The sequence below is a fragment of the Cyrtonyx montezumae genome, unplaced genomic scaffold (genome assembly GCF_038088225.1).
Source record: "Cyrtonyx montezumae isolate F1298 unplaced genomic scaffold, pur_monq_1.0 scaffold_12, whole genome shotgun sequence".
NCBI lineage: Eukaryota > Metazoa > Chordata > Aves > Galliformes > Odontophoridae > Cyrtonyx > Cyrtonyx montezumae.
In genome coordinates this window covers 7,910,359-7,982,447 of record NW_027071848.1, presented here as the reverse complement: position 1 = coordinate 7,982,447, position 72,089 = coordinate 7,910,359, and the positions used below count along the sequence as shown (strand labels likewise).

At 39.7% G+C, this 72,089-nt stretch overlaps 2 protein-coding genes across 2 annotated transcripts; one reads left to right on the top strand and one right to left on the bottom strand.

The window, feature by feature from the left end:
• The first annotated feature begins 13,876 nt into the window (after positions 1–13,876).
• SMCO4 (single-pass membrane protein with coiled-coil domains 4) lies at positions 13,877–21,019 on the top strand. The gene is made up of 2 exons (XM_065729987.1): positions 13,877–14,066; positions 19,955–21,019. Exons 1-2 carry the CDS (start codon positions 14,034–14,036, stop codon positions 20,261–20,263), a joined length of 342 nt encoding a protein of 113 aa, XP_065586059.1. The 5' UTR covers positions 13,877–14,033; the 3' UTR covers positions 20,264–21,019.
• Positions 21,020–27,396: 6,377 nt separating this feature from the next.
• DEUP1 (deuterosome assembly protein 1) lies at positions 27,397–68,619 on the bottom strand. The gene is given in 14 exon segments (XM_065729983.1): positions 27,397–27,597; positions 33,574–33,874; positions 39,905–40,104; positions 42,249–42,335; positions 44,311–44,508; positions 46,693–46,798; positions 47,766–47,881; positions 50,784–50,804; positions 53,558–53,770; positions 57,183–57,296; positions 60,106–60,228; positions 62,449–62,544; positions 63,650–63,821; positions 68,558–68,619. Coding segments are annotated over 14 exon segments (1,962 nt in total). The 5' UTR covers positions 68,602–68,619; the 3' UTR covers positions 27,397–27,426.
• Between the last annotated feature and the right edge of the window lie 3,470 nt (positions 68,620–72,089).

Here is a 72,089-nt window from a genome sequence, read left to right as displayed (position 1 = left end):
CCCTGCACTCAGCCCATCTTGATTCTGGGCTTTGTTCTGTGCTAGTGGTATGGAAAATCATGCCTTGGATGTAGCAAACCTGGGGGTGTGTATTTGTCATGCTCTCAGACTGCTTTCTGTTTATAAATTGGTCTCGGTGCTTTTACACCCTCTGTCAGTCTGGTTTTGTTTGGCACCTTGGCTTTGTGTACATAGAGAACAGTTCTCAGGCCACGATGCAGTGCTTGCAGCTCCAAAGAGCAGGCATGCTGCATGAACTGCTGTTGAAACTCACTGATGTTCTTCGCATCCCAGAAATCCATTTTCTGGAGACCTATGCACGTTACTGTGTTGGGTCACAGGGATAGTTTAGGACAGGAACTGTGAAATAAGCATCCATCCAAATGGTTTGAGAGGGGTTAGGTGGCAGTGCTGCATAGCATTACAAAAAACAAAAGCTTTCCTAAATTGTCACACTAAAGGTAGAGCCTGTAGCTATGGTATTATGATGAGTGCGTACAGTTAACGGAAGGACTGATGCCAAATAGTATTGTAGCCAAAATATTTACAGATGGTATAGTTAGAAAGTATCACGATGGAAAGAGACAATCAATCAAAATAAAGGAAAATGCTCACCTGTGTCCTAGGCTTATGATAGGAAACTCCAAAGGAGTGATCTCCAGAAAGAGATCCTTCCCCAGTGGTGGTCAGCCCTTAAATGGGGTCTGGGAGAGGTGCAGCCAGACTGCACCCCTTCTGCTCACACAGTGCATTGCCTCCACCTGTGCTCCTGCAGCTGACTCAGTGCTCACCTCAGGTGATCCATCAGTGGTTCAGGCCGTGATCCAACAGTTCCCATACACGAGCGACACGTGTTGGGGGACTTGAGTTACCTGTGTTGAAGGGCCTTACCCTGGAGGATCTTCTTTCCTGAACGTTTGGGTTTGGTGGTGCTGCTCAGAAGTGTGAGCACAGCGCTGTGGCGATGGCAGCCTGCAGCCCTGCCTCTGCTTCCCTGCATTGTCCGAGCGGTTCCCACAGCGGTCGGACAAACATTCAGCGGGATAGAAAACAGCGTCTGTAAGAGTAACGTTTGCTCTGACATCTGATTGCAGGAACTGCTTCTGAGTTGTACACTTTTAAAAGTTGAAACTGGCTCCTTGCTGCTGCTAATTCATTGAGCGTGTTAGCTCCTTGTACAGTAATCTCTAACAGACGCACGTCACATTTTTTTGTGACATAAACTGGGAGAAAGGACAAAGATTTGCATACAGTCATTTTATTGTTGTTTTTTTTCCCTGTCTTCCAGCTATAGCAATGCTTCCTGTGTGGGAGAATCAGAATGGGGGCCTTTCTGTTCTGTGTCCAGAGTATGACACAGAAACCAGCATTAGAAGTAGGAGTGAGAATCCATTTGACTTATTGAATCTGTGCTTTTGTTAATAGTAGAATGGGTTATTGCTATTGAACACAGTAGGCTTTTTTATTATTATTATTTTAAATAAAAAAGGAAGAGAAAGTTATTAAGTTTAAGAGTGTGCTTAGGGCGAAGCAGGAGGTGTTTCAAACAGTCAGAGAAACCTGCAGGAATAAATCTTCACAGGAAATTCAGTTACAAGAGGAAATATTCCAGTTGATCTGTACGTATTAGCATGGGGTTCCTCCCCACCTCGTGATGCCCCTCCTCATGGAGCTGGCGTGTGGCTGCACTGTGCCTCACTGACTGCTGGCACTCTCAGATCAGCAGGTAGAGCTGGATCTTGTCTGTAAGCTGTCCAGCTTTGTTATTTCAGGGCTGAGCTCAGTAGAAATGGGTTGCTGAGACTGGCCTCTTAGCTTAGGCTCAGCACTGCATGAACAAATGGCTGCAGCTTTTATGCTGAAGCTGGCTTTGCTTCTGGCCTTCTCTGGGCAGGAGAGAGAAAGGTTGTGACCTAGATGTGCCCTGTGCCCAGTTTGGCAAACATCTGGAGGTTGGTTCACGTGCCATCCTCATCCTGAGGTGCCCGGCTGCCAGGGGGAGCTGCTGTCCTCTGTGCCATTGGAACATTTCAGTGCCTTTTTGCAGTTGCTCTGTGGTGTGAGGTGTGTGTTGATTGTTTGCTGTTTTATTTATTTTACTTCATTTATTTATTTTTAAGGTACTTTTGCACTTGTTGCTTAGTTTTTTATTATCTGGATGTGATTCCTTGACAGGGATTGGTTTTCCAGTGCCTCGTTTGTGACAGTGAAAAGAACCCAGGGGCCCCTGAAGCTTTTCTGCTTAATGTGCTTTTTTGACCTTTTCAATCACTTTCTGTTTCACAAGTATCTCATTGTGGGTATCTTACATGTCCCGTGCTGCTCAACCAAATGACAGTGGAGGGTTTCTGAGGGATATGGACTTCGATACGTGTGTATTTTTCCCTGTGCAAGTTTACCTTTGTACTGTGTGCTGGGCAGTCCTCAAGGGGAAGTTCCATGTGAAGAGAGGTCTGACAGATTTTGGCCTTAGTGACCGTTACAAGTGCAGGAGAGAAGGGTTAAGGAGAGCAGCTGCAGTGTGCAGGGTCTGAGGAACTGACATCAGTATATCCAGTCCCATTTTCATACAGTGTAAGGAAGAGGGTGGTGGGAGGACTCGGTCTTTCCCATGGTACCAGCAGAAGAGCAAGGACAACACAAGAGAGCTGCATAAGGCCCCACGAGCAGCAGAAGCTTCCTGGGCTGTGTTCAGTCTCCTAAAGTACAGTTTAAGAAACAGCCAACAGAGTGCCCTTTCCAGGGGCTGAAAAGATTCCTGTTCATCTGTCAGCTTCAGACTTCTTTGGTCCCAGTATAACGTAATTCTTAAATATTTTTAAGCTTAATCTTACTTTAATTAAAAAGAAGCATTGTGGTGGAGTTTCTGACGTTGCACGTTTGCTGAGCCACGTGTACAGGCTGCATAAATGGCAGGAAATTCTGCCCTGCGGTGTTTATTTGCTGCTGCCTCTTGTGCCAGATCTCAGTAGTTGTAGGATTGCTTTTTTTTTTGTGAGCTGAGCAGGCATGCATTTTTTTGCCAAATCTCTTCCTTCTGTGAACATTTTCATTTCTTGTGTGAAAAATACGTTGCGGTGTTCCTGAAAATGAAGTCAGACTGTAGGCATGGGCTGTATTGTCATCTACTTTTTTTCCTGTTGTAACTTTAGCAAATGCTGAAGTTTTTGTTAATCCTGGGGAGATATTGCTTTCCAATATAAATATTGTTTATGAAAGTTTATTTCAAGTTATCTATGGGGGAGTGCACGCACAAGGTGGGGGGTTTGTGGTGTTTTCTTTGGAGCATACCTTTTCCAAATACATTTGTAAGGGTTGCTAATGTGTTTCCTGCCTGGGAAGCCAAAGAGAGAAGGAGATTACGGACGTACCTGTGACTGTAACTTCTGTAACTTCCATCTCCTGCACAGTTACGAGCTCTGCAGGAAGGGGAGGTGCACCTTGAGTTGAAAACTCTCAGGCTTCCTGATGAGGCCACTTAACTTCCACTGCTGGGACATCCCTCCTTATTTTCCATTGCCCTAGAAACTTGCTGGTCCCCCCCAGTCCCTGATAGTTACCGGTGTCTTCCCTGCACAGCAGTGTGGCAGCATCAGCTATGTGCCAGTCCCTTGGAGTTCCACTGGGTTCTGCTTCCTGTGAATAAAGTGCTGCTGTTACGGCATTCCAGGGAGCCCTGAATATAAATGTATCAATTATGTGTCAACACAACAGCATCTGTCGTTGAAATTGGGTATCATTTATTTGGCATCAGCGTAGCGAGGATTTGGCTGCCAGCCAGAGGGAAATATTCCAGCAGAAAAAAAGCTGCAGCAGGAGCCGTCTCTGAAGTCACGCTCTGAAATTCAGGTGCCCTAACATCATTTAATACATTCTCAAGGCACGAGGGACCTTAAGCAAAAGGCCTTTCAGGGTCCATGTTCTCGTCTGCTTTCCTTTCTCTTTCATGTTCGGTTGTTTTCTTTTGCTCCGCAGAGATGTGTACAGGCTGTGGAATGTGTACATCCTGTGATTTGATATCCTTCTTTTGATATCCTTTTTTATTCCAGCACTTGTTTACATAAAAATTCCAAGTGAATGCAATCAGCGATGGCCGCTTCAGGGGAAGTTTAACTGTGAAGGAGGCTTTCAAAATAGGAGAGTTAGAAATGGCATCGCCTTTCTCCGAAGGATTATCAAGTGGATGTTTCTTTCTGGGATGCTACCTAAGTGCGTTTCACGTTCCCAGGGATGTGAATCAGAACGGGGAGTTCGGAAAGTTAGGCAGAGTGCTGAGCCTGTCAGATACTCCGTTTGTCATGGGTGCACTTGCTGTGGCTCAGTAAACGTTTCAGAATACCCGTGGGGAAAACTCAGAACCAGATCACTTTGCTTGTGTGGATGCTTCGTGTCGTACTTGAACAAGGTAGAGAAGCAACCCTTCTGTTTAATTTGTAACAGGCAGCTGCTGGTTCTGATGTAAGGATCTTCTTTAAAATGAACATAGGAAGATCAGAATTGTAAAGCAGAAAATAAGCCAGGCTGGGAGGATGTGTCATACCCAGGTGCCTGCATGGCTCCTTTCAGCTGCCTAGGACTCCTTGCACCAAACTGAAATGATTCACCTGTGTGCTGAAGAAACTCTTTTCTAAAGAAGTGTTAAGAACAATGCTGAGATAAAAGTAGTTGGGAGAAAATATGCATTGGGCTTTCAGAGCTGGAAGAAAGGCTTGTGGAATAAAGATGAGGGTTCTTAAAAGGCTTTTTTCTTGTTGTTTTTTTCTTCTTTTTTTTTCTATGAGGTTTGAAGGTCTGTGAAGTTCAGTTTCTCTCAGAGGGGAGAGAGCGGTGAAGGGGAGGGAGGTCTGTCATATTCTCTGCATTTCAAATGAGTTGGTTGCTGGTCGGGTAGGAAAAGCATTTGGATTTACTCTTAACTTTGGGCTGTCAAAAGAAATCACAATCTAGAGTTAAGTAATGAAACCTCTTTAGGAAAATCGATGCTACCTCATCCGAGCTCAATTTATTCAAGAGGTCAGCTCTGTTGCTGCCCTGGAAAAGCTTGAATTTAATGATTAACCTCTTTGTGACTCTTCATATAACTTCTGGCTTTCTGTCCTGTACTTTAAGCATAAGGCAAGATGGTAATGGAACGCTCTACGGAATGCTCCGCGCTATTTGGGGAGAAAATATCTCCAAATCCTATGTGCAGTATGCATCAGCCCAGCGAAACAGAGAAGCCCATTAAGAAATCCAATTAGCTGTCTGCTCTCCAGATGAGTTAAAGTCTCTGCCCAGTGCAGTTATCAGTGATGTCTGACTGGTAGCTGATGTGGTCATAGTGCTGTCGCCCCGCCTAGAGAGATGCCTTTCATGCAGCTCTGCCAGGCGTACATTTATCTCAGCCACGTGTAACGCTGGGAGTCAAAACGATGCCCTGTAATAAATGTTAAAGTCCTCTTCAGTGTTGAACCTGACACTGCCTTGTTCTGTTCTGTCGGCCTCCCATTCAGCAGATCTCCTTGTGAGGTCTCAGTGTCACACCAGCAGTAACGCACAACAGGGAGGGAGTGTGCACTGTGTGAAAGCAGCACTGAAAAGAGCAGTGTTGGTCCAGGAGTGCAGTCAGGCAGCACACAGTGTTTGCTGTAACGGTACTCATCTCTGTAATTTTCTACAGCTTAAAACAAATCCATAGCTCTTGTATTTACTTCACGAAATTCTATCCAGAAGGAGCTTTAGTTAATGTAATAGTCTGTAAAGTCTAAATTATTTTCCCCTCGAAACAGAGAGTATCAGGAAGAGGTATGAGAGAAGTACAGTTGGCATTAGAGTTAAATACAAATCTGTTTTGGCTGCCACACTGGGAGTGAACTTCTTTGGCATCCTTCCTCTTCAGTTCTCCCCACATCTAAGCGGTCCTGTATCTTCTCAACGCGTTTTCCGTTTCAGCATTTGAATGTCTTCTCTCTTTGCTTTTACTTGGAGAGGAATTTGGACTGCAGCTACCCCCGTTAAGTGCTGTACACTTTTTGCTCTCGAGCTCCATCAAGTTATTGCAGTCGCTGCCTATGCAAAATGATTTTGTATTTCATTCTAAGGTGGCTACTTTGAGATGTATGAATACTGTGTTATTTCTGTTCAGGTGTTTATGAGCAGTTGTGACCTGCTGCTGCCCCCTCCAGTGGTTTGAATCGTTAGCATGCCCTCAGGGGAGGTGAGATGGCACTTATGTGGGGGCAGGAGGAGAGGGCAGTGCTATTCCTTTCCCTTTCTCAGAAATGGGCGTTGCCGTTGTAGCCCTGGCTTCAAGGCTTGGTTAATTCCTGCAGAAATTCTCACTTCTCTGTTGCACGGATGGATAAGCAATGGTTGATGGATCCAGGTCATGGGAGGAATAAATCTGGATATCTACTGACTTCTCTAGCTCTTTGTAGGGGAAAAAAAATAAGTTCTGAAATGTGCTGGAGGTGATGTGCATCGTCTATGGTGCTTGTCTCCAAAGGCACAAAATGAGCTTTTGAATCTTTTAATGAGGGGTTTTGGACAGCCCGTGTTCAACAGCATGGGTTTCTGCCCTTGGCTTTATTTAGTGCATCCAGGTGCTGGGTTGGTGGGTGGCCAGGAGCTCTGCTAAACCACCACCTGATTCTCTCTCTGTGTATGTGGTTTGTTTATCTCTGTGTCCATCGCTGTTCTTCACCTCTCTTCTTCTTCCCATACAAATTAGTTTGTTTGAGGAAAACCACGTTTTCCTTTTCCATTATACTCGCACTGGAAATTCAAAGGGCAAAGAGTCCCTCCTTCACTCTGAGGAACTGTGAAGTGCTATTGCTAAATGCCCTCAATTGAACACTGGGGTTTGAATCCGCTCTGTCGCTGCAGCTCTTGTACTGCAGCTGAGGAACAGTCTGCTGGGAGCAGTTTGCAAAAGCATTTCAGACTGTGTCAATATTAACAAGTCAGTACTGGAACCTTATGTGAACCAGTCTCTGTCCGCTTACCTCAAGGGGAAGTTAGAGCTTTCATGTTTCCAGAGAGAAATTGCCTCACTCTCCAAAGAAGCAGTGGCTTTTCCCTGGTGACCCGGTGTGAAAGAGCTCGCAAAAGCTTTCAGCAGCCCCACGTCCCAGGCAGGCACCTGCAGGAGGAGAGGGCACCTGTAATTTGGTACTTTGGTTTGTGAAATTGCCTACTCCGAGAGAAATAACACGTTTGCATGTACATTGACCAGTGTTTGCCAGCTCCTGGAATACAGCCAGTTCTCTCAGGGCCAAACAAACACTCTGAGTGCATCAGTAATAATCTGCTATTGTCACTCCTAATTTATGGACGAGTAGATAGAGCAGTGTTTGCCGTTTTAAGTTGTCCTATTTGCTTGGAAGGCTAAAAATCATGATTAGCTGTCAGCTAGGAATTGTGGACTATCTATGCTGTGTCTGTTTGTAGCCAGTTTGCTGAGCTCAGTTGCTGCACAAGTTGGAAACCTCCTGTTATGGTACGAATCATTGTGGCAGAGCATGAGAACACGTGAAGGTTACAGAAGCCTTCATTTAGGTGCAGTTAAAAACAGATTTAAAACTTGATACAAATGTAAAAGTGTAGGGTTTACATTCTCATGAAGCTAACCTCAACCTTTGTAAAACTGGGACGATTAAAAACATGGTCAAAACATAATTCCAGGGAGAAAGATGCATGATTTTTAATGGGAACACACAAAATGGTTCAGCTCTAAGACCTGGCCCATATTAAAAGTTGCAGAGAGGCAAATAGCACAGCATCCCTATGGAGCAGGGTTTGAAGCATTATGAGTTGCTTGTGAGATGAAATTCTGCTCAGAGCACCTTGTGAAGCCTTCTGAGAGATGTCTTGGCAGGCTGCAGAGAAGCATGCAATATCACACCTAAACACATAGGCAGGAGATGGGTGAGAATTACAAACCTCATGTGCCAGCTGCTGTGCTGAGAGTGCAACGGCATGGTGTGGAGATGGGAATGGTAACTGATGTCTGACTTCTCTAACAAAGTGTCTCTCCCATCCACTTCTTTTAGTCTTTCTTTCACTTCCATACAGCTTTTTCTTCCATGCATATTTTTTCTTTCTCTTTTTTTTCTCCTGCACTGTGGGGCTTTCTTCCTCTTTTGGTCCAAACCTCAGTATCCTGCTCCCCTCCTTATGCACTACATCACTGTTTTTTCCTTCCCAATGGCGATAACTTTCTCTCTGTGCTCTTGCTAAACGAAGTAACAGCAAGAGAGATGAGCACTGCTGCTGTAGGTAAGAGAATACCCACAGCCCAGGGCACTGGGCTGCAGCCACTAACACTGTAAGCCGTGGAGGATAGGTGAGGGGTTTCTCAGTCCCTCTGAATGGGATTTCTTGGCTGTGTTGGATGGTTTCTGGGCTGCAGAGTCTTTGCTGCCACTTGGTCTCCAGATACACCTTGGTAAGCTAAAAGAGAAGTGAGAATTGTATTCTCAAGCACTGATCGGTTGGGTCTCGGTAAAAACATTTAAAAACCAAACCACCACCACCACCACCAACAAAAAAAACAGCCCATAAAGCCAACAGCTTGGAGGAATGTTTCTTGAAATTGCTCTAAAAGCTGGAGCTATCAAGATTAATAGGAATTAATCTGTACAAAGTAAGAAAGATACCTACTTAGATCGCAGCAGCAGCAGCAGGTGCTTGCATTATAAATAGAAAGCAATACAAATTGAGGTGCTTATTAAATTTGCCTTTATGATGCTTTGAAGAATTGCAGACTAACAGAAAAGAAAAATTACCAGCAGTGCTGGCTTAGAAGGGTGACTTAAAATAGCTGTGCTGCCAAAGAAACAGAATGCAAATAACTGATAGACTTGTTCAGAAAGGTTATCTCACAGCGATTTGTCCCTTGCACGGAGAGGCTGACGGAGAGCTTTGCAGGGATATGATTGAACAGTGGAGGGCTTAATTTTTTGGACAGTTTATTAAAAGTGTGGCACTTTAATGTATTTTCCAGCAGATTGCTCTCTAATCCTTTCTGGGTTTGCCTGTTTTTGAGAAGTCTTCCCTTGTTTCCTTTTGGCCCTTCTCCCTGTTGACAAAATCTGATCCTGTAGGAAATGTTCCTGGTTGGGGAATGGATTTATTCAGAATTCATGCTGACTTTCTGGGTGACGCTGTAGGGAGGATCCTGTGTGTCCTTCATTTTCTGAAACTCTGGACGCACTGTAGTGTCTCCGCAGAGAGGTGTCTGAGCAGGCTAACCAGTGGTCTTGTAGAGAGATCGGAGCAGCAGGCTCAACGAGCAGAGACCATTAAAAATGAATCATAATCAGTGGGTTGTTTTTTTTTTTCTTAAATGAGATACTCAAATTGATTAAATTTGACAGGGAGCATACTAGAAAATTGTGGCTTGCGGAAATCAGGCATTGCTGCTGGGAGCAGCAAACTGGTCTGTGTGAGGTCTGGATCCTACCTGCTGCTCCTCAGGAATGGTGGTGGAGATGAGTTCTGCTGGGCCACAGCGTCACTTCTGCACTCTTCTCATCTCCTCCTTTGGGAAAGGCATGGCTGGTGTACACACAGTGAAGGACCTGTGTTAGAAGTGGAAGGAACACACGAACACATGCAGAACAGGTGAGGTCATCACGGTGTGAGGGGGGAAGATGAAGTTCTGCAGTGGGATTTAGTGCACTGGTGGTGCCAGAACCGGCGCTGCAGGGGCAGAAGAAGGCTGCTGCTTAGGGGATGGCTTTGCTGGGAAACTCCCTTCGGTTGGACTGTGCAAAACTTCTTTTCTTTCTGTCCTTGTACTTTTTTATTTTTTAGTTCTTAATTAAACTTTCTGCATTTGAATTAGTTTACATTAATGTCACACTGTCCTATTATGTGTAAATTGACAGACACTAACAGGGATTTGATCAGCCTAATCCAGCTGTATGTAATTATGTTCCTTCTCCTTAAATAATTGCAAACAGAATCTATCAATCATGGCAGGGGAGCCTGCTGCTTTATAATAATGTGGGTTTGTTTAGTGAAATGTAATAGGACTTCAGGTTTCAGCTGGGAAGTAAACAGAATGAGATTTTAATGAGACCGGTGATAGGAAAACTCCACACCCATCCTGTGTTGCAAGTCTGCTTCCTTATCTTCCCTTCCCCCCTGAAAAGGTGTCCTGATTGCATTGTTGTCACACTGACGTTTGAGAACATTTCTGAAATTTGAAAGGAATTTGGGCAAAGCATCAGTTTCTGGCGAGGAGTCTCAGCCCTCCCAGTGCTGCCGTTCTATTGTAAGGTGGTTTTTATTTCATTCACTGATGACTTAATTACCCAGATCAAACACACGGGTGTGCAGAAGGCCACAGAACTGGAAATGAAATTGGCCGTGCCACTTCTGCACAAGCTTGCAAACACATGCCCTGCCTGGAGAACAAGTAGCTAAGGGAGTCTGCTTTCCTGGGGAGATGGATGCACTTTGGAGGAGGTTCCCCTGACACAGGCACCCACTTCAGCAGTTGTGTCTGGATGGACTTCTGTGTGGTTTAGTTATCTGCACTGCCACGCAGTCCTCCCCTGGCACGTGGGGAAGGCAGGCTCAGTGCAGGCTCTCCTCAGCCTCCTTCCAAAATCCCATCTGTGCCAAGAAAACCTTGACAAACCAGAACTTCAAACAAGCCCTGGAGGGAGTGAGTTTGAGATCACAACCCCTTGTTCGACAGGCTCTGGTGCTACATCCACTTTGCTTTAAATCTGCAGATAACTCCAAGAGCCTTCATAGTGCTGGGAGCTCACTGTCACTGCCGTGCTGCCTGTTCTCCCCTGCAGGACTGCCTTGGGAGGTCCTCAGGAGCCCAGCACACCTCTGTCTTGCTCTCTGCTGTTGCACATAATTCTGAAACTTGAACTCGAAGAGGGAGATCTCCCTTTGTGCCTCCTTGCTGCATGAGTAGTTGGAGTCCAGCATGCTCAGATCAGAAAGTGTAGATGCTGTTTCATGATTCTGTCCCTGTATTTTGGGAACTGTTGTCCAGCTTTCCTCATCTGTCAGGTCAGAATCCATTGCTCCAACACAGCCCCATTGCCACACCACACTCCCCTAAGTTAAGCCTGTGGGTGTTTGTGTTTTCAGGCTTAGCAATCCATTCTTGCAGTGGCCATGGATTTTTTTGCCTGCCAAGCTTTAGCTCAGGCTGAATTTTCAGTGCCAAGGTTTTAATGACAGTAGAATTAAAATGAAAAGCAGTGACAGTTGCTCCAACTCCCGTGTTTGCATTACCAAACTGTAACATCAGCCTTCACACTCGCGGGCACTCTGCCCAGCTGAGTCTTAGGGCTCTGTTTCAAACATGTTTGTAGTGATGCTGTCTCATGGAGCGACTTTTTGGAAACTTGGTGGTTTGAATTGGAGCAGTAACAAGCTGAACACATGCTATGAGAATTTCCCATCCAGGTCATCAGCAGCCCAGAGGAGGAGTGCTCTACTCCGCTCTACTCCTCGTGCTGCGCGCTTCCTCAGAGGCCAGCTGCTGGGAGTCAATCTGTGAATTTAAGGGAATTTGACACCGGTGACTGCTTTATTTATTCAGTGTGGCTCTTTAAAAAAACGTCTGAATTTCTGTTAGCACAAAGGAGAGGTACACGTTTTGTACCCGAAGGATCATTGTCAGGAGCAGCTGAGAGAATCAGTTTCTAGGAGAACAGCTGAGCAAACACAAGATATGAAGTCATATGCTGGGTGTTGTGGTTTACTGCATTTATGTGCAAGATCATCTGTAGCTGTATAGATAGAGGATGGCGAGGCTTTCTCTAGAGCACCCCTGGGAACTGAACTCACACCACGACAGAAATGACCTGTTTGCTTTCAGTAAGTGCTAGTCCTGTTTCTTCATGGGATCGACTGTTGCAAACGTTGTCTGGATACTGATTCTTTATCTACAAAGAAAAACATTACTTGTTGTCCACCTGTTCACAGAGCAAAAGCACTTGCCTACTTATTTTTCACTCCATTCCCTGCATGCTTCTGAGCTGAATGCAGGGCAGATTGGATCTCTCTGCAGTGCTGGATGTGCTGAAATGCCATCACCTCATCTCTGTTTAACTTTACCTTTGCAGATGCAGAAATCCACGGCTTATTGTTTCTAATACAGATTACTCATCTCCAAGTCCTCAGAATAGTGAAAACTGTACTGAAGTGGCTTTTTGCTTTGACAGCCTTGCAATCTCTGACTTTCTGGCAGTATTCAGTGATGGTTTTCATTTTCCAAATGCTGTAAGTAGTTTGGAGACTCTCAAAGCTACATTTACAGTAAATGTGATGCTGCAGTAATGATGGGTCAATTCAGATTCAGTCTGTAATATAGGGGGAAAAAAAGCACCATTCAATAAAAAATAATGTTAAACTGACTTGAGACAGCATCTTAATAGTTCTGTATCATTGTGTGTGTAATTAAGAGCCTTTACCCTTGAAAACAGTGTTGCTTGGATGTTTTAACTGTAATTCTTTTCTACAGTGAAATGGACTGAAGTAAATTCTTAGAGCATTAAGAATGGCTTCATGCTGTAATGTGAAAATCCATTTTCACAGAGCAACAATTTTTGTCTTAATGCCTTTCTCCATTCTTAGTGCAGTCTGAAATCATGACATAGTGTCACAAAGACACGAAGTTTTCAAATGCAACATTCCCAGCATTATCTTCATCTGCACCTCCGTTCTGCTGTGTAACTTCTGTTGAGAAGCACTGGGCTGGGTGACCCAGAGCATCTGGTAGTGCAGCAGCAGAAGTTACTTGTGTCACACTGAGCTTCATCCAGACACTCCTCTCTGCTTCAGTTGCTCTTGTTGCATTAAGGGGACAGCTTGTACAAATGGAAAGTTTTATTTTTTGAGCAGGTGATGCTTGTTTCTCTGTGTTAATGCTCCCACAGAGCTTCGATGCCAGAAGGAGCTGTCCTGCTACTGGAATATTCCGTCCACTGGGAGGCTGCTTTTGTACCGCTGGAAGGGTCTGTGGGGGAGGGAGGAAGGATGTGGTTGGGATTAAAGTGTTACGGTCATCTTCCGGGCAGACTTGCTCTTTAGGGTTCAGCTGTTTCAGTCATGTTGGCAAATCTCTGCTCTATCCATCTTTGTCACCCACACAAGTGATTGCAGAGAACATTTTGCTCCTCTGGAGCCTGTCACATAAAGAAGATTTTTTAACTATCCTTTTACGTGTAGTCTTTAGAAAGTAGTGTAACAATCATCCTTGAAAGTGGTTTGAAATCACGCTGGACAGTAACTGCTGCAGCTGGATAAAAGCTGTTAAAATCAGGCTTTTTTTGGAGGCCCTCTCCTTGGAGCCAGGTGTGAGCTGTCAGCTGTGTTGGATAGCAGACCCTGCAGGAGCTTCGTGTTGGTCCTCTGCTTGCCCAAGTCCTGCGCCCAGGTCGTGGCCATCTGAGGGACTGATGGCGTTCTGCAGGGAAGATGCAAGGCTTGTGCTCTTCCTCTCACACCTGCAGAAAGTGAAGCACAAGAGAAACCAGCTGCAGAGCTGAATCTGCCCCAAGCTCCTTCTAGAAGAGATAGCCTTTTTAGAGTTCCCATTTAGGTGCATCTGTAAGCTGGCCAAATCCCAATCAGAAATCGGTGACCTTGCTGATGCTGCTCTAGCGATGGCCAGACTTTAGAGCTGCAGGAAAGTGAATTCCTGTCCAAAATGTGCTGTTTCACCTTGAGGTAAAATCAGCTATGGAGTAAATCTGTGCTCCATAGGAAGTCGAAAACAAGGCTTTTATTAAATTTTACCCAGAGCTTGTATAACAGTTCAATCATTAAAAAAAATAAATCACTGGTGTGGTTTCAAAGGCAGGAAATAAAGTGGAGTCTAGGCAACAGCTAGACATTAATTAAGGTAGAACCAAGAGCACTGCTATTTCAGCCAACTTGCTGGCTGGGTCTGTCACGCTTCCTTCAGCTCTGCCAGGAGCTGCCACCTCCTAGTGCTGGTGGCCTCTCTCCATCTCTGGCACTCAACTCCTGTTCGAGCCTGCTCACGGTGACTTTGGCCACTGGGCCCTCAAGTAATGAGCCTGGTAACTCAAATAAGGAACAAGCTGGTAAGTTTGGTGGTTTGAGTTCTCCCTCAACTTCTTGCTATGCTGGTGTGTCCTAATGTCAGTCTCTTTTTTCAGATGACAAGTGATAGGGTGCAAGTAAACTGCCTCAAACTGTGCCAAGGAAGGCTTATCTTGGTTATCAGGAAGAACTTCTTCATGCAAAAGGTGGTTAGGGGTTGGAAAGTGCTGCCCAGGGAGGGGGTGGAGTCCCCATCCCGGGAGGCATTTAAGACATGTGGATGTGGCACTAGGTGATGTGGTTCGGTGGTGGACTTGTTTTAAGTGATGGTTGGATGTGATCATGAAAGTTGTTTCCAACGTAAATCATTCTATGAGTCCTTGAACTACAGGTTTTAGAGGCTTTTCAATGCTACAGTAATCTGAAGAGTGTTGTCTGCACATGGACCTTGCGTCCTTCTCCCCTGCTGCTGGCAAGCACTGTGAATACAGCATGTCCTCATCTGCTGTTTTGTTGCTTGTTTGTTTTTAATTTCTCAGTAACACACGTTGCCTTAGGGGAAAATTTAAGTGATAAAAATTAATTATTGTTGCATTTTTTGCTTGAATTTCAACATATTTTGCTGTTCCAGAAACGTTACGGTGTCAGTAGCATGATCCAGGGGCAAGGTTAATCCAGAGTGGTTTGTGAGTGCTTGTAATTTGGGACTTGGAGAGAAATTATTCAGCTTAAGGTGGCTAATAAGTTCATGCTGTAATGTTGACGATAATAAGTTCTTCAGACGTCTAGACGTGTGATTACACTGAGTGCAGCTAAATGAAATCTTCTGTGCATGTGTTGCTGGTAGGAGACCCCTGCATAGCAATGCCCAGCAGCGTTAGTGCAGCTGAAGGCAGCCAGCTGTGCTTTCCCTGGCTCCCAGGAGTGGCCACGAGCAACGCGAGGAGCTACGAACAGCAGATCAGTGTGGTTAGCATTAGTTTTACACCAAAAGGAGGCAGCAGGTTGCTGTAAAGTCTGGTTGAAAGGTTGGTGTGTTTTGAAGGCTGTAAGTTCCCTTGAGTTTCACTACTACCTCTGCTTAAGCATATTTGGCTGCTGATAGGAGTAACTTGGGAAAGTCTTATCATTTGTGCTTTTAGGTTTTGAGGTCAGCTCTGCAAAACAGTTCTGAGTAACTTAACCCAGAAGTTATAATGAATATATAAAAAGCAATTTGGGTGATGGCCAGGGAAGAGTGTATTTGCACTAACTGGACTTTGAGTGGGGTGTTAACAGAAACTCACAAAGTTATGTTGAATGACATTTTTAGCTTTGTCTTCAGCAGCTTGAGCTTTTAAGCTTTTGTTCTACTCGAAACATTAACTTCTCAGAGCCAAGTTGGAGCACTGCAGGGTTGGATGGGGAGACTGTGAAATGGATGTTCCAAACAACTATATCCAGTCAGTGCTCTCTTTCTTGACATGGTAATCAAGATGGTTTCTTTCTAGCCAGCAGGTTCCAGCTTTTGGGGGTAATTTTGCTGCAGTGGACTTAAATGAAATAAAATAAAATTGCATCACCCCATCTAATTCCATAAAAGGAATTTAAATTATACACCACCCTCAAGCTGTTGTAGGCCACAGATATTCCACTTCTGCTGGACTGTGTTAATCCCTTCTGTTGGTGTTCAGACAAGGAGCCACTGACCAGTAAAAGCAATATTTGAACAAGTTTGGTGTTCACTGCCAGCCTTGGCAGATGCTTGGGCTGTGCAGAGCAGCTGCTAGCAAAGGGAAGCAGCTTTAGAGATGCATATAAGATGTGACAGCAAGCCCTTTCCTGTTCAGGGATGACCAGGAATGGAAAGAATACTTCCTTTCAGCTTCTGCTTGAGGAGAAAAAGTGAATTTCCAACTCTTCTGCAGAATGAGTTGCTCTCTGGGGTTGGAAATGAGCTTTTTCAAGATTGCCCTTTTCATCGTGACTTGACCCGAGATATTTTGAAGAGGCAATGGTAACTAGCTTGTTAATTACAGCCAGTGCTGTATTATTTCCTTCTTCTCCTTGCCTGAATTTGTCTTTTCCAGTGAGCAAACAAGGTGATGTCTGGCCAATGGAGGACAGAGCTCAGAAACATGAGATTTGCTCTCATGGACTGTGCACGCTTCTTTCTGGTAGTGAAATCCTGATGCTGCCATCCTAAGCACTGACTTGCTTAGCTGAAGCTGTCTGCTCTTTCCGTATCTGCTCCTTCAGTCCATAACTGAACAGTCATTGGAGTCCTTGGGTGGTTGATGAGAAGCATGGGAGCGGATGGGGATGGCTCTTGGCCTGCTTGCACAATGTAGGTTGCAGAATTTTGTCTTGTTGCAGTGGAGCACTTTTTAAAGTGCTGTTTCATGTCAGCAGGAATATACCAGCAGGTGCTGCATCCTGGACCGTTTCTGTGGGTGAATGCTGTCTCCCGCAGAAACTCTATGATCGTGGCCTTGCAGCTGGGCTCCAAATGGCAGCAGGAGCCTGGCAGCAATGTGCAGAGATTCCCTGCTTCCATTTAATGTTTTTTTAATTAAGATGAACCCTAAGGCTCATCTACCTAAAAAAACTGTGGGCCTGTTTCTGTGCAAGTCCATCTCTGCTTGTACCGAAGCCAAGTAACCCAATCCACTGGAAGCATGTTTTGGGGATTGATGCCAGATTCCCAAACTGGAGAGCATCAGCTTGCAACTCAAGTTGTGTTGACATTTGCGGGAAGGCTTTATGTTCTAAGCCGTCAGATGTTAGCTGGTGTATGTAATTAACTTGGTATAATTTTGCTTCAGAATGAAATATTCAGTCAAAAGAGACAGTGTTTTTAATATCTGGGTTGCAAGTGATGCCGTGTAGAGAAAGACGTACATTTCTTGTTTGAGAGACTGGTTTCATGGCAACTCCTGTTTGTTACTATGGTACACAGAGAGTCCTGAGGGATTTTGCTGTCCATCACTTCTTAGGTCATGTGAGTAATCCAGATATAAAACCCACTGATGTACTCTAACAGTGGAGACAGAAAACAATAAGAAAATACTGAAATGCTCTGCAAATCTAGTTGTCCCAGTGGACAGATGTAAAGCTTTATTCTGCTTTGTGGTTTCCTTAGAGTTTGGTAACAAAGCTTGTGACCAGAGCAGGAGGAAAATGGAAACAGAAGGAGTAAGGAAAAGAAAGACTGGGGTTTGGCCAGAAGACATCAAGGACTAAAAAGAAACCACAGTGGCACAGATTGTAGAAGGTGCAATATCAAAGACTCTCCCTTGAATCCATAAGAGAGCTGAGGATTTGCTGAAAAGGAGTTAACATCCAGTAATCAAGCAGTCCTATTTGTTGAAACAGACTGGAGCAGGGTGCTGTGTGTACCTGCTCCATGCAGTTCCGCACAAATGTGTGTGGGAATCTCTTCCCAGTGCAGTGATGGAGCACTGGCACAGCTGCACAGAGAGGTGCTGGAGTCTCCATGGAGACATTCAAGATCCACCTGGATGCCAACCTGTGCAACCTGGGCTGGGGAGCTGCTTTGGTGGGGAGGTTGGACTCAGTGGTCTCTAGAGGTCCCTTCCAGCCCCTGCAGTTCGGTGATTCTCTCTATTATGAAGTTCACTGACAACTTCTGGTCTCTCTAATTATGTCTTGTATTGCAATTCAAATGCTACAACTTGCAGAAGGAATCCATTTTTTCTAAGACCTGAACTATATCTTCTCTTTTGAAAGAGACATCCCAACCATCATTGTTTTTCTTTTATGCTTTGGGAAAACTGAAGTGAATTGTTTGCCTTGGAGACTGGATTGAATTTGCAGAGAATAAGACCAGAAGAATCAGTTGCCTGCAGAGGTCCTGTCTGCTTGGTGGCTGATTTGTTTTTTTGCTTAGATGGCATCCTGGCAGGACTGTGGGAAAACACAAGTAGTGACCCAGTGCCATGAGATCATTCTGACAGTTTGGTCACTTTTGTAAGTTCAGCCTACTGTTGGATCAATTCATAACAGGCAGATTGCTGCTGTTATGAGAATGGATGCAAACATTTCTGTAGCTGTACACAGCTGGTAGGTGGGGATTCTTGTTTTTTTTTTTGTGTGTGTGAGCATTTAGTCTGGCTTTGTCATCTGATTGACAGACAGGGTTGAGTGATAATACCAACAGAATGCATCTCACTTTCAGTGACAACCATTTCTTTTTTTAAGGCGAACATAAGGCAGCTTGTAATGTGGACTTGTAACTTTGTAATGTTGTATGGTGGTAGAACCATAGAGTGGTTTGGGTTGGAAGGAACCTTTAAGATCACTTAGTTTCAACCCCCTGCCTTAGGCAGGGACACCTCCCACTAGACCAGGCTGCTCACAGCCCCATCAGCCTGGCCTTGGACGCCTCTGGGGAGGGACACCACAACCTCACTGTGCAACCTGTTCCAGTGTCTCACCACCCTCACAGTAAAGAATTTCTTTCTAATATATAGTTTAAATCTACCCTCTTCCAGTTTGAAGCCATTTCCCCTCATCCTGTCACTACCCACACTTAACAAAAAATCCCTCTCCAGCTTTCCTGTAGGTCCCCTTCATGTACTGGAAAGCTGCTATAATAACATCTCCTGGAGCCTTCTCTTCTCCAGGCTGAAGGGTCCTGTCCTCATAGAGGAGGTGCTCCAGCCCTCTGAGCATCTTCATGGTCTTCCTCTGGACCCATTCCAACAGCCCCACGTCCTCCTTGTGTTGGAGGCTCCAGAAGTGGATGCAGTACTTCAGGTGGGGTCTCATGAGAGCGGAGTAGAGGGGCAGTTACCTCCCTCGACCTGCTGGTCACACTTCTCTTGATGCATCAAGAAGAAAGGCAGTTGCAGTAACACTGATTTCTTCATATATTAAATCTTTCTATGTTAGTGTGATGGAGAACCATCAGTTCATTGTTAACTTTGAGTTCAGCTGAAGAGGTAACCCCAGTGTCTGTAACCCCACTAATTTGCATTCGCGTGGCCTGCATGGAGCTGCTGGGCAGTCACAGCAGCAGGGGATGTGGCAGAGGAGCACAGCCACACAGGAGGCCTCCTCCTCCCCAGCACTCAGTGGCGTGCACGGCTGGAGGCAGTGAGGGGGGAAAAAACTTCCCCGCACACTTGGGTATGGGAGTGCCAGCATCCTGAAAGTATCCTTAGCTCAGAAAGGCTTTCTTATTGAGCAGTGCTTTTGTTAACCTTGCCTGATAGATACTTCTGCTTTTATAACTCATGTAGCTGATGCTTCAGAGCAGCTAGCTTATTAATGAATGCTTGTCTAAGCCAGTGATTTGTCAGCATGCTGATTAACACTTGGGATATTTTTTCATATAAAAATGACAGCTGTAATAAGAGACAGCACTGAGTCATGTTGTGGTTTAGACTTTGTTCTATGGCAGCAGAACCAGAAGTAGAAGTTAAGCAGCACTTTCCCTGTGTTTCTTCCTGTTAGAGTACTGCTGATTCCCATAAATACCAGGTGTGGGTGATAAATGCTGAATGCTTTTCCTGATGACAGGGTGTGCGTGTGCACTTCTTGGTAGTGCAGATTTGTGGGGAGCCGCAGGCCTGTAGCTGGGAGTTGGCAGCTGCACTCTGTATTGAAATAAGGCTCATTAACGTTATGGTCGTTAAGTCTTTAGCTGTGTTATCTCGTTTGGCTTGGAGGATAGAAGTGCTGGACTTTGTTTCTGGTTTGGTACAGGGTAAATTCAGTGCTCTTGGACAAATAATGCACCGTGAGCTGCTGCAGTTCATCGTGGGGAAAGCGTTACTGGTGGGGTGAATGCACACACGGTGATTCAGCTCCATGGAGATGCTGGTGCCAGTTAGGTAAATGTTTTACCTACTGAAGCTGCAAGGGGTTTTGATAACTGCAGGGTACGTTGATTTTACTTAAATACTTTTTCTCTCTTGTCTTGCAGTTTCTTGTGCAGCCCCACATTGGAAGGAGACGGAATCTCTTAGCCCCTTGTTTCCGTGGCCTCGGCCTGTCCTCTGCAGCTCAGCTCCCTCTGCTCCCATTTTGGTGGACAAAAGACCCTAATTGGACGATGAGGCAGCTAAGAGGAAAGCCCAAAAAAGAGACCTCCAAAGATAAAAAGGAGAGGAAACAGGCAATGCAAGAGGCCCGCCAACAGATCACCACGGTCGTGCTTCCCACGCTGGCCATCGTAGTACTGCTGATCGTTGTGTTTGTTTATGTAGCAACTCGCCCTAATACAACTGAATGATGCTGCTTTTCAGACCTTCTAACTTTGGGGTATTAATACTTTTATCAAGAGCCAAAAGAAACTCTCTGCCACTCCTGATACTTTACAAAGGAACTTGCTGGTACCTTCAGTCTTTCTCTTGGTTAGGATTCCACAGTTTCTCTTTAGGAACGTAACATAAAACGTATTAGTGAATGTGCCAGTACGTTTTATGGTCCAGTTCGTGTGCCTTTCAGACTTTTACAATGGTGTTTTTCTTAAATCTGTTTGAAGTCCTATACTGTAAGAGGAAGTTCTGTTCCGCTATAAATTTGTAAGAAATCAGCTGTCAGCTTTTATCACTGTTACGGATAATGTTGCTCCTGTGAACTCTTGTATGTCTATCTCAGAAGTTCCAAAGAAGTACATTTCTTCTTTGTACTTAATGTCATATGAAACGCTTTGATTCAGAAAGGATATATTTATTTTTTGAATAAATGAGAGAAGTCTTACTTGGAATCTTATTTTGCAAAACAAATGGGACTTCTTGTGAAAGACTACATTGTGTAATCATTTTTTCATGAAACACTATATAGTTCACTCAAAAAGAATTTCTTTTTGCAGTGAGATGCGTGCAAAGTGAATACTCAGGATCCACCAGATTGAAGTTGGGAAGACAGAATCTGCCATTTCTGCTGTTTTTGGTGAAGTAGCCGATTGCAAATTACAGAAACACAATATGAATGTTAAGTATTTAAATCCATAAAGTGGCAATAAAAGGTGGAATTTGGATACAGACCTTGTTTTTTTTTTTTTGTTTTTTAATTTAATTTTCATAAAGGAAGGAAAAATGACAGTATGTCTTAGGTCTCTGATCTCATTACTTAAGAGAGCTGCTCTCTTCTGATATCCACCTTCCTGCTTCAATGAAAGGGAGCTGTAAGCATTGCTTAAACTGTTTACATTCTGACTTAAATAATTCAGTAATTCTGTATTGCTCTAAAGCCCTTTCTTATCCAGGTATTTGAAATCACCGAGTCGGCCTTAAACTTCACAAAACTTGGGGGAGGAAACTTGAGAGCACCTGACTGCAGCTGAAATACAGAGCAGGCAGAGCACTCATTGGTTTCTTGGGCATCCAGAATGGAAGCATTTTCCTCTGCCCTCTTCTACAGATTCCTCTTCCTCATCTTCCTCTTCCACTGGTTCTTCACCGAGGTCTTCCCCAACTCGCTCTGTAGGATTTACCCAAGCCCTGAGCTCTGAGTAGCTGCTTTAGTTCAGACAGTTCCACCTGTAGGGTTTTTTATCAGTCCCAGCAGTGACTTCATAGATCTGCAGAGCCTTTCTTGAAACTGTTCTTATGTGTTTTTTTTTTTTTTTTTTCACCTTCATTTTCTGCGAGAGTTTGTGACACATAAGAGCAATTAACTGGCTGATAACAACAAAATAGGTAAAAGGTCATCAGGGCTAGATAATATTTAAGATTACTTCTCTAATTAGGTCTTTCATTTCTGCTTTTCCTTATGCCCTTCCTTGTCTCTTGTCGTCTGCAAATTCTTCAGGTCATGATAATCATCCTTTTGGAGCCAAATGTTTATTAGTGTGAACCTATAGCTTAATGCTAATAAGAGACTTTGGATTTCAGTTCCCTGAAATGTGCAAATTTACTGAGCGCTAATTGAGAGGAAAACAGTGTTACACGTTCTGAACTGTTCATTATGCAGAAGTTAGAATTGATTTCACAGTTTGACTCTTAAAAAAAACCTGTTTTTCTCTAGTAAACAATGAATGGATTCTGACATTTTCTACCAAGTTTCCTTTTGCTGGTACAGGAGAATGCAGATTTGAAAAGGTAGTATGAAGCCTCTGTAGACTGAAACTGTCAAAAATCGCTGGGAGGTAATCAGGAAGGGAATTAATGGTCGCTGCCCAAATGTCAACTCTTCTGAACTTTGCTTAAGGTGTAACCGTGTCTCTGTTTTTTAACTGTATGTATTGCTCCATGTGTCAGTTGCCTTCAAAAGGCTTTTAAAAATAGGATTTCAAACTGTTTCCCAGCATACAGGAGCTTATGGGCAAAACTGAATGATTTATTACTAGCATTTTGCCAGAAACTCACACTGAGACACTTCTTCAGCAGTGTCTTACGATATGGTTTCCAGGAGAGCTCATTATCAGGTGAAGTCATTACAAATTTGCCATTGCCTTCTGATACATCAAGTTATAGAAGCAAACTATTAAGACCAATTTTTCAAAGCATAAATCAAGTCTGAGCCAACTACTTGAAGATCAGGGTTTGAATGGAGATTTATGTCTTCAAAGTGCTAAGCAAAAAAGACTTGTGTCAAGAACCACAATGGGCAGACGGCCATCTGTGTTATAAATGGCCCTAAGTTCCCCAAACCAACTGACAGAGGCCCGTGCTCAGAAGGAAAAAATAGAGATCAATCTTTGATCAGTCTTCTGCTTACATCAAACTTCAAGAAAATGTTTATTCAAATCCTGATGGTCAGAAAATAGCACTTCTAAATACATACAGGAAATACAGTGCATCGTTCTTTCAGAATGTTTTCGTGGGGTATCTAGACAGAATGTGCACAGGTTTTGAATGCACCTTTGGTCCAGCAGATGGGAACTGGAGCCTGCACTTCCATTCTGAGCTTGGACCTGCGCCACGGAAGCATTTCTTACCAAGAGAATATTGGGCGTGTGGTCCCAGTCTAACATGCCTGCACCAGCACAAGGAAACCCCACTGTCCCCACACCGAGTGTCCTCATCACACCCATAGGTTCAGGTCTCAGCTGATCCTGTCTTCTGTGTACTGCTTTTATTTGTGTATCGTGGAAAAGTTCCAGCTACAAAATTCTTGTTGTGGTACTTAGGTGGGAAACTGAGAACTCAGGACTTCTGTTTTTTTTTTTTTTTTTTGTTCTGTCTGGGATTGTAGGATTCAAGCCAAGTCAGTAAGTTTGACATTTGTTGCAGGCAATTCAGTGGCAGGAGAGTCTCACACAGAGTCACAGAATTGTAGGGGTTGGAAGGGACCTCTAGAGACCATCGAGTCCAACCCCATTGCCAAAGCAGCTCCCTAGCCCAGGTCACACAGGTAGCTGTCCAGGTGGGTCTTGAACGTCTCCAGAGAAGGAGACTCCACTACCTCTCTGTGCAGCCTGAGTCTTGGACTTCCTTTGCACAGTCTGGTTCTGACAGGATAACTGGGCAAGCACATTCTTGATGAAACAGATTGAAGGCCCCTAGCACTGTGGCTACGAGTAGAGCACAGGAGCACAGCAATGGGTTTGCTGGTTTGGGGCACGAGTCGAGTGCAGTCTGTCAGCGTCCAGGGGTGTTGCTCAATCCACTAATGGAATTTCAGCATGGTACATTAAGTTGCAGCCTATTTATAGATTTGAGGGTGCCTGTGTGATTAAGAAGTCTCTCAGACATGATGAATAAATAACCCTGAGATCTGAACCCCGCAGCAAGGAAAAACGAACACGACACTCCGGCACTGAACAATTCAAACGAGCTCTGCTATGAGCCATCTTTAACACAGTTTTTTTCAAGCAGTGCTCTGTTGGGAAAGAAGGAATTTTGCTTGAACAAGACAACTGATGGGAAATTTAGCGAGTAGCTATTTTGCATGGACTTAAGTGAAAAAAAAAGGTGGTGGCAATGATAGAATTGATTGCTGTAAAGCTGTGTGGGAATGTAAATCCCTTGATGTGTATGGTACAGTTGAGGTCTTTCACACAGCACTCATCCTGCTGTCTGACCTTTGGTAGATCCAGAGGCAGAAAGCAGCAGGACCAGCTCCTGGGTGGAGCCTGGCACACAGCTGGGCAGACTAGCAGTACAACTGTCACAACTGCCATGACAGACCATGGAAGTTCTAGCACCTGGGGCTCACTGCGTTAGGCAGCCACTGGTTGTGACTTCTTTCTCCTTCCCCCTGGTTTTCTTTAGTCTGGTTGTGAATGATTGAGTGCTGTTGGGCTTTATTCTGTGCTGTTACACCACTGGTAAACTAGGAATGACAAGCAGTCATGCTGTGATGAGAATGGGGATGTAGGCACTCCGTAGTCTGGACCGGATAAATTAATGCTAGCATTTAAGTCGTCCCATTGGAAAAGCAAGACAGTTGTGCCTGCGATTTCTCATCTCTGTCCATTTTTGTGTTGATGTGGTGGTGCTTTGCTGCCTTTTGCTGCAGTGTTCCCATGAGTACCCATGTCCCAGAGTACCCACAGTCTCTGTCGCTCTTCCATTCTTCCATTCCTAAATCTCCCACACTTAAAAGAAGACAGTAAGAAATCAAATAGGAAGAAAATGTGCTAAATAACCACTTGTCATGTGAGCTACCTTTAAATGCTTCTAGTCCACCGTTTCATTAACGAACGTTTTGGGAAATGAATTGGACAGCAATGGCTTGGCAGCTCATCCAGCACCAACTATTTCAAAACTGCACCTCGATGAAACATGTTGACAACTGTGTGTACGTGACCTCTGCTCCTCCTTTAGCAACAAAGGCTGGTGGCATTCTGAACTATTCTTCTTTTATTCGAAACAAGTCTTTCAACTGGGAGCCAAAAATGGTGAAGCTTTGAAAAATCATAAAAGAAGTTCAGTAGCTTATAATAATTTTCCATTGCCAGCTCTTCTTAAAGGAGAAGAGCAATCTTCTGTATGTTTTGACTAATCCTTAGCTCCAGAGCGTTTCACCTTGTCCTCTCAAAAGAACTCACAATTAATAACTCATTTCTTTTTCATTTTTATTGGTACTTTCAGACATTTATAGCCTTGGACCCATCTGATTATTCTTTTAGCAATATGTATGCATCTCCAATCCCTGTTTGCAGGGATATAATTCTCAGTCTTTATTATTTCTGCTGTCCATCATTCCTTAAAATTTTTTCCAAGTAATGTGAAATGCCATATCCTGTACAAACTGTTTCAGTTATAATAGCATCGGGGATATGTATGTTCCTTAACAAACCTCCCACCAGCTCAAGCAAGTTTCTACATTTTAATCAAAGCACTTCATCAATTTAACATTTTAGAATATGCACCTGCATTGAATTTTACTCCTAAGACTGTATGAATCACAGGAACATCTCTCTTTCAGAAATACTACTCATAAGTTAATGATTCAAAGGTCTTTCTGCAGCCATATGCAGATGGCACTGCTTAGAACCTGCGTGTGGCTCTGAGTTGACTGCAGCATTGGGCCCTTATTCAAATGCATGCTGTGAGATTAGCAGCTTCTGCTGATTTTGGCCATGGGAGAGAAAGGTGATCTTTCAGTTAAGGAGGTGTAAAGAGCGAGGACTTTAATCCGTACTGATTCAGCACATTTGCAGTGCAATATGCTCTGTGCAGGAAGTACAGGTGAGCAGGCAGGCTGTTCAGGCATGAGTGCTTTGCAGTTTTCAATGCTTTTCCTGTAGAATTATATGGCATTACACAAAAGACGAGCTGAAACTGATGGATGTTTCATTAGCCAAATTTAAGAGCTTGGCCAGATCTTAAAAGGCTTTAGAAATAAAATCTTACTCACTCTTACTTTGATAATTTCATTCATGTGTTCTACATGATCACACAAACTTGTATCACGAGCGGATCCTTGGGTAGTTAACTGGACTCAGGCACGATTTCTGCATGTTTAAACCATGCAGCAGCAAAGTCTGGCTAACTGGCTAGTAGCCCTTTTTCTTCTTCCCCCCTTCTCAAAGACATTTTGCTTTTGACTTCTGCAAATCTTTCCCATCTTAAAATACAGCTTCATTCACAGAGGTTCCTAAATTTTCTCATTAGTACTTTTTAAAAAATCCGGACACACATCTCCATAAATTGAGGACAGATATACATTGTTTGTTCAAATGTCCTTCTGCCATTTTTGTATTCAGCCTTCATTCCTCCAGCTGAGTCTAGCTATTTTCCTGGGTATTCCTGTAAAGAATCTTTGATGCTTTCATTTTCATTACTCATTTTATTGCAAACTGTAATTGAAAATCTTGGTATTTTGTGTGTGATGTAGTGTATTTTGTCGTAATGGAAATATATCTTGCACAGACAGTTTACATTTTTGCTGTGGTCTTGATTATCAGTAACACTTGTTTTACTCACACTGGAGCTCTTTGAGTCTGGTATTATTTTTATCCAGATTTTTCCAGGAAGTTGGCAGCAGTATATGCTGGAAAGGAGTTCTTCAGTATCTCTTTCACTGAAATTGGTGGTTCATCAACACTGACTGTAATTTGTTTTGCTTACACAGCAATGGAATTCAGTTTGAATTGCAAATAAAAGGAATCTCAACATCATGCATTTTTTTTAGCATATGGAGTTGAATTAGCTCTGTTCAGTTTTATAATGTTTTCCTGTGTTGCAGAAAAATATAAGGAATTTAGGCCATCTCCTGAGATTCATCACAAGTCATCTGAAGTAAAAGGCTTTTCCCTATTCCAGTGTAGTTCAACAGCAAGCCAATATAGTATCAAAATCTTTTAAAGGTGCTTTTGAAGATGGGTTTTAAAAATCTTAAGTGATAAAGTAAAGCATGGAAAGCACCTGAGAGCAGACTCAGTCCAGGTAAAATCTATAGGTCTGGAAAAAGGGGTAACAGAGGTGACTTCGTAGCATCTTTGCACTTTGCATACTTGTGTTCCTCCTACAGTACTGTATGACTTTATAGTGTAAGAAATCAAAAGCTCGCATTTCTCATTTCAGGAGTCCCAAGGGCTGTTTCTATAGCCAAGAATAAGCACAGCATAGATAAGCTCTTAATGCCAGGAGCTATGACATAGCTAAAAGCTATGGTTATAATTCTAGTTCTGAGCAGTCTAGAGCAGTTCTCTTGGCTGATTATATTTTCAAGGAGATAATTTCACTTACTAGCCCTCGTACACCACAGAATTGAAAATATCTTACTCAGTGTACAGTGCTGCAACAGGCTCTTAATTTAACTATGCAAAAGAAAACCATATATTTTGTAATATGTCTAGGGTACAGCGTTTCCTAATATAGTCAGGTTATGATATATGTAAATCTGAAGGATGAAGATTATCTTATTGAAGTCTTGATGCAAAGAATGCATGATTCTTGAAGTGTGCTTAAAGACAATATCAACTTAGTTGCAGATTTTGGTTTTAAGAAACTCTTCAGTGATTAAATGTGATGTTATTTTCTTAGTTGTGTGACTGGCTTAAGTATGCCTACTTTGCTGTAGCCCGGTGTATTTTTTAAGAGTGTTTTCAGAAAGTCTTTGCAGTTCTTCAAGGTGTGAATTCAAACGTTCTTCAAACTCTTTGGTATGCTTCTCTTCCTCTTGAAGGAACTTTTCTGTTGTTGCAAGGAAGGATATCTCAGGAGAAGACTAAGAAATGCACAGAAAGACAAGGTTAGTACAACAAAATGCTTGCACTATCAGTTTTTAAACTTAAAACATCTCTACAAAAAGCAGCTAATAACCCTCTAATTCTTTGTATCTCTACGAAGAAGCACAACTTTGCACATCTGTTTTTAAATGTGTACAGGTGCCTAAGTAACATAGTCTGAGCGTGATGTCTAAATGCCTCTGACATTCACAGTGTTAGATTTCCCACTGCAAATGTAAATATTCTGTTAGACAAAATTAAGCTACTTCTGAACCTCCAAAATTTGGATCAGCTAAAGGTCACATCAGTTATGTGTGTAATTTAGACCAGGACAGAAATTTAGATCAGGACAGAGGACAATAACCTATTCTTTGGAACTACAGAATGTAGCTTTTGTTGGGTACTGCTGATTGTCTCCTGTAATTTTCCCTCTCTGGCTCTCTTCCATCTCATGAGATACTATCTAAGGAAATGAAGAAAACCTGTTCTCATTTCAGTACTATCAACATCAAAGCCTGATGTTCTGGAGAATGTATCAAACTGTGAATAGGTCACTGAAAAATCTTCTTTCCATTTAATGGGCATTTTGCAGACTGAAGCATAAAACATATGAAAATCAGATTTAAAATAATTATCATGGAACTTAGGAAAACACATGAAAAAGTCTTTGCTGGAAGCTGGAATCAGTTCTGAATATGTAAGAAGCAATTTTTATTACTTCTTTTTGCTAATATTTAAGATCCGTTCATTGGAATGCCTTTCTTTACAAAAAACCCCTCTTCTTTATCTAATGAAATCATGCTTCTTTAAATAACTTAAATGTTTATCTGTATAGATAATTACAATTTTATGACATGCATTTTTAACAGTTAACTAAAAAAAGCTTTGAAGAGTAGCTGTAATGCAGACTAGGAGGAAGGTAATTTTCTGTCTTTATATGGCTATGTGTTGAGAAAGATTAGTAAAATGTATTATCCTAATTAAGCTGTATGGTAAAAGTATTTTAGTAATTGATAGCATTATTAGTCTAGAATGTCTGGTTTTTTTTCCTACAATGTAAAATGGAGAGTTTATCTTACAATACATCAGATAGGAATGGCTTCAAATGATTTAAATATCCAAATATTGTGTGGAAAATGTCAATTCTATTATACCTATCTATTTCTATGACATATTCCCTATTTCTGCAGCAATTACAGGCAGATTCAGTCTTTGCTTTCAGCTTGGTTTAAATTTGCTCTTGAGCAGCTTTTCAGGCCAAAAGATACTACCTATATAATAATGCAATGCTTTAAAGCACTTCTCTATTCATTCAAACTGTTTGCAGCAGACCTTGAGATGAAGTTTAGGGATTATCCAAAGGAAACCCTTTTACTTTTCAAACGACAGCAAGTAAATGATAGAAACAACTTCTGGATGTAATTGCCCCCTTCTAGATTGAGCCAGGCTTTCTGGACATACATAATTCCTCAAATGAAATTCACAGATAAAGCAGAATTTTCCTGTTCCCAGTGCCTACAAAATAGTGTTTTAACAGAGTGGGGAAGAAAGTGACTTCATTTGCTACCCAGAAATGAAGAACCTACAGGTATTGAATCTCCTTGTTCCACAACATTCTTCTATTAATCTCTGCAGAAGCGTTGATCTTCAGCGCTTGAGAAACTGGAGGCAAATCACCATAGTCACCTTTTCCTTATAAACATGTACGTGACTTCCCACTCACAAATCATCATTATTTTTGTACAAGGAGCTTTCCCTGAGAATTTGAAATCCATGGACACATGTACATTGCTTCTGCTACTGGTCAGGGGCTCGGTCCTATAAATATTTCCTTGTGAAATGGGCTCAGTGATAGAGTTGGCAGTGCAATTTTGTAGTATTTTAAGAAAGCTTTTGCATTACGAAGAAGATGCTCTATATGGAAGCTTTACTTAAAGAAACACCTCTAAAATCACTGAGTTAATACTGAGCAAATAAAACCCTTCCAACATCTGATTGATATGATTACTAGTCTTCAGAAATGTTATCTCAGGTTGTGAGAAATTCCTTATAACAATGATTACAGTTGCTGACTTGTCATTAGAAACGTGGATCTCATGATCAAGACATCTGATAAAATATGAGTGTCCTTGGCTTCAATTAGTGCTTACTGCAATGTGCTTTCTTGAAACACAATGTAAACCCCAAATGAGACATTTTAGGTGCAGATGAGGGGCATTTTAGAAGCAAATGAGAGTTCCTTACACCTTCGTATCCCAAGGGTGAGACATTGCTGCCCATGGTTTTAGATAGGTCCCTAGTGCACTGTTTTTATGCGCTTTGAGATAAGGTCTAAAAGGCAAAATTTCTTGTTAGCAAGTAAGCTTTGCTTTCCAAGGCTCTGATCTGTTCTTCCACTATGTTCTGTATTTTCTTTACTTTCTGTGCCTGAGGAAGGAAAACCATAATCAAACTGCTTTAACCCACATGTCAGATGAGACTCATAGTCTTTAGTTTTGAATTTGTTTTCCTCAGATAACACTTCTTTTTCTATCTTTAGTTTTCTAACTGTGAGCTGTACAGAAATGGGGTAATTGGTAAGATTTCGACTTAACTTTTGGGGTAGTCAGGCAACAAGGACTCCACTTTTTCATTACTCCTGTGTCAGATGACCCCATATTTCCTTGGTGTAGACCAGTAATGAGAATCACCTTTTTGCCTCATCATTTGCTGGCAATGAAGCAAAACTTGATAAAGATGTGAATCTTCACACATGACATGTTAAATACATCTTTTCCTTAGACAAGAACAACTCAAAGTGCTTATGAGTTAACTGAATTGCTGGGCAGAAGCTCTCCAGGAAGCCAGGTCTATTCTCACTCAACAGAGTGTCTAATTCATTTGCCTAGAATTAATCTCTTTCTTGCTCTATGGGCTGTGCCTACGTTCTTGGCTGCTCATTAAGCAGGGTGGAAGAAAGCATTAACATTTGAGATAGTCTAACATTCAGTGGTCAAATCACATTTCTTCTCAAGTTTAGTCCCTTCAGCTTCCCAGGAAAGTTCTTGTAACAAGCCTAGGAATTGATCTGGCTAATTTTAACCTCACTGTGGCTAAATCTGGGGCCTCTTCCTCTAACCATACACTGTAATACACCTTAGGCAGCAGGTAGAGATGCCTGTCTTCTAAGAAAAATGTGCTTCTGCTCACATGTGAAAATAAAAATCAAGATCCCTAGGATATTGTCAAGTCATGGAGGAAGGTGTTTGGAGGGTCTAAATTCTCAGGCTTCTACACACCTAAAAAGTGAGAGGCATGAACCATGGTAGGATCAAGACTGTCAAAATCATTCCTAATAATGCCTAATGCTAGAATTTCCATACCTTTCAATTTCAATTTATTCAAAAGTCATTTCCCATCCTTAAAGTTAAGAAGTTTCCTAATGCTACAGCCTTTCTTGTCTTATACCAAGTCTTGAAAGCAAGAACACGTGATGTATGTCCACAAAGAAAACATGACAAAGTATTTGTGACTAAAACTTAAAGATCCAGATTGGAAAGCACAACGTACAGAACAGCTTGCTCCAGTTAATAGAGAGAAATGATGTAAAATGGACTATTCTGAAACTGCAAATAAACATACTGACTATTTTTCCATTTCATTATTATTAGTATTTTTTTTCTATGGGAAAGATTAAACTCGATACTGGATATTGGACTGTTCTACTGAATTGTCTTCCCAGAGACTGGGAGTGGTTCAAGTGGCCATTTTGTAAAGTTGCTCATTTCCAAAGAACACACCCGAAGGTACCAATTTAGAAAGCCTTGAAAGAAGAACTTCTGAGTTTCTGGAAATTTTCAGTGAATCCTAGGTGAGCATTTTAGTTTAAGGGCAGGAGTGGTTTTCTGCAGCCTCTAAATAGGAATGTGAAAGGACAGTGACTCCAGTGCAACATTCATTAAGGTTGCTCAAAGATTCTCTAGTGGGAGAAGAGATAGAGGTCTTTGTTAAAAGCCTGAGAGACTATTTTCTCTCTTCTCTAAATACTAAAAGAGTAATTTCTGTACATTTCAGAACATCACCTCCTGTTCTGATATTTTCAACTAGTGCTACGATATTCTTCCAAAAAAGAAATTTTGAGTATACTGGAGATGCGACATACACGAAACATCAGTCCTGAAAAAGCTGCCAAAGAACTCTGATTTACAATGCACTATATTTTTTCCTTTTTTTTTTTTTCTTTTTCATAATGCAATGGCTTTCCATTCAAAAACTGAACTCTAGAATAGTCGGTTGATTTGTGTTGCCCCTAAAGCTGTGGTATCCAATGTCAGTCTGAGTGATAATTTAATTTTATTAATCTTCAGAACTTCTACCTGCACCGATCCCTCTGATTTGGACATAAAACTCTATGAGAAATATGCCTTACTTAAAAGTTTCATTTTGCACTTTGCACACACATCTGCTGGCAAGTGTTTTCTTCATTAATCTAGTCAATTGTCTTGGCATCAACCTTGTCCTGAGTGCCAGCTGGGAAATATTGCAAAACTGTGTCAGTATGGGCTTTTTCCATGGGCTGGTTGGAAACAGGAGCATTGTTCCCTGCTGTCTCTGTCCAACACTTTTGACAGAACAGAGGATGAGGATTGGTGTTTATCAGACTTCCCTGTAAAAGTCCAAACAATTCTTTTTTGCTACTAGCAGTTTAAAGAGGAAAACATCCAAGCCATGAGAAACTAAAAGCCATGTACTTAGCATTTATATGAAGCAGAAGAAAATAGAAGTGCTAGTGAGGTCAAACACTCAGGATTGTGTGGTTTGCTCCCTGTTCTCTGACTACTGGGACACAGCTGCTGGGAGCGCGGACAGCGAAGGGCCGCTCTGCAGTGCCTGTTTCTCAGGCAGGTCATCACTGAGCTGCTGCCTTTCTGCAGTGGGTTTCCAGCAGCTGTGTCTCTGATAGGAAAGGGTGAGTGCACATTTCTTTAGTGAACAGCAGAACTGGGGTATGGTCACTGCAACCTGCTTTAAGATAACTTAGTGTCATGTTGCCTCTTCTGCCCTAATTACTGTGTCAAATAGCAGGAATATTGCCTAATGTTTCTCCCAGGAAATGCTGAATTTCAGCCCTTCATTTTTTTCTCTCAAGAGGACTCAGCCACAAACAGTTCAGGATCTCCTTGGTGCAAAGTAGCATATGTTACAGTTGGGCAGAGAGGTGGCTACAGTCCATTCCTCATTAACCTGTTCGATTAAAATCTGGTGTGATCACACAGTTTGAGGTGTGAAAAATGAGTGCTGAATTTTCAAGTAGAAAAAAATAGTGGCCTGTAGTGGATGCCTAAGGAAGAATAAAAGATACGAAGGAAGAACAAAAGATTCAAAGAATTCTGGAAAGCTTTTCTTAAGAACTTGACATAGAGTGGGATTTATCCCACTTTTCATTGATTTTTGCATCCCATGAAGACTGAAAGAAATAATTCTGCATTATTACTCTTTCATTTTGAGAAAAATAAGGATTACAGCAGTTATCACTTCTGTTCCTTTCTGAATACAACGGCTCTCACATGGAAAATAGTTGTTGCAGTTCTTCTAATTTCATCCATCAATGAAATGCTGTAGAAACCTGATTAGTGTAACAGCAAGTAAGGTGTAAGTTTGCAGCTATTATGGAAATAGACTTAAAGGAAAGTATCCCTGCAGAAGGGAATATGAAGCAGAGCAATGAGCTAAAATGTACAATACTGTCCCACAGTCCCATAATGACAGGTAATTATCATCATTGTTAATGAACAGAATATGGCCCAGTAGGGAATGTGTAATATTCAGGAAAACTGCAGTTATGTTAGCGTAAGGTATTTTCATTTTTGCTGGTTTGGCATTGAATAAATAATGATGACAACTGAGGTAATCTGATTTTTGGCTCCTCCAGGATTGCATCTGGCCCACAAAAGGATATTTGAGAATATCTATATTGCAGAAAAACAGTTACTTACTGATAATTTGATTTCTTCTGCATCGTAAGCATGGCTTAGTAAAGTGCCCATTCTGCCTTTTTCAGGAATCAGTCCACCAAAGCACAAAGGATACTCTGTTGGAGGTGATGGAGATTTATCATCTAGGTCCTTTTCATGACCTCTGTCAAGTTTGTGATAAGATAAAGCTTGATCACTTTTGGAACCAATGGTATCACCTTGACCATGTGAAGGCGGACTACAGTTTCTATGGTATCTGCTGGCTGTGAATACAGCAGTCTGCTGAGGTTTCACATGCCTTTCATCTTCATTTTGGGAAGTTCTAAAAGAGCAATAAAGAAATTCAAATCAAAATATGAAAAGCAGTCAAAACTGAAAGCTATCACAGCAAAATCATGAATTTTTATTCATTTGTGCAATTTTGAATACTCAGATGTTTCACTCACGAGGATGCCTGCCGAAATATAGCAGCTTTCCAGTGAAGTTAATGTGACTGTCTGAGGGTGCATTCTCTGCTTCAGCTCCCACTTAAATCACACCGATTCAAACCTTTTAATTGTGATTTAAGCTGAGTAACTTTGTGTTATGGTTTTATGATTTTTGTTGTATTTGTATTTTGTTGTATACAAAAATCATAAAACCATAACTCTTTGCCACATAATTTTGTGGAATAAGATCTAAACCACAAACTTGCTTCACTGTGATGGGAAAGAGAGTGAAATTAGCCACACAAACACTAAAAATATTAAAGTTTAAGTGAGATGGGAAACAAAAACTATTATTTGTGATCTGGATAATTAGTCAACTATGTTTCAGTAGTTGGAGTTTAGAATAAATTTTTAAATCAATCAAATAAAAAGCTAGTATAGGAAAGCAGATGCCTTTTTACTGCAACATTAACCTATATATATGTATATATGTATGTACTTTTTAGGTGCATAAGAACATGATTTTGTAACAACAAGGGAAATCTTCAATCTTACAAAAGAATTTTAAGCATTTTACTACGATAGTATGTAACTCTTATATCCTGCTTACAGGGGATGTAATATGGATGTAAAAGCATGTGTTTGTATACATTTGTAGTTCTGTCAAGCAAACATTATTATGGTTAATTACAACTAAAAAAAATGGAAGCTCTTTGCTTTCCATCTGAAATATCTTCTTCTGACAGATAACTGAATAATAATGAAACCGCACTGACTAAAGAACAGAAAATTTTGAGACGAGCTTGCCCAGATGTCTGCTGAATTAGGCTACTTTTCAATTGCATCTTTACTTGTACGATAAACGAAAATATTAAAAAAATCAATTATTTCATATTTTATTATATTTCTGCTACAGTATTTCTGGCAACAGTATAAAATGCCACTGCACTGAGATCTGTGCTCATAAAAAAAAAAAAAAAGAAATTCCACTCTTGAGATGCAAGCACTATTCTTAAACATGACAGCTGTTTGAAATGATCCTGTCATTGAAATGATTCTAAAGCACTTCACAAACTCGAAATGCATCTACAAAAGTTTTTAAAGATCATGTCCTCTGCCTATAAAATACAATTATTATGAATATCTACGGATATGTACTGCTGCTAGATCCAGCTTTAATTTTTAACAGAAAAGGAAGAATTTGCCGAGCACAGTGAAAGGGCAGTGCTGTCTATAGAAAGATCACACCTTCATGTTCTAACATCAGTTTAAACATTCAGTTCTGGGAGAGAGTGACTGTGCAGTCTTAATGAATGCTGCTTATCCATAAGCACGCTAAGCCTTAAATGTTGAGACTGAGTACTCCATAAATGGACAGTAAAGAGAACTAATGAAGAATGTACTTTTATCTGATTATGAAGTAGTAGAGACTATGATACTCTGAATGTTATAGGACAGCATATTTTAAGTATGTTACTTTAAATTGGTGTTATATATTTGAAGATAAAACTCCCTGAGAATATTTACCAAGTCTTCCAGTTTTACAGATCACCTAAAATCTTTTTGGTGGCAGAATGTTCTCCTTTCTTTCATGCTTTTCATTAAAATAAATATACTTCTCCTTTTCAGGACATGGGAGAATAATTTACACATATATTTTTTGTTTATTTTAAACTCCATTCTGTTTATTATTTTTATGAAGGGCACAGTGAAAAAACACAGCCACAACAGAAGATAGCTGCTATGAGTAATAAATACTGTGTCCAGTTCTGGGCTCCCCAGTATAAAAAAGACAGGGATCTCTTGGAAAGAGTCCAGCGCAGGGCCACAAAGATGGTGAAGGGCCTGGAGGATCTCCCCTATGAAGAAAGGCTAAGTGAACTGGGTCTGTTTAGCCTTGAGAAAAGAAGACTGAGAGGGGACCTGATCCAGGTTTATAAATATCTGAGGTGTGAGGGACAAAGTGGCGAGGCCAGACTCTTTTCAGCAGTGTGTGGAGACAGGACAAGGGGGAATGGACAGAAACTGCAGCACAGGAGGTTCCGCACGAATGTGTGCTAGAACTTCTTTATGGTGAGGGTGAGGGAGCACTGGCACAGCTGCACAGGGGGGTTGTGGAGTCTCCTTCTCTGGAGATATTCAAGACCTGCCTGGACGCCTACCTGTGCAACCTGGTGTAGGGAACTGCTTTGGCAGGGGGTTGGACTCGATGATCTCTTGAGGTCCCTTCCAACCCCTATGATTCTATGAAACCACAGGGTTTGTTTTATTTTTCCATTTTGTGTTCTCACTTTTTTTGGAACCAATTTCTTCTGTAAAATTCAGAGTAAAGTCTGTGTGATCCATGTTTTTTTTTCCCCGTAGAACTGGTTTTCTACGTATATTAACAGTTATTACAGTTATGTTACAGCTTACTTCAACGAGACCAGAATTGTCAGACTTAGGTGCCTACAGTTATGCTATCTTTCATGTAGTGAAAATACACCTTCTTCCCACCCACCCCCCAAGCCACCGATTATTTAAAGGAACTCCACTTTCTCCTGGAATCTGTACGATTGCTGGGGCTGTTTCCTATCTTGGAGAAACACATCACCTATATCACATATAAGTGCTTTGATATGGATCCCATGCCTTCACTTGAGACAAATTTCACAGTTGAGGCTTAAATTTCTGTCAGTTCAGGGCAAAGTACCATCTGAAACCAGAGTTCTAGTTTGAATACAAATGTAAAGGTAGGCAAATGTCTGCCTGTTTGTGAAAAAACAAAACAAAACAAAACAAAAAAACCCAGGCCATTTGTTAAAGCTGTCAATGCAAAATCACTCCAACTGCAGTTGAGTAAGTGCTTTTAGTGGGTTTATAGAGTATTTAACACATACACATACTTGACAAAAACAATATTACTGTTGGCATGGAGACACATGGGCCGAGAAGTGAAATAAGAACGTTCTCACAAAGGGAATTTCAGACAGAATAGGTTTTTCCAGACGTACAGATATATAAAATCAGCCTGGTCCTGATGAGATCAGTGACTTCAGTCATGCAAAACAAATTCCTTGCACTCTTGTGCTGGCTGACATACCTCTCCTTGAGAAAGAGAAGAATGGATCTTTAATGGCCAAATGTCTGCAGAATCAGTCGTGTTACTTTGACCTCGCAAATAAAACATAGTTAACTTGATTTTTTAAAGTTGCTAGAAAGTATGTTTTTGAAAAGAATGCTTTTTTCTGCTTCTGGTTAATCTACTGCAATAACTAATATAGTGGTGAGTATGACAAAGGATGTGAGATCTCCCAGCTGCAGTGGAAACTTCCTTACAACAGGTGGTGAAGAACTTTAAGATCCTTTGAGATCCAGCTGTGTCAGTGGGCTTTCAGTCCTGATCTCTACCCTTCACTTTTGCCATGTGATGAAAGTGAATTTTGGCTTGAGCACTCACCTAGTTTGTGTATGTGTTTATAGTTAACTTCTTATGGGAACTCATGTGCACGCTTTAATTTCTAAAGAAGTGGGCTAAGCACATTGGCTTAATCAGTGAAAACCGTCTTCAATCATGCAAATATTTAAATTAACTGTGTGTGGACAAGGCATAAAGAAGGGATTAAAACTACAGGGATAGGGAAAGCTTATTTCAATGTCAATTAAAGCCAATGATGGTCTAGGAGAATAGTAATAAATTGAAGTGGTTCTAGGTAGGATGTGGCTGCAGTCTTTTTTAACAAAAATATGACACTTCTCCATGTGTTACTTCTTGATATTTAGAATTTCAAGGTACACTCAAAGAAATAAGAAATTCCTCTTGCTAAACAGTCACTCCAACTTCTTGAAATTTCCTATATTTTCTCTAGAGCTCTTCTATCTAGCTACTGATTGGGATTTTCATACTGATTGTGAGAACAAAACATTTTTGCCCATTGTGCTGTGTTTCAGAATGCACACAGGACAAACATGAAGTACAGCTTCTGAAAACCACCACTGAAATTGCAGCCTCCCCACCCTGCACAAAAACTGCGTTTTCTACTTTTTTTGCTATGTAAAAGAAAGTCTTCTGCCTTTTCTCCAGTGCCATAATTACCATGGAAACAGAATTGCAAATTAAAACAGAATTAACATGGTTTATGCTCACAAAGCAATAAAATATACCCCAGAGTTAAACTGAAAATTGCTTGGTTTATGTGAACACAATAGATGGCTGAACATTTATTTTTTGTTTTCTGAGAAAATCTTGAGGTCGTTCCCCGTCTGGGGAGCAGAGAACCAACAGTACATAGAGGGCCAAATCTCAAAAAGATGGACTGACTGATGCTTATATGCACTGCACGTGGAATCTGTACATTGTTGAAAATCTTTATATGCATTTACTTAACAAAATAGCCTTAAGAATTTGTGCATGTTTTAGAACCTGAAAAACAGGCTCAATCTGTCTGCTTCATCAGATTAATTGAATTGTAATTTAAACTGTGTTCAGCAGGGGTGGTTGAGATCTCTGCTGTGGGGCAGGTTTCTCTCTCTGTGTTTAGGTTTAACATCATCATTCAGTGGCTGGGAAATCAAGTTCCTGCAGATTGCCTGCACAGCTCTATTGTTTGTTACACTTAAATTTATGAATTTCAGGATTTCATGAAATTCTATGACTCAGAGTTGGTCTTGTACATTAACTGTAGTTAAAATGGGAATGGGAAAAGCTTACTTTTACTCACAGAAGAAGAGTGGAAACATGGACAAAAACTGTGCTGTCCAATTTTGGTGAAATTGAGACCTACGGTGCATTATTGGTTTGTGAATCTTTCATTCACCAAAGCCTTCAACATCATTTGAAGTTTAGTAGGAAAACAGCTACATCTGCCATATATATCTCTGTGTATGTGCATATATACATATATGCATATATATTTATTTATAATGAATACTACCTCCTGTTTAGTGAAACATCATATTTAAAAGGAAATTTTAGATGAATGTGTATCAACAGATAATTCAATCCTTTTCTGTTACACATAAGAAAATCACACTATGTTCCCAGTGACTGAACATACAACTTTGAAAACTTAGTCCACACAACTCTGTCTCTGCATTATTTAAACTTCACTTCACAGAACTGTTTAAATTAGTGCTACTGCTTAAGTTCTGTACTACAAATGATCAAAATATTTAGCTTTCCATTGATTTTTTTTATCTCCTGCACTATGAAATACTGCTATGAAGAAGCAGAGAGGTTAACTGTTTTAATTACTTCACTGGCATAATTACAACACATTTGAAGGTCCTTCAGCACTCCACTGAATATAGAGAATTAAGAAGGAAAGAGATTACTACAGTACGTTTTATACGAGCCAGAATATACTTAAAACACATTATTTTTCCCCAGTAAGGGGCTTACTGTAATACCAGTTTATTCAGAGCAACTGAAACTACGTCTCTTCTCAAAATCAGGTCACCCAAGAACACCAAAACTTTGCAAGGCATTAAAATACACATAGCAAAACTTCCAACAAATGGGACTGGTGGGACACAATGCTTTTCAGCAGGAGCTGTGGTTCGAACTGCTTATTAAGATAACCTCCTGTGGAGCAGTTTACTTCTCATGTTGATTTGTATATCGTTTCCTTGTCTTGTTTTTTTATTTGGCAATAAAAATTCATTCTGTCCTGCTATGCAATACCTGGAGCTAAGAATAACTGAAGCAGCACACTAAAAGGTCCTTAAATTGTTTCATGTGAAAAACAGCAAAGTAACAATCTAAGATTTCTGGGACTTCAGTTATCAACAAGTTCAGTTATCCATGCACACAGAAAAAAAGTAGGAAATCCTTACAAATATGTAAGTAGGTCTGAAATTTAGGTTTTTGGAGGAAGAAAGCATAAGAGTTTGGCTTCCAGAAAGCCTACAGAAAACTTCATATATGTGTACAAACTAAATGTTACCTCTCTTCCTTTTTTTGCATCTTTGAATGGGTTTGGTTGCTGTGCTCCATTTCTCCATGTTTATCCATGCCACCCAGCATCGATGTTTCTGTGCAATTCTTTAGTTTAACAAGACTATTTTGTAATCTTGCATTCTCATGTTCCAGTTTGTGAACAGAAGCTGTGAAATCTCCATGTTTTTTGTTAGATAAATCGATACTCTGTGGAAGGAGATAAAGCCCTCACTCAATGAGCATTTTTTTTCCCACAATAAATGAGTGGTTTGTATTTTAAACAAGCAAACACAAAACAATGTTCTATGCTAAAAAAAGACTTATCTACCACATATAATCATGCAACACTTAGAGGAAGCCAAAAGAATTGCCTCCAGAAAAAAATGCTGTAGATAAATGTGAAAGAAGGGATATCAGCTACTGGAACACAATAAAACAAATTAAAATTTCTCAATGAACAGTGCATTCAAAATCTTACTGTTGTAATTTCATCATCAATAGCATTGTAGAACTTACGCCATAAAAACCACCACAACGACTAGAGCTATAGACTTGGTTACTCCCTTCAGTAATGGCTCCACCAAAAACAAAAACAAAAAAACCCAAAATTACCTAAGTTAATTACTAGCTAAAGTGTATGTTTACAGGCATAGTTTAATATCTGTGTCAATATACATCGCCTTCAGTTTTAGAAGCAGCAAAGCCACGTTAGCACAGTGCTTTCCCCTGTGTTACTAAATCCTGCCTCTTAGTCAGATTAACCCACATAAAATAAAAGTCAAAATAATGAAAGGGCCAACAACACATGCACTACAACCCAGGGCTGAAGAGGCCCATCCACTAGGAAATCAGAAGTGGAAGATTAGCACTGGAATATACTTCCAGTGTAACACTATACTGTGTAACACTATACTGTTGCCAACAGAAGATTATCTGCAATGACTTCTCAAATTATATATCAACGACCAAAACCAGATACATTTTATTAAGAAGTGCTTATCTACTTTTCTAGTCTTACCCTATTCTTTAGGAACTAAGGATTTGATTTGTGTACAGTGCTAGGACAAGTTCCTGCACCTGTCTATTTTTTGCACTGTTTGATCTAATGTTACCTCTTCCTATAGACCATACCTTCGTCAGCTAGTTCTATGGCAAAATTATGAGCCAAGCTGGCATGGAAATGCCAGAAAGTACAAGAAAATTCAGCATTTTGTCCAAGGATGAATGGAGGGTAGAGGCTCAGCTATGTCTCCCCTGTGGAGAACTGAGGCAGAACACAAAAGGAGGCTGCTAAGTCACCCTAACATTAATAGCTCCAGAATCAGCAGTACTAATGACAAAAGCCCCACAACTGAGTTGACACAGCTACACTGTTTTTGAAATCTAAACAAGTACTTCCTCCTGGTGATGCATGACACTTTACTGATTCAGGCTGGGATTATTTTGAGGAGTTTGTGTTGTGCTCTGTTGTAAAAGCACATCCACAAACATCACTCCAGACCATGCATTCTCAACATCCAAACAGTAGAAAGCCCTCAGTGTTTAGATTTCCAGAATAAAATGGTAAAGTAGGATAGAATTAGCAAGTCCATAAACACACTGTTAGGTGTAGTGACCTTTGCACGTCTAGTAACTGGAAAAAGGGGGCACTCTTGGGTGACATTTGCCAATTTACAGTGAGAAAATTCCCAGGCAATGAATCCCCCAAAGACATATTTACAGCATTATTTACAAACAGTATTTCAGTATTTTCTAGTGACAGGCACAGGAACTGCAGATGTTCTGTAAGGAGGGGAGGTTTTGAAATGGTTTGTGGAAGAATGTTGTTTGTGCATGTTATTTTTATCATATCTGAATTCTACATTATTTTACATTTTATGCTTTTATAAATTAAACCTTAAATATCCCCTTTTTGAAGGGAAATAAATACTAAACTCTGAAAATAAGCTGGATGGGATCAAAATGTTACTTCACGTTTTTTTTACACTGTTATTTAAATGTCATATCAACAAAGGGGTAAACCAGTTGAAAAGGTACACATCTTTGTATCTGACAACTGTTTAAAAATAGGTATTTTCTGGAATAAGTCAGTCACAACAAATAGGCCAAACTGAAAAATCTTTCTTAATTATAGCTTATTACAGTCAATGTCAAAATTATTGCTACCTATACTCACCTTTAGGCTGCAAGAGAATACAGTTTGTCTTTGATTATGTCATACAGTTTATTTATTTATTTCACACAAGCCAGAAACTTTAAATCTGCCATCTCAATCTACACTTACAAGAACTATAAGGAACTAATCTTCATACTGCACAGATTATATAAAATCATAAAGTAAAATAAATTACCATGCAACTTTTATACTTCTGATCTTCCATGCTCTCTTTTAGATGTGTGTTTTCAGATTTGATATCTTCGTACCTGAAATTCAACAACTAGGAAAAAACATAAATTATTAGTTAGATATAAGAACAATGCTTTTAATGTGGAAAAATACAGAGTATATCATAAAATTATAAACGTATAGAATGGCTTAGGTTGGAGTGGACCTTTAAGCACACCTAGTTCCCACCCCTTGGCATGGGCAGAGTTGCCATCCATCAAATTAGGCTGCCAGGATCTCATCCAAACTGGACTTGAATGCCTGCAGGGGTGGGGCATCCACAATCTCTCTGGGCAGCCTGTGCCAGCACCTCAGTGCCCTCTGAACAAAATATTTCTTCCTAACATCTAACCTCTTTTAACTCTTTTAGTTTAAAGCCATTCCCCCTTGTCCTATCACTCTGATTGTGTAAAAAGTTGGACTCCTCCTGCTTGTATTCTCAAGTACTGATAGGCCACAATGAGGTCTCTCTGGAGCCTTCTCTTCTCCAAGCTAAACAAGCCCAATGACCTCAACCTTTCATCACAGGAGAAGTGCTCCAGCCCTTTAACTGTCTTTGAGGCTCTCCTCTGGACGTGCTCCATCAGCTCTGCATCTTTCCTGTTCTGGGGACCCCAGGCCTGGGCACAGTACTCCAGATGGGGCCTCATGAGGACAGAGCAGAGGGGGAACAGCCCCTTCCCTTTCCCAGCTGCCACTCAGATGCTGATGCATCCCATGGTACTCTTGGCCTTCTGGGCTGCAAGTGCACACTGCTGTCTCATGTTCAACTTTTCATCCTTCAGAATGCTCAAGTCCTTCTCTTCAGGGCTGCTCTCAATGGGTTCTTCTCCCAGTACTCATAACTGGGATTGCCTACACCTAGGCGGAACACCTTGCCCTTGGCCTTGTTAAACCTCATTAGAATATGGGTATGTGTATGTTTAATTAGTTTTACGAAGTATACATAAGTACTTATGAACTACAAGAAACACTGAATTTGTTGTTGTTGTTTTTTTAGTACAGCAGTACTAAATGTGATAGGACTAGATGGGAATTGCCTCACGTTGCACCAGGGGAGGTTCAGGTTGGACATTAGGAAAATTTTCTTCTCTAAAAGAGTTGTCAGGCACTGGAACAAGCTACCCAGGGAGGAGATTGAGCAACCAACCCTGGAGGTGTCCAATAAACTGTTAGATGTTGTACTGAGGGACATGGATTAGTGGGGAAATATTGGTGGTAGGTGGATGGTAGAACTGAATGATCTTGGAGTCTTTTCTAATCCTGGTGATTCTATGATTCTAAATCAGAAAGAAATATTTAATGATCTATAAGAGACATAGAAATGAAGTGCCACAAGTTTTATTTACCTTTTTGAAAGACCTTTTTGAAAAACCAGGATTACACATGCAGCATGTGGCCTGGTAAAGAGTGCCACACAGCATCAGCAACCTCACATTTTCCCAAATATTAACTTTCCTATTGTCAAGAGTAACTATTACATTAATCACTACTTTTTTATATGCAGCAAGCCTCTCAGAAAATACAGATACCCAGATATCCTTCATGGGTATCATGGTTATTTTGGTTTACAGAACTAAGAAATGAGGATAGTACATTTGCTTTCAGAACTGAACTTTACCATTCTAAAGCTGAGTACAGTTATCAGTTTTCAAATCTGTAGACTTTTCTAAATATTTTTGTAACATTCTTTAAAATCTTTAAAAAACCTGAAAAGATAGGAAATGTTGTGGATTAACTAATAATTCTAATGATTAAGTACTTACGATAGCAACAAACTTGAAAATTTCTATTAAAATGGTGAGTACAGTTGATGGTGAAATGATTTGCAATTTATATGTACAGTTGACATTTAGTGGTGTTTTATTGTTACAGCACCAATTTGGCTGCTTTTGTAACATTGAGCAAATATCACTGCTGATGAAAACTACAGCAAATAATGCTATGCCTTTCCTTAACAGATAATGTATGTTGTTATCTGTAGCATGGAGCAAAATGGCCTAGGCTGTTTTTGCCTGCTTGCATACCTGTTGTTTTGTTAGCAGTTTGTCTTTTATCTGTAACTCTGTTTTTACCCATCTTTCCAGAAGACTTGCTTTCTCCATGATAGTTGCTATAGTGATCTCCTTCTGATGAAGCTCTTCTGTTAGGTCAGAGATTTCTGTCCTTATTCTTTCCTGCTCAGAGCAATGGGACTGCTCCTCTCGATAAAAAAGGTTTCTTATCTGTTGCAAATATGTTTCAAGAAAAAGAAATAAGTTGTTGTTTAGTAAATACAACTGCATCACAAACCACCCATTCACTAGTGACTTTTTTGCTGCCTGCTTTCAAGACCCCAGCTCTTCTAACCAAGTCAGACATTTCTGAGATTTTACAACAGTGCCTTTCTTCATGAGGCAGTGCCCACAGCTCTATTAATTTTTACCCCTTTTTTTGGTCCTTCTTGTGTTTTCATTTGCCTGTTTAGAATTAGCAATGAACAAAATACAAAATATTTAAATTCGGTGTTTAAGAGAACGTTATAAAGTTAATTCTGTGAATTGGAATTTACATAAAAAAAATTATTCAAGGAAATATCCTTTCAGTAAACAGAAGTATGATTTACTTATATTGCTCCCAAGTCAACTCAGGCTGCATTAAACATATCTTTAACCTAAAATAACTTTGGAGGAATATAAATAAATTTAGAGACTCTTTAGTGAGAAACTATGATAGAAATATTATATATGAACACTAAATTATATATGAAAATTAAATACAAAACTAAATTTCTAAGAATTTTTCTGCCATTACGTACAAAATTTAAGGTCAAGTTTTCTGTACTCATCTATCTCCTATGTAGAGTCCTCCAAAGAATCAATACAAAGATTGTTTTCATAACCTTTCTACCAATTAGCATTTTATTATCTAAGAAACACAACTACAAAACCAGGATAAATAGCTTTGAATACATTTTAATAACTCTTCAAACGTAGCCAATCATTAGCAGATGACATTTCATATTTATTTATGCAAACTACGGAGAAACACTAGAATTGTAAACAAATAGCTGTAGATGCAAAAAATCCAAGAACTATATCATGACTACCATGTCAATATTGCTGCAGCATCCAAGTCAGCTGCATTCAGTTCCAGACATTCCTCCTTACATTGCTTCTCAGCAAAAAAAAACAGACCAAGCCCATACAGGGACTTTGGGCATCCTCTTCCTCGAAGTGTTTTCACTTGCTAAGCCAGGTGTGATTCCACAGTGCCATGACACCACTGCATGCACACAGCATTCCTGAAATGTGGAATGCAACATGAAGCAAAGTCAAAAGAAAAGGGCACTGCCCTGGGTTGTGCAGTAGATGACTGATTAAGCTTATCCTTATGTAGGTACCAGTCACAGGGACTTTTACTAGTTGATTTATTGCATCTAATGCCATCTACAAACAGCCAGTTTCTTCCTACAGCTGATTAATTACCCATAACCTTAGAGGGCTTACTACTTGTAAGGTATATATCTGAATCACAGTAATGTTTAGAACAGGTCTATTCTATTACTTAAATGAAGTAGCTACCTTTGTTGTGAGCAAAGAGCATCAAAATTCTTAAGTTATTGTAGAATCACTCAGGTTGGAAAAGACCTTAAAGATCACTGAGTCTAACCACAACCTAACCATAGTACCCAAACTCTAACAACCCTCCACTAAATCATGTACCTGGGCACCGCATCCAAAAGGTTTTTAAACACATCCAGGGATGGTGACTCAACCACCTCCCTGGGGAGCCTATTCCAGTGCTTAACAGCCCTTTCTGTAAAGAAGTGTTTCCTGATATCCAACCTAAACTTAGCCTGGCTCAACTTTAGGCCATTTCTCCTCATCCTGTCACCTGTCACCAGAGAGAAGAGACCAACCCTGTTCTCACTGTAAGCATCTTTCAGATATTGGAAGAGAGCAATAAGGTCTCCCCTCATCCTCCTCTTCCCCAGACTAAACAGCTCTAGTTCCTTCAGTCTCTCCATGTAGAGCATATTCTCCAAGCCCTTCACAGCCTTACTGCCCTTCTTTGCACCTGCTCCAGCACCTCAATGTCCTTTCTGTACTGAGGTGCCCAAAGCTGAACACAGTACTTGAGGTGAAGCCTCACCAATACCAAGTACATGGGCAGGATTACTTCCCTAGTCCTGCTCATCACACCATTCCTGATACAAGCCAGGATGCCATTGACCTTCTTGGCCACCTGGGCACACTGATAATTCCACAGCTATACAATTACCATATATGAAAACTCAATATTCTCTGAAAACTACAGTTTATCCTCCAGCTCCCTTCTGCACATGACCAAGGCCAGTACTTTGTGTTCTCTTTTCAAAATCCAAGATTGCAGTGTAAGATCTAGAAGCACTTAACAGTATGAAGTACCTTGTTTTGCACTTCTTGTTGGCTTTCTTGACTCTGTGCCAGTAGTAATAAACCAGCATTTTTATTTTCCGATTGCTCAGTAAGTTGTACAAAGGATGACCAATGACTTTAAATAAAAAAATAAACAAAACGTGAAACAAGCAGAATGTGCAGTAATATTTGCCTTACAGTATCTTCTCCTCCATGTAAATCTGGGAACCTGCTTGCTAATAAAAGAAAAAAAAAAACAACAAAAAAACCACCAACCAAGAAAAAAACTAATCCAACAACAAAAGATTTGGCCTAAAACAAGTTGGATCTCGGGAAATTTCTAGAGATTAAGGACAATGGAAGAGTGTGCAGGAAGGATCCTGAAATCTCTTGTTGATTAGTATTTCATATAATCTCAAGATAGTTATGGTAGATTAAATAAACCATAAAAAACATGAATGTTTTACTGAAAGGAGGCTAGGAAGAACTGTAATTGCACTACTCCCAATGTGTTTTAATGTCAAGGAATACAAAGGCACTTCAAGAAAAGAAATAAAATAGGTGAAATACATCGATTTGCAAAGATCTAGGCAACATAAAATCCTTTTAACACAGCTGACACCTATTGCATGAAATCTCATCCTTAATGAAAATGCTTATTCAAAAATTGTTTAGCTTGACTTCTGAATTGCAGGCATCCTTTTAAAAAGACTTAATTTAGAGTCCTCACAGAATCATAGAATCCTTAGAGTTGGAAGAGACCTCTGAAGGGCATCTAGTCCAACTCCCTTGCAGTGAACAGGGACACCACAGCTACATCAGGTTGCCCAGGGCCTGATCCAGCCTTGCCTCAAAAGTCTCCAGGGATGGGGCGTCAACCACAACACTAGGTAACCTGTTCCAGTGCCTTACCACCCTCACTGCAAAAGATTATTTTCCATATATCTAACCTAAATCCACCCTCCCTGAGCTTGAAGCCATTCCCCCTTGTTCTTTTGCCACAGACCCAGCTAAAGAGTCTATCCCCAAATTTTCTTACATTGAAACCAAGAAGTTATTAACTCAGTCGTTACTCATTCAAATATTGACTTTAGCATAAATACATTTCCTGCATATCCTTATGCTCTCTGATTTTCAGTAATTCTGCATGCAACTGTTGGCATTCCAGTTGTATCTTTCCCCAGAGAGCATCCCGTGTCTGCAACTCATTTCTGAAAAGCTTGCCTCTATGTTCTAAAGAAACACAAATACACAAAAATGTAAATAAAATGAGAAAGTAACAGCTTAAAATGCTTTATTTTAGTACATCATTTTGTCACAAGGGACACAGAGAAAGCAGAGGTACTCAACTACTTTGACTCAGTCTTCACTAGCAAGTGCTCTAGCTGCACTGCCCAAACTACAGAAAGCAAAATTAAGAGCTGGGATAAGGAAGATCTGCCTGCTGTAAGTAAGTGAAGATCGTGTTAGAGACAATCTAGGGAACCGGAAGGTGAACAAGTCTACAGGACTCAGTGAGATCCATCCATGGATTCTGAGAGAACAGGTAGATGAAGATACCAAGCTGCTATCCATCATATTTGAAAAGTCATGGCAGTCTGGTGAAGTTCCCACTGACTGGAAAAGGGGAAACATAATCCCCATTTTCAAAAAGAGAAAAAAAGGAGATCCACTACAGGCCAGTCAGTTTCACTTCTGTGCCTGGCAAGACCACGGAGCTGATCCTCCTGAAGGCTCTATCTACTAAGGCACATGGAAAATAAAGATGAGGTGATTGGTAGTAACCATCATGGCTTCACCAAGGGTAAGTCATGCCTGACAAACTTGGTGGCCTTTTATGAGAGAGTTACAGAGTCAGCAGATAAAGAGCAACTGCCATCATCTACCAGGACTTGTGCAAGGTGTTTGACACTGTCCCACATGACATTCAGGTCATCAAATAGGAGAAAAATGGATTTGATGGATGGACCACTCACTGGATAAGAAATTGGCTGGATGGTCTCTCTCAAAGAGTTGTAGTCAATGGCTCAGTGTCCAGGTGGAGACTGGTGAAGAGTGTTCATTCATCAGAGATTAACTGGTGTTATTTAACATCTTTGTAGACAACATGGACAGTGGGGTCAAGTGCACTCTCAGACCTACTTTGCAGATAAGTTGAGTGGTGCAGCTGACATGCTAAAGGGAAGGGATGCTATCCACAGGGACCTGGACAAGGGTTGATAGTTGAACCCATGCAAACCTCATGAAGTTCAACAAGGCCAACTGCAAGGTCCTGCACTTGGGTCGTGGCAAAGATACCTGTAGACTTATACACCTAGATAAAGCATGCCCTCAGTCAACACCAAAACTAGTTCTAACTCCATAGAGGTAATTGCCTATTTAGAACATCAACAAATTTTCACTTAATCATGAAAATACATTTCTTCTTGTCTCTATTTTACCTGTCATTTCTGGCTGATAATGCGGCCTTAAGCTATGTGTTATATTTGACATCATGAAATCTGAATTCCTACAGTAATTACCATAAGATATTCTAGAATCATACTGAAGATACCAAATAACAAAAGGAACAATAATCAGATTCTTGCAATTACTGTCTATACCTAGAGAACATTTCCTCTCATCCAAGATCTAGATAAAAGAAAAGGATTTTCTGAGGATGCTAATCCTTTGCCTTTAAAATTGTTACACCAAAACCTAGGGTTTTTCATAATTTCTTCCCTTTAATATAATACAGTTCCCATATTTAAAAGCAAAAATTAGACTTCTAAAATTTCAAAAGACTACTTTAAAAATGGAATCCAAAAATGACACTGCAAGCAAGAAACTTCAAAGGTTTATTTCCGTTAAAGTCTCATATTAGAATGACCTTCCTTCCAAGAAGCCTGGGGTTTTCCCCTGGCTGAAAGAGCTGCCAAAGATAGATATGAAGCACTTCTGTTTTTTTTAATGGTGGCTGTATGTACAGATTCATTCATCATATCCTTTGTTAAATTAAGCCTGAGAGAGCTTCTTAAACTCGGATATGCAAGTCTGGGCATATTCTAGTGAACTAAAGCTTAATGAATTTTTCAAATTGTCAGCAGGATCTTGCTTATGATCATCTTAATGACTTCAACATTCAAGAGATAGCCACAATTGGTTCATAATAAATTAATTTGAAGTGCGTACACCTCTTATTTGATTATGCAGTGGATAGGGGGAATACTTCACAATTGTGTGGTGGAAGTCAAATCATCTGTGGCACACTGCAGTCATCATGCACATTTACAGAAATTTTATTTCCTCCTGTGAAATGCAGTAATACCAGGAATAACAGCAGTCACAGCAGTAGCAGCAATAATACTTGAAAGAGAACTTCAGGTGAAGGGTTTCACATATCACTTAAAAAAAGTTAGATATGTACCACTTACTGCACTTAGTAAAAATACCAAAGTGAAGACCAAAGTTTTGTTTAGAAAATATCCAATTAAATATTACTTTTTTTAGAGACTGTCCAAGTTGAAAAATTTACCAAATATTCTATTTTGGGAAAAAAAAATTGTTTAAAATAGACTGCCACGTTTGATAACAAAAGGAAAACTCAAAACTTTTGTGATCAGCTTTTGTGTTCTACCTCTGCTCGGAATTGTTCAACCGTTTTAACACAGTCATATGCTGTGTTTCTATATAAATGAGTGTCCACTAGCTGACTCAATGCAGGCTTTCTGAGAATCAAGTCTCTTGTGTGATGTTCTCGAGCTGCCTCTCATGTATGGATTGTATGTACTGCAACTAAGTTTGTGAAACAGTTCATGAGATTAAGAAATACTCTTCAGTCTCAGTTTGGATCTTCTTAAGTTCATATTTTCTGCACAGCCAACAAATCCATCTTTCATACGCTTCACCATTCTTTCTAATCAGTAGTATGACAGAAACAAGTAGAAGTGTACATAAAATAATCACAGGCACAGAAGATTTGTGAGGCATACATAATACCAGACTAGCTGCCATTGAAATCAGTACTTTCCTCACCAACACTCCCATCTCCTCCTCCTTCCTTCACCCAACCCATGTCCAAATATCCTTGTCCTCCATCTAGCACTCATATGCACACGTGCCTGCTTTTTCTGTCTGATGACAGACTCTGCACTTTCCACTTTCTCATATGGACATCCATTAAAAATATTTCCTCTAGCTTGAATATCTTCTTAAAGAAGGCTACAGCATGCTGCCACCTACTCCCCCTGTGTCCTGCAGCACTTAGTCCCCCTGCTCCAATTTCCATGTTTTGTTCTGCTCCAAATGTATTGTAATCGAACTACTGTTTGTGCCAACCTTTTCAACATCCCCCCAAGCTGGTCTTTTTGCTTGCGTACCTATAACTTGAATACAGTCTAGTGACTCAGGGAACTACTGTGCAAATCAAATGTATAAACAAACATAACATACGCAGAATTTGGTTGTTCTGACAATACCTGAAGTAAATCTCCACCATATATGTTAATTACTGTGACGTATATTGTAACTGAAGTTAAATGAAGTTAAATGAAGTTAAGAAAAATAGATGATCTTTCTCCAGATAAAGTCACTATAAGTCACTCAATATATTCCTGAATACTGAAGTGCTTAAATAAATAAGCAAATTCACATTACCAGAAAACAAAATAAAGCAAAACAAACAAACAAAAAAAAGAAATGAGAATCTTATTCTTATTTGTTTCAATATTTGCTAATAAAAAAGGCTGATGATATGAGGTAGAAAACTCCTCCTCACTGTACTGGTGGAGCAAGTCCAAGACCAATTCCCGAGACTGAAGGTGTACAAGTCCATCACTTGTACGGGGACTGACAACATGCATCCCAGGGTCCTAAGAGAGCTGGATGATGTGGTTGCCATGATGCTCTCCATCATATTTGAAAAGTTTTAGCTGCCAGATGGAGTTCCTGGGAACTGGAAAAAGAGACATATCACTCCCATTTACAAGAAAGGAAGGAAGGAGGACCTGGGGAACTACAGCCCAGTGAGTCTCACCTCTGTGCCTGGGAACATTCTCCTGGAAGACATGCTAAGGCACATGAGGGACAAGCAGGTGATCTGCTGCAACCAACATGGCTTCACCAAGGGATGGTTGTACCAGATTAATCTGCAGGCCTTCTATGATGGAGTGATGGCATCGATGGACAAAGAGAAGGTGACTGATGTCATCTATCTGGACTTCTGCAAGGCTTTTGACATGGTCTCCCACCATGACCTAAATTGGAGTGGCATGGATTTGAAGGGTGGACTGTTTGGTAGATAAGGAATTGGTTGGAAGGTTGCAGCCAGAGGGCAGAGTTCAATGGCTCTGTGTCCAGGTGGAGGCCAGTGGGCTGTGTCCTCCAGGGGTCCATCATGGGTCTGGTAGTCTTTAACGTCTTTATCAATGACACTGATGACAGGATTGAGTGCACCCTCAGCAAGTTTGCTGACGATACCAGGTGGTGCAGTTGATAGAGCAGAAGAAAGGAATGCCATCCAGAGGGACTTTGATAAACTCAAAAAGTTGGGCCCTATTGAACCTAGTGAGGTTCAACAAAGCAAAGTGCAAGGTTTTGCACTTAGGTTGAGGTAATCCCAGATATGTTTACAAACTGTGAGATGAGCTCCTTGAAAGCAGGCCTGCTAAGAAGAACTTGGAGGTCCTGGTTGATGAAAAACTTTACATGAGACAGCAGTGTGCACTTGTAGCCTGGAAAGCCAATGATATCCTGGGTTCCATCAGAAGAATGGCCAGCAGGGCAAGTGAGGTGATTGTCCCCCTCTACTCTGCCCTCATGAGGCCCCAGCTATAGTACTGCATCCAAGCCAGGGGTGCCCTGAACAGGAAAGTTGTGGACCTTTTGGGAAGGGTCCATAGGAAGGCCACAAAGATATTCCAAGAGCTGGAGCACCTCCCCTGACAGACTGAATGAACTGGCCTTGTTCAGCCTGGAAAAGAGAGGAGAGATCTCATTGTGGCCTTGCAATTTTTGAAGGGAGTTTATAAACACGAGGGAAAACAACTTTCCACAAGAGTAGATAGTGACAGGATAGGGGAGAACAGTTTTAAATTAAAGGAGGGGAGATTTAGATTAGATGTCAGGAGGAACTTTTTTATTGAGGGAGTGTGAGGTGCTGTTGCACAAAGAGGTTATGAATGCCCTCAACCCTGGAAATGTTTAAGGCCAGGTTGCATGGGGCCCTGAGCAATCTAATCTAGTACTTCATCTAGCAGTTGGCAACCCTGCCTGTGGCAGGGGCTGTAACTTGACGATCTCTGGAATCCCTTCCAAGTCAAGATATTCTGTGATTCTATGATATCTCAGTCTTCTAAGAGTCCAAAGATGATGAGCAAAAGAAGAGGCCCAAACAGCTGTCTTCATAGAGCAGATGAAAACTGGTAAACCAGAGATAAGATAAAATCTTATACGTTGATGCTGCCAGTCTAGACATTAGTTGCACTGAAGAATATTGTTTTTAGAACAATCAAGTACACCGTACACTTTAATATGTACTTATTTAGTCTGTGAAGGGCATTTTGTGCAACAAGATGCAAACCAGACAAGGAAATTTAATAGAAAAACTTTTTATACAAGGAGTCAGGTGAATTAAAATAATTCTCTCTGTGGTGCTACAGGGAAAGGAAAAGTGTAAAAATCTAGGTAAATAGACAAGAATAAGATATACTACTGCATTTCAAACTTTCTTCAAGTCTTACTTGATACATTTTACTATTTACAGTTCATTCTACATTTCTGCAAAGAAAATACATACAATATGTGTACAGATCTTGTATATAGGCATGTTAGCACTACTTTTTAAAGTATAGTCATAAGAAATTAATACTCCAAAATTTATTCCACAGTATTTATGGAAAATAAAATGTATTATTACCTGGCACTGATATTGAAACATTTTTAGAGCCTCGTGGAGTTTCAGATTTTCCTCTTCTATTCTATTCCTGCTTATTATCATTTCATTCACTGCTGCCCTTAGCTTTTCAACAATTAACCCATCCTTTTCTCTTTCAGGCTGGCCATGTTTAACAATCTCTTCCTGGTTTTGTTTCTTATTGCTTATCTGGAATTGATAACTCTGGGTTTGCTTCTATAAAACAATAAAATACCTTTAATGCAATTCAATAACTACATCTAATTTTTTTGCAGCCTAACAGTTGTTACTGAAATGATTAAGCTAATTTCCATTTTCCTCATCAGGACTTGCTTAGAAAACATGGAACTTTGGAAAGGATTGTTTTACTATTCTAACGGATATTTCCTTTCTTTAGCCTAAAGTTCATCACGCTCTGTGAGAATAACATTTCTAAAACTTACAAGAGTACAGAATTTTTCAAGGATTTTTCTCTGTTGTGTACTTCACTAGCACTTTGATATTAATTAGCCTCAAAAGTGAAAAGATGATTATGATGACCTACTCAAAGGAGTAACCTATAACAGTGATTTGAGAGAAATGTTTCTCTTTGATATAATGAACTCAGTAGGAGCTGTGTGTGTATGCCTCAGGACTGATACGATGACCTTTGACTAAAATGTATTGCATAGTTCATAGCTCAGTTTTGTATCATTATTGTTAATCTTGTGGAAAAACCTTTTGCACATTCAGCATCTCTGGAAACAGTCTTGCACTCCATTCACTTTCTTCAGTTTCTTGTACTCATTAAATAACTCTAAAAAGAAAACTTCAGAAAATAGGTACTGGTGGTATTTGTGAATTCACAGGCAGTGTGAAGAACCAGAGTCACTATGGCAACTGCTTAAAAAATTATCCATATAGATCCTTCCACCTGGACAGAGCATCAGGAATCTTTCAGAAGACTTAAATTCAAAATTAGCTGGAAAAATGACACCAAAATATAACCTGCAAACCTTGTATCATGTGAACAGATCAAATTGAGCAAGAAAACTTAAATAAAAAGTAAGTAGTGTGGCACATACTGTATTTCCTTGATAAGAACTGCAAAAAGGAATTCTTTGGACTGCTTTTGATTTCATTGTTTTATGTTCTCTTAACTTGTTCTGGCTGAAATGGACCACAGGCTGCATACTAAATAAAAAGCCTAAATAAGTTGGCAGGTAAATTTAATGTATGTAGATAACAAATTAAGGTCCCCCAACGACTAAGTAATGGAGTTTGACATGCAAGCATCTTGTGAAATCAAAGTGCAAGTCTCCATTTGGAAATCGAACACCTTACAGAATAAGAATTTGGGCCAAAGACACAGAATCAATTAATACTTTAGAAACAATCCATCAAACTTATCCTTAATAAACTAGCCTGATGTTGCTAGTATGATGTTACAGTTGTGATGAAACCTATCTTCAAAGAGAGTTCACTGCTGACAGTCATGTGAACTTCAACAGAAAAACGTGGATGATTATCTTGAGTACTCTACTTTGATTTGTCTATAATCAACTCAACATGCAACAACCAGTAGATATTTCTAGTCAAAGTCCCATTTTCTCAGCCATTTGTATGAAAGTTCAATAACAGCAAATAGTGCTTTCCACATCCGTAAATGAAATGGAACTGTCATCCTTGGAAATAGTGACTATGGGTAAAGAGTCTCATAGGAACCATTAAGAACGTTTTTCACTAGATTAAGATCCAGTGAGCTTAGTCCCACTGGAAAAGAGGATTACCAGTTAGAAACATAATTGGCTTCCCCATACTTCATTCTGAGCTGCTTTGTAGCCCAAATAACATTTACATTATTTCTTTATTTTTTTTTAAAGCAGGATAGGTCATCAAGAAATCATTAAATGTACACTTTGTTCTGGAACAGGAATATTTTTTAAAAATGTGCTATACCAGTAGGTTATATAATAAAGAACTAAACAAAATGGTAGCTAAAAAAGGGATCACAAAGCCAACAATGGACCGAATGGTAATTGAAAGATGAAAAATATCATAGAAAAGGTGTAAGTAATCCAACAAACACCCCTAAGTGGGCTTTTGGAGCAACATAAAGGGATTCAATTTTCTGTATAAATGATCCTCGAATAGTGGGGGGATCACTTAGATACTTAGATTTGAGGGAGCTTTATACTTTGACCAAACAGGAGTGATATGTACTATCTACAGTGGAAGTTAAATTTCAAGAACTTGTAATCACAGTTATTGTACAAGGGCTGCTCCGAAAGTAACGTCTCCTATTTCGTTCTGTTGGCCCACAAGGTCAGAGTTGAATGTCGGTGGGATGGCAGCTGAGATTGAATCTTCCTGCCAGTATTCTACTACATTTGTTTCCATGTGACAGGCAGCAGAGGGGCAGTCTGACAAAATGGCCTCTGATGTCACAGAATCACAGAACTGTAGGGGCTGGAAGGGACCTCTAGAGATCACTGAGTCCAACCCCCTGCCAAAGCAGCTCCCTAGCCCAGGTTGCACAGGTAGCATCCAGGTGGGTCTTGAATGTCTCCAGAGAAGGAGGCTCAACCACCTCTCTGTGCAGCTGTGCCAGTGCTCCATCACTACAGTGAAGGGGTACCCACACACTTTTGTGAAGAACTTCCTATGCTTCAGTTTGTGACCATTTCCCCTCATCCTGTTGCCACACACTGCTGAGAAGAGTCCAGCTTCATCCCTTTGCATGGATCAGATCCCCTCTGAGTCTTCTTTTTTCAAGGCTGAACAGACCCAGGTCTCTCAGCCTTTCCTCTTAAGAGAGGTGTTCCATGCCTTGTATCATCTTCGTAGCCCTTTGCTGGACTCTTTCCAGCAGATCCCTGTCTTTTTTGTACCGGGGAGCCTAGAACTGGACACGATACTCCAGGTGAGGCCTCAGTGTGGAGGAAACAAAGGTGTGAAATGCAATTTCTGAATGAGGAAAGAATTCCACATTGACATTCATCAATGCTCACTGAGTGCTTATGGAGATAAAACAGTGGACGTGAGCACAGTGAGGCAGTGAGTGGTGCATCTCAGCAGTGGTGACAGTGACAACAGTTTACCTCTGCTGGTGCAGATATTCACAAGTGTGGCATGCAAGCCTATGGTCATGGCTGGCAACAATGCATAGCTAATGGTGGTGAATACGTTGAAAAACAGTTTTGCAGTTGAGAATTTGCTCTATCAAATAGTGTTGCTGTTCTTTTTATCTGTTACAATGTCAATGGAAGAGAGTAAGACATTACTTTCAGAGCAACATACATATGTTAGTAAATACCATAGAAAATAAATCTAAATCTGCAGCATAGTTGAAAATTTAAAAAGGAACATGCATTGCTTTTTACACTTATCTTTAGCAGAAATCTCACAATTTTCATTGTGAGAATTATTTATATTACACAAGAGGAATGAAAGTAAAATAACTGCATGTATCAGTATCTTTCAGTATGGATCTTCTGTACTTAAAATAATGTATCTGTATTATTTTTTTACATTTGCTATGAGCTCAGGAGTGTTTAGATTTTAAAACATAAGTTAAAATAACTCCAACTGAGCAAACAGTTCATTTAATTCTCAACTTCCTTATAAAGAAGGAAGGTAGAAATTTTACCTGAAACAAATCACATTTCTCAGACAACAATTTTTGCTGAGCACTTAAATAAATGAGATGATTTTGACAGATTGTCCCTTTCTCATCTCATTTGCTTGATTTTGCTTTAAATTCCTGAAAGGCAGCAAAACAGAGTTACAGAACAGAGGGAAAACTATTATTTTTCCTTAATTTAAATCATTTATTAATTTTATCATTCCAAGAAAAGGATAGTTCTGTAATTATAAGTAATCTTTACATATCTGGAAAGAAGAAAAAACCCACAAAGATATAAAACAGCCATCCAGACATAAGCCACCCGCTCTGGAAAAAAACTCAACATCTTAAAGGCTGTAAATCTGAAAAACTTGGGTGGTGAACATAATCAATGAACAGAAATGATAAACTATTTAAAATCACTTCCATTGCTGTGAATCTTAGAGTTATGACTATAAACCACCAATTGTACTGGAGGGGTGGTAGCTCCTGAGACTTGAAAGTGAAGTAAAAGTAATCAGCAGGGTATCAAACCCTTAATTGTCAGACAAATATTTTGAGTGCTTTTTTGTTGCTCTTTTTCTTGAACAAACATACAGCAGCTGCAGAGGATAAATTTTACTTCTTGTTCTCTGTTCAATTTCTGCTTCTGGATTTTTGTCCTACGTTCACCTATTTTGAACAAAAACTTTAAAATATATGCTGTTACAATCAGGTTTTGCTAATACTGCTTTTGTCTTTGTGTTTACATATAATTGCTTGCATTTATATACATATTTTTATATTGATATATATATTCGTATTTATATTCCTATTTACACTTTGAATTTTTTATTACATCATATCAGATCTTGTATTGTTCTTGTCACAACTGACTTCAAAGGCAGTACTCTACAGATAAGTGGGAGAGCTCCACAGCTAATAAAGTTCTTGCTCTTGTTTGGATGAACAATTAGCAAAATTACAGTATACTGTTTTATAAAGTGAAAAGCAAAATGCTCATTTAAGTCTTAATAAAAATTGCCTTTTTTGAAATGGAAATGTTGGTCCCAAAAAGGGAGATGAGCTTTTATAATTACATTAAACTGACATATTCCTCTAATACACACACACAAAGCTACTGAAACGAAATCAAATGCTTTTCAGCACAGATTAGCTTTCATAATATCTGGTTTGGTTTTTTAAATGAACAAAAATCTTCCAGTTTCACAAAATGTCATACAAATGGAGTTTCAGTTTGCTAAATGAAGACTGTAGGTTTAAGGCCTTTCTAAAGGACTGCTGAGTTTAGTAGATTTTCAACACTGATTATTTCCTTAATACTAGAATTTCCTGTATATATTCCACGGAATCATTTTTCATAGTGCATAATTAATCAAATGATAGAATTCTGTTACATTATTTTCTCATTTTAATCTTGAACGAGGTCATTCTCAAATCAAGTTTCAAAGTAGTGATATATTTAGTCAATTATAAATGTATAACCCATTTATTGTTCTTGTAGTGGCAGATGTTGGTAGCTATGCTGAAATCCAAAGCTTAGCAAAGTTTCTGATGAGTACTCTCCCATGTGGAAGAGATATCATGTATGTATTACGTAAAGTGACCTGAAGGTGGCAGGAGTTCCTCCCATATGTTACGTCGTAACAGAAAAGATAGGCAAGACCAAAATACGGATCCTAAAATGCTGCTTAATTGTAATTTAAGTATGAAAGTAATTAACATCTATAATCTCTTAAGTTTTCATTTGTGGAGTTCTCCAAGTGTTTAAATTGTCTAGCATCATTAATTGATATAAATCTAAATCATGAGCAGCTAAGTCTTCACAATGCATAAAAGCTATGCAACAGCTCACACTTAGTTTCCACTGGCTCTTTTGTTTACTTTCCCTACAGAACCCAGGTCAGTAAATGCTTGAAGCAGACATTAATTTTTTTCTTTATGATCTCTGCAAAGAGTGGCAGAGAAAATATTGATTTTTTTTTTCTGATTCTCCTATGCTACACCAGACTAGAGGATACACCATTTTCCCAGAGTAGGGAACACTCAGTTTAATAAATTTATCTCCAAACAGAATCTGAACCAGAATCTCCTCGTGTTAATTTTCTGCATAATAAACAACATATGGTTTTTCAACAGTTTCTGGAATTCCTCTTCTTGAAGTTATTTCATTTTTCAAAGAAAATGTACTAGCTAAGTAAGAAAGAAGAAGGAAAAATTAGTAGAGCTAGAGATTACACTGCTCAGTCCTATGTTTCTGTGCCGGTGAATGTACCCATAAATGTATTTGAGGAGAAGCTGCCATATAGAATCACACTCTATACGTGCCAATTTTGTGTTGGGTAACTCACCCACTGGCTCCGTAAATATTTAATTATTCCACAGATCATAATGCAACTTCAAACCCTTGAGAAGTTAAGTCTGGGAATTCTGATTAGAGATCAGCATCTTATTGTATCTGAGAAAAAGTCAGCTAAAATCCATTCTGTGTCAGGCTTGACAGAGAATACGACTGAAACCTATCCTCAGCATCATATATTATCCCCACTCAATAAGTTGGATTCTGCAGACTGTATTTTTAAGTGCCTTATCCTTGCTAATGTGTGACCTAGGGAAACGAGGTACTGAAGTCAAAGCTGTGGACTGCCTCAGACATGTAAGTGCTGACAGGATACATGTTTAACAAACAGTTTCTCAATCCTAAATTCTTATTCTATCTAGTCCTAGAGAATAAAAGTTGTTCTGAAGTCTATAACTCATAAAACTACTAACAACATTAATAAAATTTCAGTGAAAGAACAAAACCTGAATATAAAGCTACACAACTTTGGCAAGAAAATTATATAACTTCTGTAGAAGAATCAGAAACTTAAAGTTTACAACTATAAGCAACAAATTAATTCTAGAGGCATACTAAAAATAGAACATGGTAACAAAATCTTCTTACCTCCAGTTTCTTGTTTAATTTGCTTGAATCAAATGATGTCTCTGGGGTTTCCTTACAGTTTTCTCTGCTTTGACGATGTTTTTGTTTTAACAGCTTTTCATAACTATGTGTTAACTTCAAAAACTAAAAATGGAAGCAGAGGGGAACACACAGAATCTGTCAAGGATGACTATGTGACCAAAGTTCTCTCTAAATTAGAATTGCCTACTGCAAGTTCAACATTCAAATATTTAATCAATACAATAATCATTTAATAATATGAATTTCTTACAGATGAACAAAGCTCTCACTTAAATGGAAACTAACAATTCAACTAGGTTCAATTGACAACTACTTAATTGTGCTGGAGATTTTTATGGCAACATTATCCACAGTGGCATTTCCTCTGGTGTGTAAGTGAAATTTCTACACTTGTTTACTGCCATCTTGTGTTAACAATTTTAAAGGGTGCTTCATCAACCAGAATAAAGGATTATCATTAAAATATTTTAGGCTTGCACTTTTCTTTCCTATCATAAAAATTGCTGAAATGTTATGCACAGGGTGATTGCTTTCTTCTGGAATTGCGGCACTCCAAAGAGCATCTTTGAGAATTACAGCCCAAATAACATCCTGCCTATTGATCTTACTATGAAAACATGACTTAGGAGTCAGAAGCAGAGTGGGGAAGGTATCAGCAGAAATACCGTATTTTTCAGAAGTATTGTCACTCTGAACAGTTTGATACTCTGCATGAGCCTGAGGAGGACTCTGCTACTCAGAGTTAGAAAGAGCTGCCTCCCAGTGCTCAGACATTTCACCTCTCTCAAATTTTCATCATACACTGAGAGGAATCGTATTCCAGGAATGTTCAGTTCCTCCCATTGATTCTAGAGGGAGCATGATGCAGCCCAGACATTAAACTCTAAATGCACATAGTTGCTAAAGTTCTTAGAGCAAGAATGGATTCTTGTTCTTTTGCTGAAGGTTTTCCATCATTTGCAAAATGAAAGTAACTAAGTATTACTATAGGTAAAATAAAATAAAAAAGCAAGAAAGTAAGAAAATAATAAAGATGAATCCCTACAGCTTTTGCTATTTAACTGCAACAAAATGCTGTACATTTGAATGAGTGAAAAAGTGTGGTTTAAGAGTTTTGGGTTAACTATCAGGAATTACTTCTCTAATACAAAAAAATAGGCTTTACTGCAGTCAACAGGCATATAATCAATTCTGTGGGAATGTTGCCTGTTAAAGAGTTGCTTTTATTAATATCAAGGCTAAAAAGCAGTGAGGACCACAGGAGAAGTATTATCGCAGAGAAATTTATTCTGAATAGCCTACACATTATTAGAGAGAACTAGAAAAAAAAACCAAACCCTTTCTATTTCTATCAAGATTAGGAAGGAACAAAAATTGCAAGGGATTTTAAGAAAACATCTGCACCTAAAGATACAATGATGTAAATATTAACACACTATTTGTGAAAATTAGATTGTAGCTCTTAAGAATGTACAATGTAGAAGGAGGTGTAATGTTCAAGCGAAGATAAGAAACAAAAGAGAGACAAAGGAGACAAAATCTTGAAAATGAATTCTGTATTTACTGGCTCGATGGGCTGTGGGTGGTGTTATCACCTCTAAATGAAAATAATGATTCCCAGTTTAAACAACTGAAGTATTCTGTGTTAAATGCAATGAGTGGAAAATTTTAATTGTAATGCTAACTCTCCAGTAGGAGAATTCAGTGAAGTAAATGGTAGAGAAGCAGGAAAAACAATGCAGAGATGCAGACGTGAACTTATTAAAAACTGAGAATCAGAGTAGTTTGAAATTTGTTTAGGATCTGAATTCATAATTGAAATGAAAAAACAACAGAGAGCAAAAACACAGACACAGAGCAACACATAAATAAAGCCAAAATGACTCCACAGTGCCAGGCTACTCTAGTTTTAATGCTGTTCCCTTACGGAAAGTTATCAGACTTCTTCTTTCTCTGTAAACCAGACAAACAAGAACCAGACAAATATCTACAGCAAAGTAGTGTCAAGAGCATTTCAAAATTCTTAATGTGCATCCAAATCATATTAGTATGAATCTAATTATAATTATACGTTTTATATATTCACCAGGGTTTTAGGTTATTGGTCCAGAGCCAGAAAATTAAATACTTGTCCTTACATCAAAATCCATCCAAAGAGTTTGTACATGCCAGTACAGAAAGACAATGGAGCCAGGTTAGAAGCTACAGCCAGCATCATTTGGATCACACAGCTCAACCTATCCCCAGATCCATACAGGTGCATCTGTACAACGAGTATGTTTAAGTTTCTTATAATGCAAATGAAGCTGATTTTTTTCTTACTTGTGATTTAAGTGCACAAAGCTGGGTTTTGTAATTCTGAGCCATTTCACAGTTAGTTTTCTCTAAGTTTTCCAGTTTCTGACGAAGTAGTTCCACCTACAGTTAGAAACACACCACAAAGTCAGATTGCAGCAACATCAAATTAAGGATTTTATTGCAAAAAGAATTGGATTGTATATTATATTATGAATTTATGATAAAGCCATATGAGTATGTCAGAAAAGACCCTTTAATGAAGCATTTCTGCCCCAACGATATGAATGAACTGCTGTGTCTCAATGTAAGAATTTTGCTTGAATTGTTTAAATCTTGAATTATCCAAGATTTTCACAGGGACATGAGAAATATGACAAAGGGTATACATGACACCTGTTTTTCTGGAAAGGCAGCTGGAAGCTAGTTGCAATTTTCTAAAACATTTCAGATAACACCTGTGTATGGGCAAATAAATAGATGCTTAAAGGACTGGCTAGCTGAATTATTCTCTTGGCTCCTCTGACTGCAATGACAAAGGGCAAGTTCCTATAATTGTTTGTTAGGGAGGGATATATCCTTTTTAAGACTCCCACTGGCACCCAGCTCACAGGAGGACACCCACATGTAATCACCTAACACCTAACTTCAGGAGCACTACAGCTGAATGTCATGCCAGGATTCTCTAAATGTATATCAGCAGACACGACTGCAAGTACAGGTGATGTCAGATCCACTGGTGCCTTCAGTTTGATATTCAATTCTAACAGGTATTACAATTCAAATCTTAACTACTACTAAAAGCATTAGCATTCAAAGCCAGTATGGCATGTGAAATGATAGAAATGGAGTATAAACATGAATTACAAAGACATAATTTTGTCAAACTTTTGGTACTGCAGCTTTCTATTTAAAATTTCTGATACACTCGAAGTATTGGTATCTAGAAAAAGAATCAGATTATCTTTTCAAAGCTAAATTGAGAATATTTGATTTCGACTTTAAGGAAATAAAAGAAAAATGGGACTTGGGAATGACATTTTTAAAATGGCTTTTCAGAACAGAAGCTCACTTTAAAACAAAATAGTAAGGATAATTTTTGATCTCTAAAGAGTTTAGTATTTTTCTATGATAGAACAAACAAGCCTACTTACAGAGCACTGTAATCACACTATTAACTTCCTCACAGGATATATATATTTTTTACAGATCTGATATTTTCAAATACCTCTTGACCTTTTTGATCCAATTTGCTTTGGGCTCTTGCTAATTCTTGATGCTGGTTATCCATCAAAGCTTCAAAAGCTTTCATCTTCCTTTCCCATTCTTCTTTCTTGCTGTTTACTATGATGTCAACTTGATGCACTAAATCCTGAAGTTCAGCATCCCATGAAGAGGCTCTAGTAATAATAATGAGAAAAAACTTTTTTGAAAAGAATAAAGAGTAATGGAGAAAACAAATTGGTAGATACACTGCTAATAATTCATTCTACTTCTAATGGAAATAGCCAGTTTTCAATATCAGAAAGAAAAAAAATAGAAAAGTTAAGTGATACCTTCAAAAATTAAATCATAAGTTTGCCTGAAGTCCAAACCAGAATATTTAGCACATTCCTGACTTTCTGCCTAGCATGAATACTGTTTGATATCCTCTTGCCCTTTCAGGGAAAAGCTGTTATATGAGCATAAGTTAGGTAGAAAGTATTCAGCCTGAAACCTCAGAGGATCAGAGTAGGAGAATACTGAGTTGCTCATGGGCACAGGACTTGCTGTTAAGGGATGAGTAATGATGGAAGCTGAGTTTACTGAAGGAAGTGTTAAGCAAAGAGCCTGAAAGCCAGTCACTATTCTTGATTGCTAGTTCAACATTTACACTCTCACTGTGGAAAATAGACTTAAATAAAAAGACTTCTATAATACTAGACAAGTTTAATACTACCAGGATGCACAGAAGTTTTGAAAGTGACTTTGTCTTCGTGAGACCACGTGATGCATTTAACGTAAACATCAGAATTTTTCCAAACTTAGGAGGTTACATTTTGATTGTGTTCCTTGAAGTACAACTTCATTGACAGTGATGGAATAATTTTTGCACTGCTGCTTTAGGAATATGATGTGTAATAAGGAACAAAATGTTGGTATATGGTTAAAAAAGTTGCTCTTAGTTACCCTCTTATCCTTATGTGGGAGCAGTATTAAAAAATCAGACCTTGGACAGTGTTGAACTGTTGAAATCAGATGGAATGTACCATTTAGCAGACACATGAAAAGCATCTGAACTTCAATATGTAGCTTTCTTTATTCCACACAAATACAAACCTTGCAATTGATAATGAATATTAGCAAAATATGAAATAAATATATATATTGTAACATATTTGATTATGGATTATTTCTTTGTAAGAAGGTCTGTGATTTTTTCAGCAGTCTAAAAATTTGTTTGTAGAAATGACTGTTCTACATTATACAGTTCTTCTGGGCATATGAGATTTTTTCTGTAAGTGTTGTGAAGACTTTATTGCCCAATAAACTCAATTGTTTTATGAACTGTGGGTTTCTCTCCATCTGTGAATTTACAGATGGCATTTCAGAATGGCAACTTCTGTAAAAGCTGGGATCTTTCTAGAACTCATGGATCTATTCAAATTTGGGTGAAATATTCCAGTTAGGCACACTGCAATGTAATTAAATGAAATTCTTTATTGAAATGCTTCTAATAATTTTATTTTTCTGACTTACTGCTTTGTGTCTACTTAAGATGAGGTTCTAGTGTTTCAGGAAAAGGTAGAGGGGACAGTGTACGCTCTTGCTTAACTCCTCTCCATAAAGAAATGGAACTTTATTCCATTAATACTCAGAGCTATTCTTGGACTGATACAAAGACTGTTTAAAGTGGCATTTATTTCACCAAAGTGCAGGAAAATCCTTCACTGATGATAGTTTTTAACCAGAGTAATGTACTGCATTTTTAAACTTCTAAGGCATAGCATCTCATTCATTTCCTCTCCTGTAAATACCTAGTTTCCACACATACTTTTAGTGGTATCTGTTATCTATGCATCCCCTTCTCATATTAGTTAACAATATTCCTTTTCTTCTTTTTGTATCTTTCTAGCACCTTTCTTTTTCCCTATTCTGGTTCTAATTAAAGCTTTTAATATGTTTGTTTGTTTTAGTAAGTAAGAGATAATATTTACAAATTACCCCCATATACAGTTTATGACTTTCTTTAGATCTCTATGTTATCTTTGTCACATATTGGGAAGTACTGAAATGTGTCATCAGTAGCCATTGTAATCTTATCTTGGCCAGGACAAAAAAAAAAAAAAAACAAACTCATTTAAAATCCTCAAATTACTCCTTTTAGTGGTATCATCTCATCATTATGAACATTTCTACATTTTCCCTCTGCAATGATTTAGAGATCAGTGCATTCAATTACTGCAGTACCTACAAGAAAGCACAAATGAATCACATTGTGTTTTTTTCTTCAGCATCAACTGTCTTCCTCCTAACTCAGTAACACTGTCAGTAAACACCTGTTTGCTTTCACTTTTCTGTCTGTCACAGTGCCTATTTATTGTACAATTAAGGTTTAATCTAAATGTAATTTCAACTTTCTCATACTGCTGCATAGTTTTCAAGCCTCATATTATTTGCATTCATTTGGTTATAAGCCTATGTTGAATTTCCTGTTCATTAAACCAGTAATTGTATTCTTTCTTTAATTTGATCATCTAGAATTATGAAAAAATGTAATCTATTACTTCTCATTATATTATATACAGTAGTCTGATAGGCATCTCTTTTCTTAAATAACCCAAAAGTCACTGTTTTGAGTTTTGCTGTGTTCTATTTTCCTCTGAAGAATATTATCTCAACTAATCTTTCTATAAATAAGTAAAAGAACAATAGCTGGTGACTACTTAATTCATACAAGTTTAAAAGTTCCCAACTCTTGACTGTGTACAGCACGTGCAGCTGTGTGGCAATGCCTTTGTGACTGCCCATCAGTGTTGCAGCCATTCTAATATCTCTGTGGCATGAAGGAAGAAGTGCTAAATAATAAAGGGAAGATGCATGGGAATTTTGCTCATAAGCATTCAGCACTCCTACCCTGCTGTCTGCATACACCAAATGCATTCCTCCCACATGAAACCGATGACTTGTATTTAAGCAAGAGGAAGCTACTCTGTTGCACGTTCATTGAAGTGGTTCAAAACACTGAAAAATAACTCATTTTTAAAGAGATCTAAGCTAGCTCTTAGTCCTTTGATTCTATTTCCATGATAATGAAAACAGAGATGATTCATATTCTGTTGTCATTAATGACTATTTATCTGCATGTCTAAAGTGTGTATTTCCAAACAGACAAAACAAAACACATACAGTAAATTTAAACAACTCCAGGCCTTTATAACAAAATATTTTTGTACTTATTAGAACGTTCTAAATTCTGTCAACATTTTGCTTTGTAGTTCTGCCCAGACTTGTGTTTTTCTGATGGTTTCTCAATAGACAAAGAAAAATTATTGCTGTCCATACAGTTGAGAATAAGGTTGTAAATCTAGACAGTGAGATCTCAAGAAATGTTTACTTCATACTGTCCATATCCCTTAATTACTCAGGCTTGCTGACAAACGAAAAAGTCTATGACCAAATTTATCCAAATGTGCAAAACCTATGTAGAACAATGCAAACAAAGATTTCCCTCCCAAGTAGTACTTCATTAGATCTTGATCCTTAACCCAGCTTCTAGAGACAGCATTAACTCCTTTTCTCAAGAGCTGCTTTAGAAATACCAAAGACATAAGTTGTCTGTGATACAACACTCCATTAATACCTTTTATGCTGCATGTGAACTACAACTGATTTATTTAACAATTTTTAGCCATACACTGTCATATATGTGTGGATGTATAATGTATGATTTGTAGGTTGTTGCAGATGGGATACAATTGTCATGATTTCTACCCCATAATATAACCTTTTTCCAAATTTTAAAGCTGTCTGCATTACTTCTACAATATTATCAGCATAGATTGAAACACTGGTCTCTCACTGGATGTGTATCCTACACTAAACTACCAGATTCTTTGTACTAAAAGAGCTGTTTATGATGGGACAGATCACTCTCTACATCCATTTACAGTGGCCTGAAATTTCATGTACATCAATTACAGTTACAGATCTGAACTCATAAAATGGTCTTTTGATTTGTTAATGAAATATCCAAAGAATAATATTTTGATTTTTTTAATTCATGTTTTTATGAGACCATATTTACCAGACAGCAACGAACAAAAAGAATGGCCCTCAAAGCCAAAAAGGAGACACTTTGTTCAGAATGTATTTTAACACAGCATTCTTTTCCATTATGAAAACTGCATGAATCATTCTTCAGTACAACCCAGCACACTTTCAAATCATATTAAAGCTTCCTTCAGACAGAGAAAGGTGTGGGTGAATATATGTGTTTCTATTACTTTCAGAAGTACTTTTACACTTAATATGTGCCATATTAGCTAGATTGCCTCTTGATAATAATGATATAAGGAACCATTTGATATGACACATGGGGAAGTGCTCTTTATCTTGCTGTGTTCCTTGAACAGGCAGGATGATAGGAGGCCCTGCCTCAAATCTCACCCATGGTTTGTGCTGTACTATATATTTTGTTTAGATTAAAACAACTCAGTTTGGATGACGTAGAAAACAGATGAGTAAGTTGGGAAGAAAAGTGCATGCAATACTTGGCAGAACAATTTTGGTTATTGTACGTGAAAAATAAAGCTACAGATTGAACAGCCAATCAATTGTTTCTAATAGTTTTGAATGTTTTAAGTGCTGTGATACTTAAGTTTATATTGCTGTAGTATAGCAACTTTTGAAGACCATTCAGAATGAAATTTCTTAACATTTTAATAAAATCCCAGTTTTCAGTTTTCTTTTGTTCAGATATGCAGAGTTTAAAGATTCAAATAAATAAAAGCAGATAATTAATGTTCTAAAGGATTCAAATAATTTGTAAAAGAATGTTTACTTATGAGATCATTACTATTTTGTTTCACATCCTTAATGAACACACATAATTCAATTCCATTATGCATTCAACCCCCAGATAGTCTTTACTTACTTAGTGAGAACCTGTTCCTGAAATACTTTTAAGTCCTGCTCCATACTACTGAAAGTCTTGTTAACCTGTCGGAACAACAGAAATAATGTAATTCAGCTTCTCTGAAGTGTACCTGTACATAGCAAAGCAGTGCACACTGGATAGTTCAGAGCTTTCCTTTCAATTTCTGTGATTCTTTCACTGCAAACAACAGGAGAAGGGAAAGGCTTCAGTGGACAACATGAAAGCTTCAGGAGTAAGCTCAGCTCCGTCAGCAGCTCCTCTTGGTGCAGCAGTGAGATAGTAGAAATGCTGCTGACTTGAGGATAGACTGGGATTTCCACGAGGAAGAGTTTGGCTTGGGTCGTTCTCTGGTTGTGATATCAATATTTGTTCCTGAACACATGAATGTAAATTTGCCATAGATTCCTGGGTACAGGCAGCAGCCATTTCTTCACTGCCATAGTGCAGAGATCAAATTCCGTATTTCATAATAAAGCTACACTGGTTCATAATTGCTCCCAAATACATTTTTGGACTCGCACTGACTATTTGCTCCCTTGCACTGAAAATGCAGAGTGGAGAAACACAGCACTCAAGCTCCTTGGTCTGATCCTGGGTCAGTGGATCTGAAGGAACAGGGGCCTGGAATAAGCCTGGCTGTGTGCAAGGACAGGAACCTGCCACAGACTCTCCAGGGGAGGGATATCAGCATGTACATGTGTGTGGATGCCACTGCATGGCACCTGAGGCACAGGAGCTCTCATTCCACAGAGAATGGGCACCTGAGGTGACACAGATATAGTATCACTACCCTTGGATCCACAGGGGAATCACAGAGTCATTCAGGTTGGGAAAGACCTCTAAGATCAGCTAGTCCAACCATGAGCCCATCCCCACCATGCCCACTAACCCATGTACCTCAGTGCCACATCTCCAAGGTTCTTGAACATCTCCAGTGACAGTGACTCCACCACCTCCCTGGGCAGCCTGTGCCAGCGTCTCAGCACATTTTCCTGAGATTTTTTTCCTAATATCCAACACGAACCTGCTCTGGCACAACCCAAACCCATCACCTCTCGTCCTATTGCTGTTACCTGGTACAAGGGGCTGACCCCCACCTCACCACAACCTCAAGGAGCTGCAGAGGGCGATGAGCACTCCGCTGAGCCTCCTGTTCTCCAGGATGAACAATGTCTCAGTGCCTCCTCAGCTGCTCCGCACAAGACCTGTGCTCCAGACCCCTCACCTGCCGAGACACGGACAGGACCAGCTGTGGCTGCACGGCGGACCCTCACCTGAGGTGACACAGCAGCAGCTGTTGCTCCAAGCACCGGGGAAGCGTCGGGCCGGGACGCCCCACGATGACACGAACACCGACCCTCAGCGGACCCGTCCCGTTGCCTTCCGCGCTGCTCACTCTCGGTCCCCGCGGTCCCGTCCCGCCCCGGCTCCCGCCCGCCGCTGCCCAAGCCCGCTCCGCCCCGCGGCTTTGGACCGTCACCGCGGCGACGCGGGGCGAGGCGGGAGAGTGAGCGGTGCCCGTGAGGGGAGCGGCGGGACGGCCGCGCGGGAAAGAGCCCGCAGGGAAGTAATTGTCCCCTGTGCTCAGCACTGGTGAGGCCGCACCTCGAGTGCTGGGCTCAGTTTTGGGCTTCTCGCTACGTGAAAGAGATTGAGAGCCTGGAGTGAGTCCACAGAAGGGCAGTGAGGCAGTGGAGGGTCTATGACTTCTTGCATGAAAATGCTATTGCAAGAGCTTTATTTAATGAAATCCACCCCTCCCTGAATTTTAGAATTATTTATTTTAAATACATAAACTTAGGATTTAAAATATGTTGTAGACATAATTTGCAATGTAACTGCATGTAAATTTCCCGTTGTTCATTTGAGCAACTGAAGTTGACTTGTCATCCTGATTCCCGCTGGGCCCTTTTTAATTTCCTACCTGTCTCATGCTTTCTCAGTGGTAATCAGTTATTTGAAATTTAACTTCCACCTATCATGCCAAATAAAAAGTAAAAAAATAAAAAACTCAATGCACTCACAGAAAAATAATTTTAAAATGTCATATCAATGCCTTAAAAGCTTTTCTGAAGGACAGTTCCCACTGCATTTAATCAGAGTTGTGTTTCTAACTCCCGGATGCTCCTTTGAATATCTCATTGGCTATATTAAAAAAATATATATCCTACAACATTTTTGACATTTTCAATTTGTTTTTGCTCATGAACATTATCTCTTGACTAGAGCTTGGTAATGAGAGCAAAAATTTTCACTTGTTGACTTTAAAAAGGTAATTAGTAGTATTCAATGCAGATGGAGAGGAAGCATAATAAATGCAAAATAATTCATGATTTTGTAAAGGGTATTTATACATACATTAAATTATGGTTGCCAGTAAAATAATAAAGAAAAATAAACTTCTTTTAAAACCTTCAAATTAGTGGAAAAATGTAAGCACAATTCTGATGGATAAAAAAGGAGGCATTAAGAGTGTATCTCCTGTAAGAAACATACATGTGAAATTGCTTTCTTTGGTGTAGAAATCACATTGTTTTATCAACACATGTGATAGACTCTCAGTAGCTCTAGAACAGTTCAATAATTATATTCTCTGTGTTAGTTTGGATGTTTATGAACATACTAACTAAATTTAAGGGGAGCTCTTTTAGAAGGTAAAAGAAAGGAAAAGGAGTACCTCAGCATAAGCTATTTGTCAACAGAAAAGACAACAGTCACTGAGACTATAAAACCTATGGCAAAATTCCTAAGATATAAAGATGATAAAGGTCCTGGAGCATCTCCCGTATGAGGAAAGGCCGAGTAACCTGTGTCTGTTCAGCCTGGGGAGGAGAAGACAGAGAGGGGATCTGATAAATGTTTATAAATATCTAAAGGGAGGTGGGAGGCAAATGGGTGAAGCCAGGCTTGGTGGTATGTAGTGATAGAACAAAGAGTATTGCTAAAGATGGAACATAGGAAGTTTCATACTAACGTGTGCCATAACTTCCTTACCATAAGGGTGACAGAGCACTGGAACAGGATGCCCAGAGAGGTTATGGAGTCTCCTTCTATGGGGATATTCAAGACCTGTCAGGATGCCTGCCTGTCTGATCTATCGTGGGGAACCTGCTGTAAGCAGCAGGGTTGGACTTGATCTCCTGCAGTCCCTTCCAACCCCTGTGATCCTGTAATTCTGTGATTCTATGATACAAGCACTGAGAGAAGAACAATATTTTAAAAACAGCTTTTGGAAGAGAGAGGGTTTTTTTATTATTATTATTTATTTATTTATTTTGTGTGTGTTTGTTGTTGTTGTTTTGGTAAAAATTAGACAAGCATAAAATCGACCCGAGGATTCTGAAGGTACCTACCTCATTTATTGGCAGGAGGTGATAAATCCTGACATAATGCATTGATAGGGGCAGAGTCCTGTTTCTAAATGATTTGCTTCAAGTTTAAGCTGAAAAGTGCTCTGTTCTTAAGCAGCTTATAAGATCACAGAAGGGAAGAAGGGAAAGAATTTGGATTTAGTTGGATTTGCCAGGTA

What these genes read in the sequence shown, in the direction of transcription:
- SMCO4 (XM_065729987.1), top strand. Translation starts at nt 14,034, where the DNA reads ATGAGCCTGGTAACTCAAATAAGGAACAAGCTG. An exon ending in CTCAAATAAGGAACAAGCTG is followed by an intron (nt 14,067 to 19,954) that starts GTAAGTTTGGTG and finishes CTTGTCTTGCAG; the next exon opens with TTTCTTGTGCAGCCCCACAT.